Source organism: Salvelinus namaycush, chromosome 15 (assembly GCF_016432855.1).
Source record: "Salvelinus namaycush isolate Seneca chromosome 15, SaNama_1.0, whole genome shotgun sequence".
Taxonomy (NCBI): Eukaryota; Metazoa; Chordata; class Actinopteri; order Salmoniformes; family Salmonidae; genus Salvelinus; species Salvelinus namaycush.
The window spans coordinates 37,822,768-37,894,856 of NC_052321.1; the positions used below are offsets into that span (position 1 = coordinate 37,822,768).

At 41.6% G+C, this 72,089-nt stretch overlaps 1 protein-coding gene across 1 annotated transcript; it reads right to left on the reverse strand.

Annotated features, from left to right (window-relative positions):
• Positions 1–1,485: 1,485 nt before the first annotated feature.
• On the reverse strand, positions 1,486–34,252 carry LOC120060501 (SAM and SH3 domain-containing protein 1-like). The gene is made up of 20 exons (XM_039009858.1): positions 34,159–34,252; positions 20,057–20,191; positions 19,271–19,326; positions 15,312–15,352; positions 14,880–14,969; positions 12,441–12,553; positions 12,086–12,187; positions 10,353–10,485; positions 9,592–9,870; positions 9,197–9,387; positions 8,683–8,757; positions 8,439–8,585; positions 8,118–8,256; positions 7,731–7,900; positions 7,387–7,593; positions 5,475–5,625; positions 5,165–5,296; positions 2,672–3,678; positions 2,056–2,185; positions 1,486–1,929 (listed from the first exon to the last, which is right to left on the reverse strand). Exons 2-20 carry the CDS (start codon positions 20,105–20,107, stop codon positions 1,880–1,882), a joined length of 3,264 nt encoding a protein of 1,087 aa, XP_038865786.1. The 5' UTR covers positions 20,108–20,191; positions 34,159–34,252; the 3' UTR covers positions 1,486–1,879.
• Positions 34,253–72,089: the final 37,837 nt, after the last annotated feature.

The following is a 72,089-nucleotide window of genomic DNA, read 5'->3' on the forward strand; positions in this document are numbered from 1 at the left end:
TGGAGTGTCTGCCATACCTCTACAACCCTGGGCCTGAGGTAACAGTGGATGAGCATCTGGTTCCATTCAGAGGTATGGAGAGGTCCATTCAGAGGTATATCATATCTGTAATGTAATTTTCACTGTTCATTTTATTATGTATTGCTGTAATATCATTGATTTGTGTGATTGTTTTCTGTGACACTGATACTAATTACTGATAGTAATCTCTTTCGTCTAAAGGTCACCGTCCTTTCCTGCAGTATATGCCTGTGACGCACAATCCAGCTATGCTTGGAAGATGCAAGTCTACACAGGTAATCTGACCAGTGGAGGCCCGGAGATTCGGGATGTGACAGATGGACTGAGGGGGCACAAAGTCACGTGTGACAATTTCTTCACCTCTTATGAACTCAGCCAGCAGCTCCTGTGGAAGAAGATCACCATGGTTGGCACAGTTAGAAAGAACAAGCCTGAGCTCCCCCCTGCACTCCTCGCAACAAGGGGGGAGAGAGGCCTTCTCATCAAAGTTTGCCTTCACCCCCACTCTAGTTTCTTAACTCCCAAAGAGGAACAAGAATGTGGTCCTCCTGAGCACACTGCACAAAACGGCTGAGATCAGTGATCGTGAGGACAGGAAGCCAGCCATCATCCTGGACTACAACCACAACAAAGGAGGCGTGGACAACCTGGACAAGGTGATTGGAACTTACAGCTGCAGGATTATGACTGCCAGCAGGCTCGTGGTCATCTTCCATAACATCATTGATGTTTCCTCATACAATACCTTTGTGATATAGAACAAGATCAACCCTACCTGGATGCCTGATAAACGGGAGGAGGGTGTTCCTGGAGCAGCTGGGAAAGGCACTTGTAACTCCACATATTCAAAGAAGGGAGCGCCTCCCCCGGACAGCAGCCTCTGCAGCGCTTGTGAAAGCTGTTCAGGGGGCTGAATCTTGCCCTGATCCATCTGAGGCTGCAGATAGGGCAGGCAAGAGATGCCAATTCTGCCCCCCAAAGAAGGACTGTAAAACAAATACTATGTGCTGCACATGTGAGTCGATGCACACACACTTGCATACGGTCCTACATGTGCAATGGTTAAAAAATGGGAGAGGATTAGTATTTTGTAGTTGAATTCCTCATTGTACAGTATATATAAGAATATCTCACTATATTGCCAAAAAAAGTTCAAGACTGCTATTGTTTCCCTTCAATAAAATGCATTCAAAACTACTTTCTGCACATTTCTGCTACTTTCTTAGGCTATACAAGTGCCATCTCTTGCTAAATTGTTTACACCTATGCAGTACCTTTAGCAATAATAATGATAATAAACCTCTACTTTAGTAAAGAAAACAATTATGACAGGTGTGTTGTAATAAAAACGAGTGGTGTCCACTGATTAAATGCAGTCTGTCTACATTGTGAAGAGGGAAAACCCAGATATTCAAAGTTTGTGATGAATGACAGGTTGTTTCTTCATGCAAAATAGATTTGGGGTTTAAAATTCAATTAAGCTGCTTTATTTTAGGGGTTTAGTGAAGGCAGGCCATTTTTGACCCTTAGGACAAGGGGAGTATACAGAATGTTAAGGCTACACGTGTTCAGATGTCTCAGATTTTTAAAAACATTTTAACTTTCCAGAAAAGGTACATTGAAAGAAAATGTTTTGTATTGCTTTAATGGCACTCAACCTTATACAATATTTAAATGAAGAAAAAAATAATAAAATCAGTAGTCAGTCACAGTATTTCATGTATTCACATGATAGCTTAGAAATGTTCATAATAGCTTAGAAATGGTCATAATAGTTTAGAATCAAAGGTAAATGACTTGATATGAAACCTTGATAGGAAACCCAGTAAGCTGCAGTAAATTATATTTGTGTCAGTTGTCAGTCACTGCTGTTAGTCCAAGCGCTAGGGTCTGTGGCTTTTGACACACCTGGGGGTATGGAGGATAGGAAAAACCATTTAGAGCATTGTCATTAAGATAATGCTACCCTGAACCTATTGTAATGTTCTAAAGAAGGAATAAATTAAGACTGTAGTAGTATAGAAGGTCACTCACTGCCATGCGCTGCTGCTTGCGGAGCTGTGTGAGTCTGAGCAGGTCCATGGCATACAGCCTCTGTTAGAGGCTGGTTCAGGTCAGTGGCGTACCTCTGGACCAGAGACTGGGGGATTCCATAGCGACCATACTGCAGGTGGAGATGGGTCAGAGTGAAACACTGGGCTTAAAGGGGCAACATTGTGGGTCCGTCCCAAATTAGACCCTATTCCCTATATAGTGCACTACTTTTGACTAGAGCCCTATGGGCCCTGGCCAAAAGTAGTGCACTATATAGGGAATAGGGTGCCATTTGTGAGGAAGCCAGTGAATGTGTTGTGTACCCTTTTGCATGTAGACAGCACTGTACATTTACATTACATTTAAGTCATTTAGCAGACGCTCTTATCCAGAGCGACTTACAAATTGGAAAGTTCATACATATTCATCCTGTGGATACCTTATGTAACTGAACACAGTACTTACATTGACACACATTGAAATGTATGAGCATAGTACTGCTGCTTAATCCTGAGTGAACATAGTGCTACTTAGCCCCCATAGTACTTAGTACTGCATGAGCATAGTACTACCATAGTACTACTACCAGTAGTGTATAATTGTGGTGAGGGCGTACCTTGTCAGAGAAGGGCTCCGCTGTCAGATCTATCCCCTCTGACTCCAGTCTTTCCTCCAGGAGGGGTCCCAGCTTGACTGACCTGACAGGCATAGTTTCCATTCCCCCAGCAGGCTGCGTCATGTGGACTTCAGACTGGAGAGGAGAGTCTGCAAGGTCACAGTCTGAGATACAGGTTTGGGTTGCCGGGTCTGAGCTGCACGGTTGGGTTGTTGCCTCTGTAATAACTTCATCCTTTAAAGAGGTGCCATCTAAAGAGAAGAGCTTATAGGCACTACCACCGTCACTGGTCATTGCTGGGGGTGATGATGGTATACATGGGTTTGACAGGAAAGGCTTGGCTGAACGATGCTTGGGCCTACGTCCTGGTGCTGGAGTGGATATTTTGAGGTGTGTGTATGGAAGGAGGTCTGTTAACCTGGGAACTCCCATGTCCAACTCTAACGTATCAGACAGAACACTACAAGGTGAGGTGAGCAGTGGTTGTGAGGACAGGAAAGATCCTTCAGAGTGTGTCGACAACTGCTGTAGGGCCTCCTCTTGTGTAGGGTAGCCCTGTCCCTTAGCCTTGGACATGGTGTTATGAGCTGGCGTCATGTCTTCCAGGGTGTGGAGCTCAGTGGTGTAGAGGCCCTGGTCTGAGTGAAGCTCCCCCAGGGGGAGCTGCCCCAGGGCTGTGGGAGAAGGCTTACCTGCCAGGCCCAGGTTACCACAGCTCCAGCTCCTCAGTGGCATGGCTCTGTGGGTGTGACTGCGATGGCTCTGGCTCTGGCTTCTGCCTGGGCTCAGAAGGTTGCAGCTGGTCACGGAGGCTCCTAGAGATGGTAAGGTAGTGGACTGGTGCTCTGGTCTGGTCTGTAAGGTGGTCTTGCTGGGGTGGATCAGGGGGAGGCTGGGGTGGGTCGGGGTGAGGGGGAGACCGGGGGACTCTGGGGATGGGAGGTGACTGGATTGAAAACCGGACGAGGACCTGCTCATGGAAGAAGACGTCTTTTTGCCCCTCCCTCCTGAAACAAACAGGTACAGGTGTGTGCATAATGCACATAATTTGTTACTTATTTTATTATATGAAGCTCTTTCCAGAGGAAAATAGAAATACATGAGGAACAGAAAATAAAAAAAGAAGAGTATTTATTGAATTGTGAAAGTTGACTGGTATACAATGGTTGTCAGGTAGGAATTGATAGTGAGTGAAATGAAAGGAGGCAGAAATAAGCAGGTAGACAGGCCGGTCTAGTACATCACTGAGTAGTTTATTCCATCCCCGGGCTCTCACTCGGACAGTGGCACACTTCAGAACTGCTCAAAGACTGTCGTTATGTCCCAATGGGCACCCTATTACCTATGTAGTGCACTATGGGCCTTGGTCAAAAGGAAAAAGGTGCCATTTGGGACTTGACCTAATATATCTCAGCCAGTATTGCTCCTAGCATCAGAAGTGCTATGGGAAGATTGCAATGAGCTGTATTTAACACAGATTTGAAGGTTTCCTCAACTCTAATACACAGCTTATATCTTAGACATTTTAATCATTTGTTTCAGTCACAACTATGCATTTTGATGCGCCCACAATTATTGCACAACAAAAATGTTGCGCCCCCATTTTGCCAAGTATAATTGAACCATTTAGTAAATCTTAAAATTATTTGCATAATGCAGGTCTGTATTTAAGCACATCATAAAATATTGTGCAACATATGGTTCTGAACTAGAAAAATATACACACAAAAACAGCAAAAATCGAGAGAGAAATATACAAGTGTGGAAAATACTCGACGTCAAACTCTCCACAGAGGCTGTTGACATTCACAACAGCCTACAAAAATCAGCACCATTCCTTATGCTATACATGATTTTAAAGACTAAACCCAAAGCAAACAACCACAATAAGAATGATATATAAGCAAGCTTTCACAGTAAATATGTAAGTAGTACTGACAAAGAATTTATTTTTTAAACTACAGCTTATCGTCACACCTTTGGTTCAACAGTCACCATTTTCAGCAAATGCAAAACCACCATCACGCAGTACACGAAGACAAAACTCTTCCTGTATAGGTCTAGAAACAGTCCTACGGAACACATACAGTAGTACAGGTCTCTGAAAATAATTTAGTTACTGAGTGAGTGTAAAAGAGTTAGCTGTCCTCTCCCTGTCTTTTCTACACAGGCAGAGATATATACCATCCCATCAGTTCAGTTCTTCCCCGTTTTCAATGACGGGAAAATACATTTTTGCAACCAAAAAATTCAGTCAGAAGATCAGTGCCTGTATTCAAAAAGCTCTGCGTAAGAGTGCTGATCTAGGATCAGGTCCCCCTGCTGTCTATATAATCGTATTCATTAGATCTAAAACGCAAAACTGATCCAAAATCAGTCCAAAATTAGGAGCCCATAGCCTTTAGATAGAGAATGAGGTGGTTGGAGAAGACCCATGGCAGCAAGAAGAGGATGAAGAAGAGGAGAGTCAGAGTCAAGTCAGGCTGTCGTTACCATTCTCCAGATTCTCGTTGCTCTCATAGCAGCCAGAGTCTCGTGGGGAGTCCCCCAGGAGGCCCCGGCGGTCCAGTAACAGCTTCTCCTGACAACCCCCTGTCTGGCTGCTACGGTCCGGGTCGCTGCTACCTGTAGGACACAGCAACACCAGCAGAAGGACGTCAACGGAACGGAGTCAAACGTGGTTTCCATGTTTGAAAATGTTCCATTTATTCCACTCCAGCCATTACAACGAGCCAGTCCTCTTACAGCTCCTCCCACCAGCATCCTCTGGTGTCTATGTTCGTTTCTGTGTGTGTGTACTAACCGTCGTACTCCTGCAGAAGCTCCACAGCGGTGAGCAGCACAGCCCTGTGTTGAGGATCTCCGATGTCAAGCTCGTCTAGATCCTCCTCTTCCAGAAGCTTAAAGGTATCCAGGTCCTCATAGCCGTTGAAGAGGAAAGTGGGCAGGTGCTCCTGGGGCAAAGGATAGGGGAAGGCTTTGGTCACGTAGTCAACACACACACACAGTCATGGCTTTAGAAGCTTCTGATAGGCTAATTGACATAATTTGAGTCAATTGGAGGTGTACCTGTGGATTTATTTCAAGACCTACAGTTGAAGTCGGAAGTTTACATACATCTAAGCCAAATACATTTAAACTCAGTTTTTCACAATTCCTGACATTTAATCCTAGAAACAATTCCCTGTCTTCGGTCAGTTAGGATCACCACTTTATTTTAAGAATGTGAAATGTCAGAATAATAGTAGAGAGAATTATTTCTTTCATCACATTCCCAGTGGGTCAGAAGTTTACATACACTCAATTAGTATTTGGTAGCATTTCCTTTAAAATTGCTTAACTTTGGTCAAACGTTTCGGGTAGCCTTCCACAATAAGTTGGGTGAATTTTGGCCCATTCCTCCTGACAGAGCTGGTGTAACTGAGTCATGTTTGTAGGCCTCCTTGCTCGCACACGCTTTTTCAGTTCATCCCACAAATTTTCTATAGGATTGAGGTCAGGGCTTTGTGATGGCCACTTCAATACCTTGAGTTTGTTGTCCTTAGGCCATTTTGCCACAACTTTGGAAGTATGCTTGGGGTCATTGTCCATTTGGAAGACCCATTTGCGACCAAGCTTTAACTTCCTGACTGATGTCTGGAGATGTTGCTTCAATATATCCACATAATTTCCCCTCATGATGCCATCTATTTTGTGAAGTGCACCAGATCCTCCTGCAGCAAAGCACCCTCACAACATGATGCTGCCACCCCCGTGCTCCACGGTTGGGATGGTTCTTCAGCTTGCAAGCCTCCCACTTTATCCTCCAAACATAACGATGGTCATTATGGCCAAGCAGTTCTATTTTTGTTTCATCATACCAGAGGACATTTCTCCAAAAAGTATGATCTTTGTCCCCATGTGCAGTTACAAACTGTAGTTTGGCTTTTTTATGGTGGTTTTGGAGCAGTGGCTTCTTCCTTGCTGAGCGGCCTTTCAGGTTATGTCGATATAGGACTCGTATTACTGTGGATATAGATACTTTTGTACCGGTGCTTCTACACCTGCATTGCTTGCTGTTTGGGGTTTTAGGCTAGGTTTCTGTACAGCACTTCGAGATATTAGCTGATGTACGAAGGGCTATATAAAATAAACTTGATTGATTGATTGGAGGTCTACAAAAAAATTATTTGGCTGATTTCTTTTGATTTTCCTATGATGTCAAGCAAAGAGGCACTGAGTTTGAAGGTAGGTCCTGAAATACATCCAACGGTACACCTCCAATTGACTCAAATGATGTCAATTAGCCTATCAGAAGCTTCTAAAGCATGACATCGTTTCCTGGAATTTTCCAAGCTGTTTAAAGGCACAGTCAACTTAGTGTATGTAAACTTCTGACCCACTGGAATTGTGATACAGTGAATTATAACTGATATATTCTGTCTGTAAATAATTGTTGGAAAAATGACTTGTGTCATGCACAAAGTAGATGTCCTAACTGACTTGCCAAAACTATAGTTTGTTAACAAGAAATTTGTGGAGTGGTTGAAAAAGGAGTTTTAATGACTACAACCTAAGTGTATGTAAATTTCCGACTTCAACTCTATATATCACAAGAGGAGGAGGATATTAACAGCATTCAAGTGTGTGAGTGTCTACAATTACTGTAGGGTTGTTACTATGAGGTTGAGTGTGTGAGTTTGTCTGTGTTTATAGTGTACAAGTCTAGTCATTACTTTGAGGTTGATGCGTTCCAGGAGTTCCTCTACAGAGGTGGGTTTGGGCTGCTGTCCCTTCCTCCTCCGTCGGGTGTGTTTAGGTTTGTCTTCCTCCTCAGCCAGAACGTCCACGTAGATGAACTTAAATGTTCCCACCTTACTGTTCAGCAGGCCCATCCACGTCCCCATTGGAGGCTTGCTGATGATGTCAATCACATCACCTCTCTGCAAAACAAGAACAAACACTGTGATTGGTCCATTTGGATAATGATAACATATATATATGTGTGTGTGTGTGTGTGTGTGTGTGTGTGTGTGTGTGTGTGTGTGTGTGTGTGTGTGTGTGTGTGTGTGCGCATTACCTTCAGTTTGAGAGAGTCAGTGTCGTAGGGGCTGGGGGTGAAGTCAGTGTGCACCATAGCTCGACCACAGAAGGGTCCTCTGTAGGGAAGTTCATCCTCCTCTCCATCCTCAGACTTCACACTCTCTCGGTTGCTGTTGGAGGAGTCTGTGGTGCCCACTGTCTGACCACCTGCAGACAACAAGAGATGAGAGGGTCATTCAAAGGATCTAAACCACATCGAGATCTCTGGAAAATGAACATGCAAGAGTTGTCTGTTCTGCCTGCTGGTCACTGTAAATAACAGCTACACTTTGGAATTAAGCTGAGTATAGGCCACATACAAGACAAATAAATGTGGACCCAGACAGACCCCCAACACCTACCCCCAAACACAGGTGGTACTTACTCATGGAGCTCTGTCCGCTGAGGGAGCTCCTCAGGCTCTCCACTGACCCTCCAGCCTTCAGCTTGGGTTTCTCCAGTGAGTCTGTGTCTGTGTGGCTGTGGGGGGACTGGGGCCCGCTGGACATACGGTCTGGGCTTAACTGGAAGGCAAGAAGACGAAACTACAGATTTATTACATGGTTACTACACGTTCCCTCCAGCTTAATCTCTCAATCGTCATGAACCAACTCCAACGAATTGCCACCAGGGACACGAGCTAGATTGTAAGTACGGTTTGACCAATGGGTCATTTTGCGTACGATTTGCATCAAGTCTGACGTACCTGTTCAGAGAGAGCGCAGTGGTATCTCTTGGAGATGCGTTTTCTCATGGTTTCTTTCACGGACTTCACTTTCTTGCCCAAAGAGATTCGATGGTTCGTCTGTGGAGACTTGACTATGCCTTTCACACTGGCATCCCCATCTTTGTTCTAAAATTAGTATGAAGTATGGGAGGTCTGGAAACAAAAGCATTGGAAAACAAAAAAATCCCAACTCAATGATTCAACTGATTGTTAAACTACTTACAGTGAGTTCCTGATCTCCGGTGACCATGTGCAGAGACCGGTTGGTCAGATCAAACCCACCAAAGCTACAGGTTCTCTGTGACACAAAGGAGGAAATCAATAAACCACCTTAAAACTATCACTTCCAAATGGAGATATTGACAGGTTCATCAAACCAAGCACATGCGACAGTGTGGTTCATTGTGACGATAGTTTTGACGATAGTTTTGGACTGAGTGAACATCCAACCGGTCCTAGCCTGTTCCCAGATCTGTTTGTGCTCATGCCAACTCAATTGCTGTCATTGTCAAGCCAAACATTACAATTCCATAAGGAGTTGGCAAGGGAGCAGAAACAGACTGGCACCCAGGCTAAACTGTCCCTGACTAAAGATATAGAAACTACACAGTGCATACACTAATTCCTAAACGGCACCCTATTCCCTATATAGTGTTCTGCTTTTGACAAGAGCCATGTTGGTAGTGCACTATATAGAGAATAGGTTGCCATTTGGGATCCGGCCAAACATTACTCACCCCATGGTAGCTGAGTGGGCCGATTACTCTCCTAATCTCTCCAACCGTGACTGACCGGGCCATCCTGGGTCCATCCTCTCCACCACCAACCTCTATCTCTGACAGGGAGGAACCACTACCCCCGGCCCTCACGTCGCCGCTGGGGCCTGTGTCCGGGTATCTCCCTGGGCTACAGGCTGGGCTGGATCCTCCTACATCATCAGGTAAAAGGAGAGAATGTGCTCAACTCTTATCATCTTGCTTAAAACAAATGAAGGGTGCTTGGAACCAAAAAAAGATCACATCAAAAATAACTGGGATATAAGTAGCAATTGAAGCTTAGTTTCAATTTTGTCATAGCAACACATCTTAATAGAAAGGGTTATTGTCCTGAAGAAAATTGTGACTTTCTTCACCTGTCTTACTGAAGGCTGTGGACAGTCGCTGGCTGGTGCTGGAGACTGTATCCAGGCTGTGGGTGTGTGTGTTGCTGCTGCAGGTGTCCAAGGAGGAGGAGGAGGGGGAGGTGGTCAGGCTGTCCGAGTCTCGGAGGTCATAAGTCAGCTGGTCGCGCAAGGCGGAGGCCAGGGAGTCATCGTGGTGAAACCGGCCAGACTGCTTCTTCTGAACCCCAGAGTACAGGGACAGAGAGGACATGGCATCACCCGGGACAGGCCCGACCATACTCAGAGACTCTGGGAGGGACAGGGGAGGTGACAGGAGTAAGGACAGGTTTGTGGCAGAGTCAGGGAATCGCAAGACAATGTGATGTGTAATGGATGACAACTCAACTTGGATTAGTAGTAGTAGTCTTTTTTTTAAACAAGCCAAGTGAAGACCTCTAGAGAACAACAACAGTTTATTGGCTATAGACTACAGACTATTTAAAGGTTCACATCTGGACCCTAATGTTACTTGTCCAAATCATATCTGGTGCACTATGGTCTTGCCCTAATCTTCACCCTACACTTGTTGAAAAAAAGGTGCTATCTAGAACCAAAAAAGGTTCTTTGGCTGTCCCTATAGGAGAACCCTTTGAAGAACCCCTTTTGGTTCCAGGTAGAACCCTTTTAGTTTCAGGTAGAACCCTTTCCACATAGGGTTCTCAATAGGGTTCTCCTATGGGGACTAAGAGTGTTTGGGCTTGTCATTAGACTCCTGCAGTGACCCTTCTCACCGTCAGACCCAGGCTTCTTGGACTCGTCGATCCTGAGGAGTTTCCTGCGGACCCTACGACTGGAGCTGACCAGCTTATGGAGCCGTCTGAACGTCCCGGACTCCTCCTGTTCACCATCCGACTGCTCACATGACTGAAGAGAACAGACGAACCGGGTTGGAAGGAGAGGAGACCCAGTTAAAAGTGGGTAAGGATGATAAAGAGTCAAGTCGGTAGCTCTGATGCCTTAAAACTAGGAAAATGGAACCTGTGACAATAATGTACATTTGAATGTTTATTTGACCTGTTTATAAGTGAAGTTAGTATTAGTACGATTCCTCACCCTTTCCGAGAAATGCATAATGTGAACATAGCTCTATTATTGTTAAGGTAGAGACTGCATGCAGCATATGACCTCAATATAAATAATGAAGTATCTAACCAGAGTGTAGACCTGCGGTCTATGTATAGGCACTGTGGTCGGCCTGTTTGACTCAGGGGTTTGTGCTAGAAAACGGAAGGTGTGCAAGCTGGAATACCCCATCTACATGAAAAAAGGTCAGAGCAGTTAGAAGTGTCAGACCAAAATACCATCTCATATGTAGTGCCTGGGACAGTGGTCAGAAAAAAAAAACATCAGTTTATTCACAGTGGATCAATAGTTCAGCACGCCACAGCTATAAAATCAGACGCTTTCCCACGCCTTTTTATACGCTTATGATGACATACTGAATGGGCTACAGCTCACCAGAGTTAGTGAGAAAGAAACCATATGTGAAAGCTACAGCTGTGGACCAGAGGAGAAACAGAAACCACGGTTATCATCTCTTAAATATAGCCTAGCAGACATCTGACCACATGGGCTCATCTTGTCACAGATCATCTCATCTTGGTGAGATAAAATGTCCACCGTACAAATATACAGGGGCTTTCATACAGGCTATATCACAGTACGCATAGCATCTTGAACCATTAAATAGAATGCCTATTCTGCCTGTCTAGAGCAGGTTTCATCTTGGCAAAAAAAAGAGATGAGATTAAAAGTATTTGAGAGAGTACTCTATTATTTACAGAACTATAGTTGTAAATTCTTCTTGAGCAAACTCAAAGAATGATAAAGAACAGTTCAAAGTATTTTTCGTAATAATTGGAAGATAAAGTTGAAGTCAGAAGCTGTAGCTACGACATGGAGCCAAGAACTAGCAGGAAAACGAGTGAAGTCTCCAGGAAAATGTGCGTCAATTTAAAGCTCAAAAGCGCCAACACTTTGGTTTTGATGGGGACACGCTACAAACAGAGAATTAGGTTTACGATTATTATTATTTTTAAGTGACAGTGGGAGGATAGAGAAAACGGCCGTGCGAAGAGATGACAGAGCGAGAAACAGAGTGAGGCCATCCAGATGAATCTGAAATATGTGGGCTGGACCTGAGCCCCCTTAATCACCCCGACCATGCAGAAAAGAGCTGTGGCCTGCATAACACAGCACAGTGCTGAATCTACCCACTCACAGCAACACAATAGGGGGTTAGCAGGTGCTTTGACTGGGATGAATAGAGGACTGCCTGTTGGGGAAAGGGCCTGGAGTGGGCAGGTTGCAGGTTACACACACACACAGAGAGACAGAGGGGGGCATAAACACCTCACTAGCCTTGTTAGATGGCAGAACGATGAGCTCATAGGGTATACACCAAACACACCGAATCCATACAGAGCGACACCACTTATATCCGTGAGTTATCAGCGACACTCACGTTGCAGTTGGAGGACTCGTTCACGGTTGGACTGGGAGCATCAGGCCATTCTGTAAGATCAGTGCTGCAGTTCTGTCGGCTCTGGCTCTCAAACTCTTTCAGCTGTGAGGAGGAGAGGGGAGAGAAGAGAGGAGAAGGAGACTCCATAAGTATCCAAATATGGCACTATAAGAGCTAAAGAAGCACAATAAATACGTGATCCAATCAGACTTGTATTCCCTCGTTATAAATCCTACTGAGGTGCTCAATATCCAGTAATTGCAGAGGACTCCTACAGTACATCCTGAGAAGAGAGATCCAGTACAGTATCTGGAGGAAACTACATACAGTAGGAAGACCGGAAGTGACATCGTACCCTTGCCAAGGCCTCCTCCACGCTTATCATCTTCTCCTTGACCATCATCATCAGCTGGATGCGCTCTTCATCACTCATAGTGATGTCACTGGCTACAAAACCTATGTCCTCACCTGGTAAATAGAACACGGGGAATTGAAGAAAAGCCTTTTTCAAATGTTAGGAACAAACTGTGTCTTTAACTAATAGAAACATCAACATGTGTAGATATTTGTAAATATGTATGTACTGTATATATTATAGGTACTTAGTTGTAGCAGTTGTTTTTGTTAGTAATATGTAAATAAATGCACACTATACTTAGTAACAATAATAATATGGCAACTACTGTCTAATAACAATGAAATAATAATACGTATTTTAAACTTACATTTAACAAAAAATTTGTACAACTACTAATAGGCCGACAACTAAGTATATAGTGTGCATTTTTTTTTATACTATTGAAAATGAGATGGTGCATTTCAACACTTATTTATTTATTTTTTAATCACATTTAAATGTATTATTTCCCCCCCCACACCAAATACAAACATATATGAACAACTTCAATGCAAACAACGACTACATCGCTTCTGCCCAGACCCACATGCTCACACACCATCCCTAGTGCCTGCATTGTTCTCCACATGGCCTGAAACTGCACCATTTTCTTTCTCTCCGTAGCCCACGCACTTTCAATAGTTAAATAATACATCGTTTGATTTGTCCATTGTGTTAATGATGGCGGATTCATTGAATTCTACGTTTTTAGTAAAGGTTTTCTCAAGACGAGTGATTAGAAGAGAATCGTCCCACCCATCGGGTATCTCACTACACCCCCATATGACATGTCTGGAAGTATGCAGACAGATTAAAAGTACATTTAGATTGTAATAGTTATGTAATACTCCGCCCACAACTTCCAGACTTCATAGCATTCCCAGAAAGCATGGATTATTGAGTCTTATTAGTTTTACACTTACAACATGACTCTGCCATTGTGCTGTAGAATTTGTGAATTGTGTGTAATAAATTCTATACATTATTTATACTGTATTAAGGGTACATTTTCGTTAACTGTAATTTTGTTAGTTAAGCGCCAACTTTCCCTCCATTTTATGCCAACAATAGTTCTTGTTTCCAATAGTTTATATTTTCTAAGAGATTGTCGGTTGGATAGGCTCTCTGCAAGGTTTTGTATATCTTGCCTGTCATATGAGCATCTTTTTCTGACTCAAATAAGATTCTCTCAAGGTTGCTCGGACATTTCGTGATATGTAACTTAAGTCGCATGTATTTGAAACTGGTCAGTTCAAAATTCCTTTTTAATTCTGTCACAGAAATAAATGTATTTCCTGTTACCAAGTCATTTACGATTTCTATGCCTTTAGTTTTCCATTTGGACCAATTTACCTGTGAATTCTGAAACACTATCAACTTATTGTTCCATAAGGATGTGTTTTTAGGGATGTGATATTGGTTCTTGTAGAATATGTTTCATTTTCTTCCATATTGTTATAGTGTTCTTAACTATGAAGTTAATGTTCTTAGCTTTATCCTTGAAAATACACATGTAAAAAGATTCTGGGGATGAGCATGCGCATCTTCAATATGTACCCATTGTTCCTCTTTGATACATTTAACTAGATGTCGTAAGTAAAAGCCTTTTGTGGCGAGTTGATACAATTTCAAGTCTGGAAGGTTAAAACCACCCTCAGATTTAGGAAGATGTAAAACTTTCCTTTTTAATCCTATGAATTTCATTTGCCCATAAAGTCTTATGACCGAGTATACTTTTTTTAAAAGACTGTATTTTATGGGGTAATTTGTATTACCGAAAATGAATACAAAAACTGTGGGCGCAAAGCTATTTTAAAAGAGGTTTATTCTACCTGTAAGATTTATGGAACGATTATTCCATTTAATTAGATCTGCTTTCATATGGATGAGTAATGGAATACAGTCATCCATACCGTCACTTATTATGCATCGCAAGTATTTTATATTTTTTGTGGTCCACTTAAATGATTGCTGTAGATAGTGAGCTCTTAAAAAAAAAAACCTATTGTCATTATTTTGTTTTTTTATTCGTAAATGTTATATACTGAGATTTTTTTGTATTCTGAAAAGATTTTTTAGCAAAGGGGGCATTGAGTTTTCAATAATGGTCAGGTATATCAGGAGATCTGCAAATACGTTTTGTTTATATTCATGTTTATCGCCGCCCCCGGCACATGCCGTGTGGGATCGAATACCAGTCCCAACTCTCTCCTATACACTATCCCCCTTACCAGTTTTTCCTTCATTTCAGTGCAGTCCCTTTCAATAAAGACATGAAAAATACAAAATGAGATCCAAAATAAACAGATGCAGTGAGAATGGAACACAGTTCCCTGACTTGTGTGATCAGAAATATGTTGGGTAAAGACGGAGGATGGATCCAAAACAAAAACATACTTCTTGTGGTCTGCCGCACGACACCTTTCTGCGACTTCCGGAAATTCTGCCAGAATGACTTGTTTTTCTGTCTCTTTCCGTCCCATTTTCCTAAACAAGGAGGTACAGTAGGGTTTAAAACAGATTTGTTTTTAAACACACTGCCCCATACAATGGCTACCCCTAGCAAACTTTCAAAATATGTAGATGGTTTTTTAAGTTATGCATATGTAGTCATTCCAAAATATAACACATTAAATTGTGTCTCAATTGTGATAAAAACAAAACTGTCCAAGTTCAATCTTCATATGAGGTACTATTGTAGTAAATGTGTAGTCAGACAAAATGACAACAGTTGTGTTTGTAGTTACAATTTAAAATGTCAAGTAATTACATGATATTTGACCAAGACACATCAAACTACAGAACTGATGATGAAAAATATAAGCATACCCTCTGACGCATCCTCAGAACTTGATTTATGCATGGACAACCTAAAAATAAACCAAGATTGAATCAAAAACAAGAGATGGCACAAACAAAAAAAACTATCCAAGAAATAAAAAGATGCAGTCCGGTCACAGACATCATCATCTCACCTGTTCTCCAATGCAATTTTCTTCATTGTACTGCTGCTATCCTACTGTACCGTCTTCGAACAAAACACCCCTTTATCCACTGAGTTCTCTGTCCCTGTTCAAGAATTACATACGCGTGTACTGTCCCTAACAAATATGCACTACCGTATCCCTCACAAACGTGCACTGTCCCTCGTGCCACTGGACCCGGCCAGTACAGTGCAGTGTTAGTGGGGGCCGTTCCCAGCGGTCAGTCCAGATCTGAAAACATCACGCTGTCAGTCTGCTGGACAGAGGTCAGATCACTGAGGCTCTCTCAACAACAATAGAGGCTTTCACACCCCGACTGCCTGGGTTTTACTGACTGCACTCACTTCAACACTACAGCTCTTCACGTGGCCTCCACATTGCCCTCTCGCTCTCATATTTCTCTCTCTCTATCGCTGTTCGGTCTCGCTATCCAACTCTCTCACACTTGCTCTTTCTCTGTCTACCTGTCGGTCTGTCTCCTCACTCTTTCTCTCTCCCGATCTCTCTCCTCTGACATCAGCTGATAGTCTCTAGCATCAGCAACAACTATCATTCCCCATCGACACAGTTCTACAGGTGATCACAAGAGGGTGCCTTGCCTAAAGTCACAGCAAGCCCAGTACTGTACAACCTTTCTCTCAGCAAGATTAGTAGAAATCAAGGCTCTTGTGTTCTGGTAGTTTATGAAGGGAACCACTTCTCAGAGGTGGCTACTCAAAACCAGCATACTGTATAAAGTCATGTTACTTTGAGGTGATTTGGGCTTACTTTTTAGAGCATGCTAACAGGAGCTACTACTTCTCTCATTGTTTTGCACTGAACAATGCTAAAGCTAAGGTGTAACTAGCCAAGTAAACAAACTTAAATCTGGTGTTGCAGACACCCCGCTGACTCAGTGTATAGTACTATGTTATTACTCATTACCCAGATTCCTCCTTTCCTCCCTTATTTCTCTCACTAATTCTCCTGCGTTCACAATATGACCATCTCCAAACACACAATAGGGGGAAGAACAGGACGTTTCCTGTTGGTATACTAGCAGAGGAACACTTCATAAAAGGTGGCTGGAGGTCATCAGGGCAGGAAGTATGAAACATTTCCTCACGCTGACTAGGGGCTGCGTGCCAAATGGCACCCTATTTGACCAGACAGAACCCTATGGGCCTTGGTCAAAAGAAGTGCACTAAATAGTGAATAGGGTGCCATTTGAGACAGGACCTACGGGGATAATGTATGAAAGGGAATGACTGTCTTACTGACTGTCCTGTCCTATGAGGCTCATTGTACAGAAGTGGTGGAAACATACAGTATGTGTTAAATACTAAAACTTTGCATATGTGAAATCTTGTCCTGAATTCCTTACCATCCCACTAAATGTGTCACTACCGAAACATAGTGAAAAGTTGCAATAAAGGGAGAACCATGCACAGTAGCGAATTTTGATACATTTTTGATTACAGATTCATTTTTATTAGCATACAACATTTACCAAATAGTAAAAACAGGACTTTTAAACTGACTTTAAAAATCTTAAAATGTAATTTAGAGAAATACTGTCTCTATTTTTCTCTGTAAAATGTTCAATGTTGATTTTATGAATGAATCCGCAACGTATGGATTGAATGACTTCACATCTAATTATGTTGTTCAATTTTTAAAATGGTCACTTTTCCCATCTTATTTGTGGCAAAATATCAGGCGCGTTGGTAGTGACATTTTGTTCGGTTGTGACCTGTCGTAAACATTTAGAATTTAATTGCTTCCATATCGAATGGGGCACATGTGATTCACATCATTATCACAATCATTAAAAGACACGTCTTTCTTTCTGCGTCTCTGCCTTTTCACTCCTGCCCTCTTGCTCGTGTACCTCTTGTCCCTCTGATAAATATTTCACGAAATTTGACTTACTTTCCCGCTTCCTTCCTTCTAGCATTTATTTCTATATCAGATATTCTTGATATTGCACAGGGTCTGTTTTTAAACTCTGTCCTCTCTGTCTGCTGTACTTTGACATGTTGGCACCTTATGGATGTCCCTGTCCTTCAATAATTCTAAACATAATCAAACATATAAATAATTATCTGTGTGTTTAAATGTAGAACATTTAAGATAAAGAAACAAATGTAAAATAATACAGTGGACTAACAATCAAGAGTCAATCATAAGCTAGGTTTCCATCCAATTGGCAACAGATTTTAATGAAAATATTCTCAAATCTGCATAAAAACAATATGCGCATTTTTCCACCATAGCTGTGTTTCCATCAAATAGACTTGTTGCAGATAAAAGGATGTGCGTGATGACATAGTACACAAAAATACCTTTTGCGGTTAAATTCCCATGTAACTAAAAAAAAAAAAAAAAAGAGCAACTTCCTTCAAACTGTACGCAGAGACATAAAAATCGTATCCACAAATTGGTCTTTCTCAGGGGAAGTAGATTGGATTTGGATTTATTAGGATCCCCATTAGCGACAGCTAGTCTTACTGGGGTCAGACATATAACCAAAAATACCTTGACAAAAGACTTTACAGTTTGCATACATTTAAAAACATTAAGATGTAGTGTGTGTGTGTGCATCTATCAGTTAACACACGTCAGTACACACACACACACAAGTAGGTCACATGGGGGAGAGGCGTTGTGCCGTGAAGTGTTGCTTTATTGTTTTAAAACCAGGTTTGCTGTTCACGTTGCTATATAAGATGTAAGGGAGTTCCATGCACTCATGGCTCTGTATAATACTGTACGTTTCCTTGAATGTGTTCTGGGCCTGGGGACTGTGGAAAGACCCCTGGTGGCATGTCTGGTGGGGTAAGTGTGTGTGTCAGTGCTGTGTGTAAGTTGACTATGCAAACCATTTGGAATTTCCAACACGTTTCTTAAATAAAAGGGCTTCATTGCCAAAATCCTGAAGCATCCATTTAATGAATCCCCATAGCGAGCATATGCCTGGCTAGCTTTAAATGTATCAGATACACATCCCAGCAAACATATATTTTTGTCTCAAAAACGTACTTTACATATTTCTTGAAATATTAGATGTTCGGTGGGGACACCTCTTAAAAAGACATGAAGATTTAGCAACTTGCTCACAAATTCTCTCCACAATGTTTGCAGGTAAGACTACTCACCATGTGGCCATGCTGGAGAGGGGTGCAATCCCATCACCTGGTGATATTTGTATGGGTGTGGCTTAAGGCACATTGATTATGCAGTGTTTTAATGGGTGTGTTTCGGTAGTGCCATCAAAAAGGTAGGATAGCATATCTTTTTTCTTTTCTTTTTACATGCTTATAAATATACAAAACAACTTATTATTAGGTCAGTTTTCTTTCAAATGTAATAATATAACAATTCAAGATGTTCTATTGAAATAAGTGTAATTACTTTTACGTCTAAAATCATGAATTGTGTTTAGGAAATCAGGGTTTGGGACCTCCACCTCAATAGAAATGGGTGTATAAACAATGACTTTGTACTATATTCATTTAAAAATATGTTTGTTATTGCCTTGGAATTAATTAGAACATATATCATGAAGTAAGTCTGGAGACTTAACCATTTTAGTTTCTTTGGGGTGGGTCAGCAATATACACCACTTCTGTAGAGTCGCCCAAATACCTCCCAGGAGTTTGTCAATTTATAGAAAGACTTTCCTACTTCACTGATCAACAACACCAATTTAACTACATACAGTATAAGGACATCACAATATAACGCACGATACACTCCACACAAAGGGGAGACAATACCGTTGACGACTACAGAATAACAGCTTCAGTATCTCTATGGTCTTACCTTCTCTCTGTCTCGGGAGTGGACACAGCGCTACTGCTACTCAGCCCTAGCGAATCCTGTAGAGAACAGAACACTGCAGTCAGACAGGCAGGCAATGGAAACTGACAAACTTAGAGGAACCACAGTCTAGCTCACTGGCCGGAATATTGGTTTGGAACTCTTAATGTGTATCTCATTGGCCACAAAAAGGCTACAGTGCACATTCCTCGGGTACATTTTTTTAAACATTATTTCCGGACACATTAACAGTATGCATTACAAAAAACAAGGCCACAGAGTTTCCATTATAGACAGTGAAACGGGAATTTGTGATCAAGGAAAACCAAGATGTTATAATGCTACAATGACAGGGCTGTGATCTGGTTCATAGCAGCTCTTATGTCTGCAGGATCAGGGCTGAGGAAATCCCTCCTCCCAGAGGGTTAACATACAATAGGGCCAAAACCAATAGGGGGAATAGGAGTCCGTCACCTGGATCGGTGAGCGAAGCTGCAGTGATGTGGGCACTAACTCAACCTTTTCCTGAAACGCACAGAGGCAAATTAAGGAATGACAACATCTGATTCAATCAGCATTTCAAAACATAAATATCTTGATAAATGAAACGGACAAAATTGTAACATGTCACCCTAAACTCACACACATTAGAGGATTTAAATGAAAACCACATTTCTAAAGGCTTCCTCCACATCCTTTTAATTCGAATGAAGTCTGTGCAAAGCGGGTATCCACAGATGGAAAAAAACGTATTCTGTATCACACTGAACATGTAATATATGATCGTACCATCTCTGATTCTGCAACTTGTACAAGTTTGCGTTTGCAGATCTCCTCCATTCTGTCTTGGACGTCAGTGAGAGAAGTGCTGTAATACTCTGAGTACTCCTGAGCCAAGTCCTCAAAGGTTCCAAAGGAGCCATCCTAAAACAGAGAAGACATAGTCCGTAAGAGCAGCGAGGAAGTCCTACCTCGCCACATAGTAAGGATCTACATGTTACAGAGTCAGCACAAGCCATCACATTAGACTCACATTCAGTGCATACAGTACAACAGAAGACACGTAAACTGACCATTGTTTTTTACGACATCAACATCAGAAGCCATAGGAATGTGCAGTGGTAGAGAACCAGCAAAGTGTGTTTGTGACCAGCGGCCAGACCGAACGTGTCCTTGCCTCTCCCCAGTTGCCCATGACCCCTACACTCTCCAGACCTCCTCAGGTGTGACCCCAGAGGCATAGCGAGGGGGGAGAAGCATTGTGACGCAGCTACAGTTCTCTTTGACCTCACCACAGTCAACAGGATCAAGTTGAGCCGCTGCGGGATCATAGACACGTCTCAGTGTACCATAAATTATCAGGAACAGTAGAAGCGCCTTTTCCTTGACAGAAACCCAGGACCTCCAGACCTACACATGACTCTGCAGAGACTTCCTACTATTGTGTTCCTTAGTGCCCTTTGTTGTATTGGCTGAAGAAAAAGATGGGAAAAATTTCAGGACTTTTGCAGACTCATCTCCTGCAAATGTCTTTTGGGATTTTCATCTCCCAAAATGGATTTATAAAATTAATAATATAGTGATATCGGTTCACTGTCCAACAGAGCCTGGCTGAAATCATTTAAGGCCAGGCACCACAGGCTGAAATTACATTTTTGCATCTACCTCATGAAGCTGGTTGAGAGAATGCCAAGTGTGCAACGCTGTCGTCAAGGCAAAGGGTGACTACTTTGAAGAATCTCAAATATATTTAGATTTGTTTAACACTTTTTTGGTTACTACATGATTCCATGTGTGTTATTACAAAAATATTATCTCTCTCAAATTTTGTAAACAAATTTGCATACGTCCTTGTTAGTGTGTGGCATATCAAGAAGCTGAATAAACAGCATGATCATTACACAGGTGCACCTTGTGCTGGGGGCGATAAAAGGCCACTCTAAAATGTGCCGTTTTGTTACAACACAATGCCACAGATGTCTCAAGTTAAGCAGGCATGCAATTGGCATGCTGACTGCAGGAATTTCCACTAGAGCTGTTGCCAGAATTTCTCTACCATAAGCCGCCTCCAACGTTGTTTCAGAGAATTTGGGAGTATGACCAACCGGGCTCACAATCGCAGACCACGTGTAACCATGCCAGCCCAGGACCACATCCGGCTTCTTCACCTGCGGGATCGTCTGAGACCAGCCACCCAGACAGCTGATTAAACTGTGGGTTTGCACAACCAAATAATTTCTGCAAAAACTGTCAGAAACCATCTCAGGGAAGCACATCTGCATGCTCATCGTCCTCACCAGGGTCTTAACCTGACTGCAGTTTGGCGTCGTAATCAACTTCAGTGGGCAAATGCTCATCTTCGACGGCCACTGGCACGCTACAGAAGTGTGCACTTCTCAGATGAATCGCCTTTTCAACTATACCGGGCAGATAGCGCCTATAGCATCACACCAAATACTGATAGGTTTTCTGATCCACGCGCCTACCATTTATTTTAAGGTATCTGTGATTAATAGATGCATATTTGTATTCCCAGTCATGTGAAATCCATAGATTAGGGCCTGTTGAATTTATTTCAACTGACTGATTTCCATATTAACCGTAGTTAACGACTCTGTAAAATCTCTGAAATTGTTGCATGTTGTGTTAATTTTTGTTCAGTGGAATAACCATGTGTCAATGTCTTTGTAATCGAATTGGCATTGTATTCTATCGTTAAGCTTACACTGCATAACAGGGACTAGGAGATGGCATAATTGACAGAGACTATGCTGCTGAATCACATTTTGATATCCCCATATTGATACTGCAACTTCTTCCAAATGGCACCCTATTCCCTTAATACAGTTGAAGTCGGAAGTTGACGTACACTTAGGTTGGAGTCATTAAAACTCCTTTTTCAACCACCACAAATTTCTTGTTAACAAACTATAGTTTTGGCAAGTCGGTTAGGACATCTACTTTGTGCATGACACAAATCATTTCCCCAACAATTGTTTACAGACAGATCATTTCACTTAGAATTCACTGTATCACAATTCCAGTGGGTCAGAAGTTACCATACTCTAAGTTGACTGTGCTTGGACAGCTTGGAAAATTGACAGCTTGGAAAATTATAGAAAATGTCATGGCTTTAGAAGCTTCTGATAGGCTAATTGACATCATTTGAGTCAATTGGATGTGTACCTGTGGATGTATTTCAAGGCCTACCTTCAAACGCAGTGCCTCTTTGCTTGACATCATGGGAAAATCAAAAGAAATCAGCCAAGACCTCAGAAAAAAAAATTGTAGACCTCCACAAGTCTAGTTCATCCTTGGGAGCAATTTCCAAACGCCTGAAGGTAGCACGTTCATCTGTACAAACAATAGTATGCAAGTATAAACACCATCGGACCACGCAGCCATCATACCGCTCAGGAAGGAGACGCGTTCTGTCTCCTAGAGATAAACGTACTTGGGCGAGAAAAGTGCAAATCAATCCCAGAACAGAACATCCTTACCTTGTGAAGATGCTGGAGGAAACAGGTACAAAAGTATCTATATCCACAGTAAAACGAGTCCTATATAATCGACATAACCTGAAAGGCCTCTCAGCAAGGAAGAAGCCACTGCTCCAAAACCACCCTAAAAAATGTGCAGTTTGCAACTGTACATGGAGACAAAGATTGTACTTTTTGGAGAAATGTCCTCTGGTCTGATGAAACAAAAATAGAACTGTTTGACCATAATGACCATCGTTATGTTTGGAGGAAAAAGGGGGACGCTTGCAAGCCGAAGAACACCATCCCAACCGTGAAGCACAGGGGTGGCAGCATCAGGTTGTGGGGGTCGTTTGCTGCAGGAGGGGCTGGTGCACTTCACAAAATAGATGACATGGAAATGAGGATGGAAAATATATATATATATTTAGATATATCGGAGAAACATCTCAAGGTATCAGTCAGGAAGTTAAAGCTTGGTCGCAAATGGGTCTTCCAAATGGACAATGACCCAAGCATACTTCCAAAGTTGTGGCAAAATGGCTTAAGGACAAAAAAGTCAAGGTATTGGAGTGGCCATCATAAAGCCCTGACCTCAATCCCATAGAAAATTTGTAGGCAGAACTGAAAAAGCGTGTGCGAGCAAGGAGGCCTACAAACCTGACTCAGTTACACTAGCTCTGTCAGTAGGAATTACCCCAACCAGAAGCCATGGATTACAGGTAACATCCACACTGAGCTAAACGCTAGAGTTGACACTTTCACAGACGCTTATAAGAAATCCCAATACGACCTCCAACAAGCCATCAAACGGGAAAAGCGTCAATATTGGACCAAAATCAAATCCTACTACGCTGGCTCTGACGCTCGACAGATGTGGCAGGGCTTGCAAACTATCAAGGATTACAAAGGGAAACCTAGCAACGTGAGCTGCCCAGCAATGCAAGCCTATCAGACGAGCTAAAGGCCTTCTAGTCTCGCTTCGAGGCGAGCAACACTGAACCATGCATGAGAGCACCTGCTGTTCCGAACAACTGTGTGATCTCGCTCTCCGTAGCTGATGTGAGTAAGACCTTTAAACTGGTTAACATTAGCAAGGCCGCGGGGCCAGGTGGAATACCAGGACACATACTCAGAGCGTGCGCTGACCAGCTGGCAAGTGTCTTCATTGATATTTTCAACAGACGAGGTCTGTAATACCAAAACTTGATTCAAGCAGACCACCATAGTCCTCGTGCCCAAGAATGCCAAGGTAACCTGCCTAAATGACTACCAGCCTGTAGCGCTCATTTCTATAGCCATGAAATGCTTTTAAAGGCTGGTCATGGCTCACAACACCGTCGCAGCCACCCCTGGACCCACTCCAATTCGCATACCACCCCAACAGATCCACAATGACGCAATCTATTGCACTCCACACCAATGTGCCCTCTAAGCTGCGTGCTATTTGGGTTTAAAAAATATATATATATACACTGCTCAAAAAAATAAAAGGGAACACTTAAACAACACAATGTAACTCCAAGTCAATCACACTTCTGTGAAATCAAACTGTCCACTTAGGAAGCAACACTGATTGACAATAAATGTCACATGCTGTTGTGCAAATGGAATAGACAAAAGGTGGAAATTATAGGCAATTAGCAAGACACCCCCAATAAAGGAGTGGTTCTGCAGGTGGTGACCACTTCTCAGTTCCTATGCTTCCTGGCTGATGTTTTGGTCACTTTTGAATGCTGGCGGTGCTTTCACTCTAGTGGTAGCATGAGACGGAGTCTACAACCCACACAAGTGTCTCAGGTAGTGCAGTTCATCCAGGATGGCACATCAATGCGAGCTGTGGCAAAAAGGTTTGCTGTGTCTGTCAGCGTAGTGTCCAGAGCATGGAGGCGCTACCAGGAGACAGGCCAGTACATCAGGAGACGTGGAGGAGGCCGTAGGAGGGCAACAACCCAGCAGCAGGACCGCTACCTCCGCCTTTGTGCAAGGAGGTGCACTGCCAGAGCCCTGCAAAATGACCTCCAGCAGGCCACGAATGTGCATGTGTCTGCTCAAACGGTCAGAAACAAACTCCATGAGGGTGGTATGAGGGCCCGACGTCCACAGGTGGGGGTTGTGCTTACAGCCCAACACCGTGCAGGACGTTTGCCATTTGCCAGAGAACACCAAGATTGGCAAATTCGCCACTGGCGCCCTGTGCTCTTCACAGATGAAAGCAGGTTCACACTGAGCACATGTGACAGACGTGACAGAGTCTGGAGACGCCGTGGAGAACGTTCTGCTGCCTGCAACATCCTCCAGCATGACCGGTTTGGCGGTGGGTCAGTCATGGTGTGGGGTGGCATTTCTTTGGGGGGCCGCACAGCCCTCCATGTGCTCGCCAGAGGTAGCCTGACTGCCATTAGGTACCGAGATGAGATCCTCAGACCCCTTGTGAGACCATATGCTGGTGCGGTTGGCCCTGGGTTCCTCCTAATGCAAGACAATGCTAGACCTCATGTGGCTGGAGTGTGTCAGCAGTTCCTGCAAGAGGAAGGCATTGATGCTATGGACTGGCCCGCCCGTTCCCCAGACCTGAATCCAATTGAGCACATCTGGGACATCATGTCTCGCTCCATCCACCAACGCCACGTTGCATCACAGACTGTCCAGGAGTTGGCGGATGCTTTAGTCCAGGTCTGGGAGGAGATCCCTCAGGAGACCATCCGCCACCTCATCAGGAGCATGCCCAGGCGTTGTAGGGAGGTCATACAGGCACGTGGAGGCCACACACACTACTGAGCCTCATTCTGACTTGTTTTAAGGACATTACATCAAAGTTGGATCAGCCTGTAGTGTGGTTTTCCACTTTAATTTTGAGTGTGACTCCAAATCCAGACCTCCATGGGTTGATAAATTTGATTTACATTGATCATTTTTGTGTGATTTTGTTGTCAGCACATTCAACTATGTAAAGAAAAAAGTATTTAATAAGAATATTTCATTCATTCAGATCTAGGATGTGTTATTTGAGTGTTCCCTTGATTTTTTTGAGCAGTGTATATATTAGTCTTGGGCTGTTGACGGTAGGTGCAACCAATTCAGCTGCCCTGCGTGCCGGGTAGACACATTTTGCCATTTTTAACTATTTCATATGTCTTAAGGTACAAATTCTGCCTTCCCAGGGGGCCCGGAGAGCAAATCAAGTGCACTATAGACCTACCACTAGCCAATCAGATGGCTCAGATAACCGTGTCTGCAGTAATGTAGCAGGCATAAAAGAAAGCTACAGCAAAGTTTATTTGTGAGATTTCAAAACGTTTAAAACCATAACTAGAGAGACACTCAATGAATACAGCAAAGTGCTGCTGTTTTTATGAGTTCATGTTTAAGTTGTTACTCATGACACCCACCATCTCAAATTGTTCTGAAATGGTTTCTGTTGTTAGAAATGGGTAAGACTGGCATTCCTGAAACATTTCATAATCTCTGAGAAATTAAGCTAATTGATTGCACCTAAATTGGCCATTTTAAGTCATAGGATTCAGATAATATTCAATAAATATAGTACCCAACATCCGATTTGGACATAACCTTTTTCTATGAATGAGTAAGACACAAAAAAAAGTCAAGCCACCCACGGACTCCCCACACCTCATGCTAATCCAACCCCAACAACCAGTATCAATTCTCTATGTTTGACAAATAGTATGAAGCTGTTCTACAGCTGGACCATTGAGAGCATCTTGACTGTAAAGCAACTGCAAGGCAACCGACCGCAAGGCGCTACAGAAAGTGATGAGTACGGCACAGTACGTCACTGGGGCCAAGCTCCCTGCCATCCAGGACATCTATACCAGGCGGTGTCAGAGGAAGGCCCCAAAAAATTGTCAAAGACTCCAGCCACCCAAACCATACTGTACTCTCCGCTACCTCAAGGCAAGCAGTACCAGTGTACCAAGTCTGGAACCAACAGGACCCTGAACAGCTTTTACCCCAAAGCTATAGTGCAATCTGAAAGTATTCAGACCCCTTGACTTTCCACATTTTGTTACATTACAGCATTATTCTTAAAATTGCTTAAAGCTGTTTTTTCCCCCCTCAATCTACGCACAATATACCATAACGAAAAAGCAAAGATGTATAAAAAAAAAAAAAATCACATTTAAATAAGTATTCAGACCCTTTACTCAGTACTTTGTTGAAGCACCTTTGGCAGCAATTACAGCCGGGTGTTCTTGGGTATGACGCTACAAGCTTGGCACACCTGTATTTGTGGAGTTTCCCCCATTCTTCTCTGCAGATCCTCCCAAGCTCCGTCAGGTTGGATGGGGAGCGTCGCTGCACAGCTATTTCCAGGTCTCTCCAGAGATGTTCGATCGGGTTCAAGTCCGGGCTCTGGCTGGGCCACTCAAGGACATTGAGACTTGTCCCGAAGCCACTCCTGCATTGTCTTGGCTGTGTGCTTAGGGTCGTTGTCTTGATGGAAGGTGAACCTTCACCCCAGTCTGAGGTACTGAGCGCTCTGGAGCAGGTTTTCATCAAGGATCTCTGTACTTTGCTCCGTTCATCTTTCCCTCAATCCTGACCAGTCTCCCAGTCCCTGCTGCTGAAAAACATCCCCACAGCATGATGCTGCCACAGCCAGCCTTCACCGTAGGGATGGTGCCATGTTTCCTCCAGATGTGACACTTGGCATTCAGGCCAAATAGTTCAATCTTGGTTTCATCAGACCAGAGAATCTTGTTTCTCATGGTCAGAGACTTTTAGGTGCCCTTTGACAGCCCGCTTGGAGTTTGCCATGTGCCTTTTACATTTACATATAGCCTTTTACTGAGGAGTGGGTTCCTTCTGGCAACTCTACCATAAAGGCCTGATTGGTGGAGTGCTGCAGAGATGGTTGTCCTTCTGGAAGGTTCTCTCATCTCCACAGAGGAACTCTGGAGCTCTGGCAGAGTGACCAACGGGTTCTTGGTCACCTCCCTGACCAATTTGGCTGGGCGGGCCAGCTCTAGGAAGAGTCTTGGAGGTTCCAAACTTCTTCCTGTTCAGAATGATGGAGGCCATTGTATTCTTAGGGACCTTCAGTGCTGCAGATTATCAATGGAAACAGGATGTTAACTCAATTTCAAGTCTCACAGTAAAGGGTCTGAATACTTGTGTAAATAAGGTTTTATTTGTATACATTTGCAAACATTTCTAGAAATCTGTATTTGCTTTGTCATTATGAGGTATTGTGTGCAGATCGAAGAGAATTTTTTTTTAATCAATTTTAGAATGAGTCTAAAGTAACAAAATGTGGAAAAAGGTAAGTGGTCTGAATACTTTCCGAATGCTAAACAAGACTGCTAAATGACTAATCAAATGGCTACCTGGACTACCTGCATGAACCCATTTTTTTCAACTAACTCTTGCACTGACTATGCACACACAAAGGACTCTACCCACACACTCACAACACTCTGTATGCCCACACGCACATAACATGCGCACACATGCATACTGACGTCACACACACACTTTTACACTCACCACATACGCTGCGCCTACTGCTCCACATACGTTGCTGCTACAGCTCAGTCTAATATCTATCCTGTTACCTAGTCACTTTACCCCTACTTATATGTACTTAGCTACCTCAATTACCTCATAACCCTGCACATCGACTCGGTACTGGTACTCTGTAAATAGCTATATCTATATTGCTATATCTATAGCTAATAAAATGTTATTTTTATTCATTATTGTTATTCACTGTGTATTTATTCCTCGTATCACTATTTTTTATATAGTTGCTTCAATCTTTAGCTCTGCATTGTTGAAAAAGGACACAAGTAAGCATTTCACCGTCGGTCTACGCCGGTTGTTTATGAAGCATGTGACAAATACAATTTTATATCTTTGAAAAATTGTGAGTAGCAGCGCATTTATGAGCTCATCCAATGTAGATTAGGGGAGGGATATAGGCTACTGAATATAGCCTATTCACGTCGCAGTTAGAGCGGCTATTGTTTCCTCTCGCATGTAAGAAGACCAAAGCGAAAAATAATATGATGATTGGTACACACAAGTGATGCTTCATGATAATCAGAAATGGATTTAACTTGAGCATTTTTGTCCAATAAACACATTTTGTCCAGTAAACGTTGGATGTATCAAATAATCGAACTCGGATTCAAACTGTAGCTCAAAACGCCCTTCGATTTAATATTTCATGCCGTTAGCTGTGGTTCCTAACTGTACTGTACGTAGGCTACAGTATGTCCTCTTTAGCCTGATACAGCACATGACAGGGGTTGTTGTGAGCACTCGAATGAGACTATTACTGTCATCAGTCAGAACAGAGAAATAAACACTACCTCATTATATGCCCTGTCTCGTCAGACTACAGGCTTCCAGTACAAACACACAGGCAGTCAACTGAACTGACAAAGTTCAAATGGAATTCACCCCAACCCCAACCACATAAAGCATGCAGACACATTTAAGGGGTGATTTAAAACACATGATTGGGGTCAATTCCATTCCAATTCATCCGTTTTAAATTCCTGAATTGAAATGGAATTTACCTACAACTAGATAAAAGTATAAAGACAACATGAATACATCTGAAAATATTAAAATCTGTTTATGAAATCTTATGAGTACATTTAAAAAGGGTATTCATCCCTCACACCACTCCCTTGTGTGTATGCAAATGTGTCTACACCTTGCCACAACCTCAGATCTAAACTCAGAAAAGATTCATCTGTTTATTTTCATTTAAAAAAAAGGGGGGAATTTCAAGGGGTTCGCATGCTAATAGTTTGCCACAAACAGTAGTGATGGGTGAAAAAAAAAATATAGTTATACATCGGGATATTAGTTTTGATGATATATTGTATTGACAAAACCCCTTCATAGCTTGTTCTCCATCTTTCTAAACAGGGAGCCAATTTGTTTTCAGCACTTTTACTGAATGTGTTCTCATGGCTCTCTTGTACCTCTGCAGCAGACATATGGTGAGCAATATGTTTGGAACAAGGAATCGCAATACATATAGAATTGTGAGAATCGCAATACATATATCGGCACCTAAGTATCGTAATAATATTGTATCGTGAGGGCCTTGGTAATTCAAAACCCTCCCGAACAGTCCTGTGTTGTGACTACCAATACCGTAGGCTGACTTGTCTCCTTCTCGTGGTATGGTACTGTGTGACTGACTGGCTCAACTGTCCAGAAAAGAGAACCATTCATTGATTTGCTTAAATGACATGATGCCATGAGGTCAGAAACAGCCTGTAATCCAGCTGCATACCAAATGAGACCCTATAAATGGCCCATAAGGCTCTGGTCTAATATAGGGAATAAGGTGCCATTTGGGACGCAGGGCTTTTCTTTTCAACAGTTGAGTTGAGGAATGAATGAATAGGCTGTGGTCCAGTGAGAGGCATAGTACTGTTAGATCACAGACAGATCGCCACTGCATGCTTCTCATAACCAGTCCATTGTGGTCTGACCACTTTATATCTCATGTCCCCCTGTGCTTATTTGGCACGGTATGCATGTTTCTGTTCAAAACAACATGTCCTACATCATCATAGCTAGTATACAGTACCAGTCAAAAGTTGACACACCAGGGTTTTTCTTTATTTGTACCATTTTCTACATTGTAGAATAACAGTGAAGACATCAACACTGTGAAATAACACATGGAATCATGTAGTAACCAAAAAAAAGTGTTAAACAAATCAAATTACATTTTATATTTGAGATTCTTCAAAGTAGCCACCCTTTGCCTTGATGACAGCTTTGCGCACACTTGGCATTCTCTCAACAAGCGTCTTGAGGTAGTCACCTGGAATGCATTTCAATTAACAGGTGTGCCTTGATAAAAGTTAATTTGTGGAATTTCTTTCCTTCTTAATGCATTTGAGCCAATCAGTTGTGTTGTGACAAGGTAGGGGTGGTATACAGAAGATGGTCTTTTACCAAATAAGGCTAAGTCCATATTATGGCAAGAACAGCTCAAATAATAAAACGACAGTCCATCATTACTTTAAGACATGAAGGTCAGTCAATGCGGAAAATGTCAAGAACTTTGAAAGTTTATTCAAGTGCAGTCGCAAAAACCATCAAGCGATATGATGAAACTGGCTCTCATGAGGACCACCACAAGAAAGGAAAACCCAGAGTTACCTCTGCTGCAGAGGATAAGTTCATTTGAGTAATCAGCCTCAGAAAACGCAGGCCAAATAAATTCTTCAGAGTTCAAGTAACACACACATCTCAACAACTGTTCAGAGGAGACTGTGTGAATCAGCCCTTCATGGTCAAATTGCTGCAAATAAACCACTACTTAAAAGGACACCAATAATAATAAGAAGAGACTTGCTTGGGCCAAGAAACCCGAGCAATGGACATAGGCCTTCGGGAAATCTGTCCTTTGGTCTGATGAGTCCAAATTTGAGACGCAGAGTATGTTAATGTGTGAGCTCCGCATGTGTAGTTCCCACTGTGAAGCATGGAGGTGTGATGGTGCTTTGCTGGTGACACTGTTGTGATTTATTTCGAATTCAAGGCACACTTAACCAGCAGTGATACGCCATCCCATCTGGTTTGCGCTTAGTGGGACTATCATTTGTTTTTCAACAGGACAATGACCCAAAACACACCTCCAGGCTGTGTAAGGGCTATTTGACCAAGAAGGAGGGTGATGGAGTGCTGCATCAGATGACCTGGCCGTCAGAATCCCCCGACCAACTCAATTGAGATGATTTGGGATAAGTTGGACCGCAGAGTGACCGCAGAGAAAAGCAGCCATCAAGTGCTCAGCATATGTGGGAACTCCTTCAAGTCTGTTGGAAAAGCATTCCTCATGAAGCTGGTTGAGAGAATGCCAAGAGTGTGCAAAGCTGTCAAGGCAAAGGGTGGCTACTTTGAAGAATCTCAAATATATTTTGATATGTTTAACACTTTTTTGGTTACTACATGATTCCATATGTGTTATTTCATAGTTTTGATGTCTTCACTATTATTCTACAATGTAGAAAATAGTAAAAAGTAAAGAAAAACCCTTGAATGAGTGTGTCCAAACTTTTGACTGGTACTGTACTATATGGTCCCATGTGGCTGTTAGTAGAGAACGGCACTTGCAATGCCAGGGTTGTGAGTTCGATCCCCACAGGGGACCAGTATGAAAATGTATGTTGCTCTGGATAAGAGTGTCTACTAAAATGTATCTAAAAAAATAACTGTCTAGATGTCTTCACTTCTTACATTATGCTCTTGTGAATGTAACGTTCATGGTTAGATTTCTCATTCAAGATCATGCTCAATACTTTGTTGTGTATACAACAGTCTGATGCTTGTCAGTCAGAGAGTAGAGGGAAAGCCATCACCTGGCACCTTTGTTATGACACTCAGACAAACAGTAGGCCACAGTATGGATGGGTTGCAAATGCCCTGTGCATGTCCTGACAGGTGGAAACCCAATAGAAACTACTTAACAAAAGCATCAGGGCTTCCTTACATCTCTAAACTAACTCTCTTTATAACAAAGCAGTAATTGAGGCAGCCCCTTGTAACAGGGTCTCGTCAGATCAGAGGAGTTAAAAGGAGAGTGTTGGTGTCACGTTACCGGCTGACAACGATTGGGTATGGAACATCTCTGTGAAGACAAACGATCTTCCTTGACTCGTGTCCTGAGGGTAGGTGTTATGGTAGATGTCGGTAAGAGCCGGGATAGGTGATATTTTAACGAGATCGAGGCAGAGAGAGAAAGGGAGGGGTTGTCCAGACGACAGAAAGAGAAAGAACAGTTATGAGTTGAACGTAACAGTACGCCAGTGGAAGGGAGGACTGTGGCAGGTGACCCAACTGTGAATTGTAGCCAAATCAATTGCAGTAATTCTGCTACTGATTTTCTGAAATGTTGTTAACAATTTGGTAACAGAATTTCATGTTTTAATCACTTAATAATTTATAAGTGTTGATATTAGTTGGCAGGGGTCTTTACTTCAACATTTCTGTGTTTTGATGAATTTCTAATTCCTTTAGACTTTTTTTGGTTGATGTTTTCTAAAAAGACCCCTTTTTCATCTGAACAGAAATCAAAGCCTTTGCGTTTCTCTAATATTTAGGCTATACAATGGTTGACAAATGTATATACACACACTACCGGTCAAAAGTTTTAGAACGCCTGCTTATTTGAGCTGTTCTTGACATAATATGGTTTGGTCTTACCAAATAGGGCTATCTTCTGTATACCACCACTACCTTGTCACAACACAACTGATTGGCTCAAACGCATTAAGGAGGAAAGAAATTCCACAAATTAACTTTTAACAAGGCACGCCTGTTAATTGAAAAGCATTCCGGGTGACTACCTCATGAAGCTGGTTGAGAAAATGCCAAGAGTGTGCAAATCTGTCATCAAGGCAAAGGGTGGCTATTTGAAGAATCTGAAATATATTTTGATTTGTTTAAAACTTTTTGGGTTACTACATGATTCCATATGTGTTATTTCATAGTGTTGATGTCTTCATTATTATGCTACAATGTAGAAAATAGTAAAAAATTAAGAAAAACCCTTTAATGAGTGTAGTAGGTGTTCTAAAACTTTTGACCGGTAGTGTGTGCCTTAAATTTCTCAAAAACAGACTCTTCGCTCTCGTTTGACTCCAGATTTGACAAGCGCCTATGAACTTCTCATGTTGGTGCTCATGGGTCCTTTTAGATGGAAAATGACCCGATGCACAAGGGCAAATTTAATTTCAACAGAACATTTTACAAAAACATTTACTTGAAGAGCAGTGCAGATGCAACGTTTGGAAACAGAATGGCGGCTTGTGCCGCTGTCATTCTGTTACCAAACTTCGCATCTGCATTGTTCAAGAAAACGTGTTTTTGTAAAAATGTTCAGTGGAAAATTGTTAAGTCACACTTGTGCACAGACTTGTATAGTTTGTTTAACTTAGCAATCATTGTTTTTTTTGTTTGGCATACATTTTACCGCATTCCCTCTGATACCGTATAATTCTCCATATCCCTTTGTGTCATGTATCAACACAGTCTAATAACAGGGGACTGGGTCATACCATACATCATAGCTATCATGTATACCACAACACAGTCTTTAAGCAGGGTCATACACACCATACACAACTTGGCGAAACAGGACAAAACTAAGGGAAGGAACCACAGATACAGCAAATAAAAGAGGTTAGCTCAAACTTCTCCACAGCCACGAAAGAAGTTTACATCATTAAAGAACTTCATGACTCTTTTAAGAAGGCTACCATCGGCAAACCAACACTAAATGAACAGCCTTAGTTACAATTGGAAGTTAAGTTTATCTGCAAAAACCTAACAAAAATAAAACTTATTTTCCAGCTGAGAGAAAGAGAGAGTAATGGGAAAAGAAAAGGGATCCTTAAATTCTAAACTCACCACAAGTTGGCAGCCTGTTTGTTATGTTCTCCAGTTGTGCTACACAGCTGGAACGACAGTCAGTCTCCTCTTTCTCTTTTCAAACTTGACTGAGTCACCACTCAGAACAGTCAGGGGGAGAACAATGCAACTCAAAGAGCAGTGTCCAGCACACATGAAATATAGCCAGGGGACGACCTCAGAATGACGCTGGAGCTGCAGTGAGGGTGGGGCTCCGTGTGTGGCTCTGTGTGTGTGGCTGCTGTAAGGAACGGGGTGGAGCTCGCTGCCCCAGCTGCAAGGACAGCACACTACCATACACACTGACTCACTGCTCGATAACATACACCACTCTCTGAGTGTTAGGATATCTTCGGTGTGTAACAAGATCCCACGGTTTGACACTGTCTGACTTCAGTATTCAACGTTTGTCAAATTATATGTAGGCATTCATTCCGATTGGTTAAGGGTTACGTTTTTGGATAGGGTTAAAACAGAAACAACTCGACCTCTAAGTTTAGGCATTAATTCCAAATGATTAAGGTAAGGGTTAAGGCTCGGGTAAAAAAAATAAGAGTGCCAAGCACTGGGATTGAACCCGTGATCCTCGGAGACAGAGCTCGCGGCTTACACCCATCCACCATCCCTAGCAAGCCACGAGCCTACTTGATGGTAAGTGCTCACCTTTGCCCCTAGAGGCCAGTACTGAATACCTGGACAAATGTTGAATATTGCATTGGATCTGGAGTGACCTGCCTGCTGTGTGTAACACATGTATCCTCCCAACAAACTCCTGCCGTTTTACGAGTTTTAACCACAAAAAGGTTATTCAAGCACGGATGAGGACTTCCTACAATAAATATTTGACGCTAAATGAGTATGGTGCAAAATGAACTTAGAAACAAGCAGAAAAGGGGCAAGATTTAGTGATGCTCATTCAACCCAACGTCTCACTGACCACCAGCAGAGGGCAGCAAAAGGCAACAACTAACCCATCCAGAGATTCTCCCCTTCTTGGTTCACAGAGGGTGAAGGAAACTGAGGAGAGATCAGGGGGCCAGGCTTCTGGTCGGGAAGGACGCGTTCCACTGTGCTCAGAGTACTTTTGGTACTGCGGTTTAGCTGGTTGAGCCCAAAAAGGATCATTCACATAGAGAAGTTCAACCAAAAAAATCCTAAAAAGACACCTTGGTCATATCATTTTTCCAGTAATTGTCTTCGAGGCCGATTTTCTTTCTCCATCACGGACAGCCGAAGGTATTAACATTTTATATGATCATCCAATGTCTGCCATGCTTCTGGATGACTTTAAATCGTGGCTGATCGCGCTTGCGCCAGAGTGCGCAAAGTGTTATCGTCTCTGTAAAGCAGATGTCAACGACCACCGGAACGGTGTACGTGAACGCGAGTAGATTACCTTGAAAACAACGGTCGGCCATCAGTGGGAAGCCTTTCTAAAAAGTATTCTAAAGAAATACATACTATTCAAGATGACAAAGCATAACGTATTTATGAGATCGAACAACTATTTATGGACAAAGGGTGCCAATCTCAACAGCCTCTGGTGAGAATCTCTTAATCCTCATAAAACAAACATCAAATCACAATCAATAAACATCTACAGGTAAAATCAACAAAGTCCGATTTACAGGTATAGAACACTAATAAAATCACCACAGTAAGACTCTGGAGATTAACAGTATGATGCCTTTCCCCCCTCAAGGACTAAATTCAACATTTTTGATATCCACAACAAATATGCATATCTTTGTTTGACCTTCTGTGACTGGCCCCAATATAAGCCTACTGTATGAGACAAAGGGTGGGAAAATGCTGTGTCTGTCTTCTAATATTAACCCCAGTATCTCCAGCGTACATCATAGCTATTTAAAAAATAAAAAATAAACATTATTGAACCTTTATTTAACTAGGCAAGTCAGTTAAGAACAAATTCTTATTTACAATGATGGCCTACACCGGCCAAAACCGGACGACGCTGGCCACTGCCCTTTGGGACTCCCAATCATGGCCGGTTGTGATACAGCCTGGATTCAAACCAGGGTGTCTGTAGTGACACCTCTAGCACTGAGTTGCAGTGCCTTAGACCGCTGCGCCACTCAGGAGCTATGGCAGGGTAGCCAGGAACACAGTCATTAGATCGGTGCCAGAGACTATAGTGCAGGGGCAGATGGGGTGAGGCAGGTACAAGCTGCCTACACACATACACATACGCACACGCACACGGCAACGCTAGGCAGCTTGTGCCAGAGGGCAGTTTTCCGCCTGGATACACAGCGCAGGGTGTCACCTCAGTGCACCAGGGGACCGGGGATGGACAGGCGGAGGTATGCTGTCTGTCTGGGTCTGCCAGTTCCCCCTGAATATGATCATAAACTCCCCTGACTTCATCTGCACCGGGCTGGTAGGAGTCTGTTTACCTTAGCGATGAAGCCTTAGGAGCTCAGTCTGTCTGTAAAGGGGTACAAGAATGTCTTAAAACTTCTATTAAATACATTTGAAAAGACTGAAAGATGCAGATTGAGAGCAAGAAGACTTCCACGTTAACCGTTTTAGTGTGAGAGAGAGGTGCACAGTATGTGGATGGCCCCCCCCAACAAGAGAACAGGAGAACCTGTAGAGGCTAGCTGCTCTAAGTGGATTTTGACCCAAATGAGGCCTGAGGTTGATGAGAGACCACTGTGACACGCTGTCACTCAGTCACAGCAACATACTGCATTTTGAAAAGAGTGCTTATTCATTCTGACCTAGTCTGAAATCACATTAACAGTATCCCTCTATCTCCCCACCCTCGCCCTCTATCATCTTCCCTTCCTTCCCTCTCTCTTAACATCACCCTTCTCCCATCCACACAGACATGGACTGTTTACAATACAATAAGAGACAATAGACCAGCATTACCACACAGAAAAATCAAGTACGTTAGTCCTTGTCAATGTTATGCATATCAGCCACTGATGCCCTCTCCTGCATGAGCTCCTCCACATAGAGGCTGTTGCTATATGGAAGAACAGCCCACAGCGGGTGGCTGCTAATACATTAATTATCTAATATAATTTCTTTAAAAGAATCACGGATAAAACAGAACTGTTGAAAAGGGCCTGAACGAAACTCTAAAAGAAGATGGGGAATAAGTGGAACAAACGCTGAGCATTTCTAACAAGCGGACAGAATGTCCCAAAAATATCTCCACAGACAAGAGATACTCCTTTAAAATTCAACGAGAGAGAGCGAGGCACATGGAGAGAGAGCGAGAGACACACAGAAATAGAGGGGGTAGTTGTCCCACTGTATGGTTAAGGAGCCTGCCAGTGGATTGTTCCTGGCCCTAAACAATGTTAAATTCAGAGGTGCAGAAATCATTTCATCTGGCTTCATGCAATGGTAATCAACCCACATGGTGTCTGTGTCCCAAATGGTACCCTATTCCCATTTGGGACAAATCCAGTGAGTCCCCGAGATTTCAGCAGGCCATGCACAACACTTTGGTTTGCAGTGTTAATATTTGTGGGAATTAACTTCTCTACTAGACCAACACCTTGGGAGAGGCAAAGAAAGAGCTCCCAGGAGAGACAGGGAATCTGTCAATCTTGTTATAACATGCTAGATAAGGCTGCAAACCAATGGAACAGAAAATAAACATTCATTAAGATTCAATGAAACCTACAATCAACATGTATACATGTTCCCTTTTTCTGTTGTAAAAATGTGCCTACATTGTGATTACAATCCAGTGAAAAGATTTCTACCTTCCTGAAATGATGCAGAGTGTATTTGGCCAGTGTACAATTTTACATTTTATAATTTCATAGTTTATCTATTAGCTACAAAGACTCAGAGATATTGCTCATAAATCCTCAAACGTTGAAATATGACATTGACCATTTCTCATCAAGACCTTACTTTCATTTTAGAGCTATTAAAAGTGTGTTTAATACGACCTGAGGTTCCACTTAGAGAAAGATTTAGAATTCACAACCATTAATTGTTCATTTCCCCATCTTTTCTGCGTGAATCCTTTTGGTTGAACTATTCTGCATTATTCAGGATGAGATGATATTGTCATAAGTTTGTCACAGTTGGATCTTATCCATTTCGATTGGAAACGGTCTCATTTGATTGGAAATATGAAATGGAATGCATGTTACTGTATCTTTCTTTCAGCCTCACAATCTCAACCAACACTAGCTGGAAACATAGCAGGAGACTGGTGGTGACTGGTGGTCTATGCATTGAAGTGACTGAACACACATTGACAGGTTTAAACCAGCCAAATGTGAGTCGCTCACACAGAGGCCTATGCTAGATATTGAATAAAATAATTGTTTTTTCTTTTAGTAACCTGGTCATAGATCTTATCCAGCTGTATTCCCAGTCATGTGACATCCATAGATTAGAGCCTAAATGAATTTAGTTCAATTGACTGATTTCCTTATATGAACTGTAAATTAGTCAAATCTTTAAAATTGTGGCGTGTGGTGATTATATTTTTTGTTCAGTGTAGCTGTGGAGGATGTCGTCCTTGGGAGGACAGACGGAAAAAGGAGATGGGAAGGCTGAGAGTCAGTCTACTGAAGATCTATACGAAGAGTCCTAGGCGTGAAACTTATTTCCACCATTAGCTATTTTATCAAAATCATTAAATCAAAGCACGTTTTCACCTGATTAAGCAGAAACCGGGTTTAATATATATATATTTTTTCTTTAAGTATAATTTATATTCCTAAAACATATTGAAATTTATACTGTTGCTGGTTGCTCGTCAAATATTTGATTTCTAGCCAGGAGTCAAAAACACCGGTTTTAAAATGTCCAAATTCATAATCAAATGCTGAAATAGATTGTGATATTTTAAAGACCAAAACATAAAAATGACTCCCTACACATACATTTTCACACTTGTGTTCAGATGACTTAAAATCAGGCTAAATTAGAACCTTAAAAACAGCACACTCACCAACATTCACCAAGTGGCCACTCCAAACTTGGAATTCATTAGCTTGTTCTACTATAAATCAATAGCCCGTGCAAATTAATTCACTCAAATATATTTTTCATACAATATTTATGTGACTAGGACAACTTCTGCGACATGTACCGTTTGCACTCTTCTCAAAGACAAACCACAATGTACTCGAGTATACTACATGCCTTCAGCAAGTATTCATACCCCTTCAATTATTCCACGTTTGTTACAGCCTGAATTCAAAATGGATTAAATATACATTTTCAACCATCTACACGCACACTATACCTTACAATGAAAGTGAAAACATGTTTTTAGAAATGTTTGCACATTTCTTGTAAAAGAAACACAGAAATATCACATTGAAATAAGTATTCACACCCTTTTGATACGACACTCCAAATTGAGCTCAGGTGCATCCAATTTCCTTCGATCATCCTTGAGACGTCACTACAACTTGGAGTCCACCTGTGGCCAATTCAATTGTTTGGACATGATTTAGAAAAGAAACACACCCGTTTACAGAAGATCCCACAGTTGACAGTGCATGCCAAAGCAGACACTATACCATGAAGTCCAAGGAACTGTCCGTAGATCTCCGAGAGAGAATTGTGATGGGACATATCTGGGGAAGGGTATAGAACAATTTCAAGAGTGTTGAAAGTTTCCAAGAGCACAGTGGTCTCCATCACTGGGAAATTGAAGAAAATATGGAACTACCCAGACCAAACTGAGAAACCGGTTAAGAAGGTGACCAAGAACCCAATTACCACTGACTGAACTACAGAGGTCCTTGCCTGAGATGGGAGAACCTGCCAGAAGGACAATAGTATCTACAGCACCTCACCAATCTGGTGGAAGTGGCCAGATGGAAGCCTGTCCTGAGAAAAAGGCTCATCACCCGTCTAACACCATACCTACCGTGAAGCATCATGCTATGGGGATGCTTTTCAGCGGCAGGGACTGAGAGACTGGGAAGGATAGAGTGAACAATTCATGGAACCAAATACAGGCAAATCCTTTGAGATCTGGAGGCGAAAGAAGCAAAACCTCCAGGGCGCTCTATTGTAGCGGGCATTGATGCAGTAATGACCCCTTTATCGACTTTTGTTGACTTTTTTTATTAGACCACTCCCAGAACAGCTCCCCTCCTTTGTAAAGGACACCAGCAGTATGATCTCCATTATTGAATCTCTTGATCCTCTCCCGGATAATACCTTGTTAGTTACTTTTGATGACGTTGAGTCGTTATACACGAATATTCCACACGAGGGCATTATTGAAGCCATGGAACATTTTGTTCTGCAACGTGACCCTGTAACGTGATGCATTATAACATTGGCTGAAATAGTACTCACACACACACACACTACTTCATGTTTCTAAATGATTTCTTTATTCAGACGAAGGGTACTGCTATGGGATCCCCTATGGCTCTTAACTATGCTCATTTGTATGTGGGTTACATTGAGAAACAGTCCATTTTCAACCCTCTCAAACGTTTTCTTGCCTAACATTTGGAAAAGGTACATTGATTATATTTTTTGTTCTATGGAGGGGTGATGCAAAACAGCTCCAGGAATTCCATGCTTTTCTTAACTCTTGTTCTGAGCACCTGAGATTTACTATGTAGTCTGACACACGTCAAATCAGTTTCCTTGATCTTCTGATTTTGGGTGAGGATAATGTTCTATTCACTGACCTTTACAGGAAACCTACTGATCGTAACAGTTTGAGGGCTGATAGTGGTCACCCACTTCCCTTGAAAAACAGTTTGGCCTACAGCCAATTCTGTCGAATCAAAAGAATTAGCAAAAAACATTCAGATTGACAGAAATTTTCTTTGTTTCTCAGACATATAAGGAGGGGGTACAAAAATTGTCAAATTAATACTGCCATTGAGAACATTCAAAACAAATCTAGACATGATCTCTTTCAAGGACAGTCTCGCAAAAATAAGCATTCTTGCGTTCTAACTACCCGCTATTCAAAGTGCTCTGAACAAATTAAGGGAATAGTTCAAACATTGACACATTCTAAGATCCGATGACACTATCGGTAATGTGTTTTCGGACCCTCCCTTGGTCGTATTCTCACGGGGCAGAAATCGGAGCTCATTTGGTCAACTCTGATTTAGCGCCCCAAAATATCCCTGCACAACATTTATTTGTGCCTCTACCGAATGGAAACTACAAGTGTAATGGCTGCTTTCAATGCAATGGCACTTACAAATGTAGATCCTTCAAAAAAAGGACACCGATCCCAATCAAATGGTGTTATCACGTGCTCCACTAAGGTATTTGTCTTAACTTATCCGTACGTGGATAAAACAAAGCGTGAATTAAAAGTGCGAACCTCGGAGCAATGTAGCACCATTAGGTGCAGGAACTCGACTTATCCAGTTGCGGCCCACTTTTTGGAAGCGAACCACTCGATTTCGTCCCGTCGGCATTGAACATGTCACCCTCCCTAGGAGAGCCCCCCTTGACAATTTATTGTTAAAACGAGAGGCTGCCTGGATCTTTCATTTTAAAAAGACCCTTGCTCCCTTCGGTCTCAACATATATTTTGTCTATCTTTATCTTTAACTATCTATATCTTTAACTATTAATTTTAAATGTTTTGTAGGCCTATGTAGCCAAATTGTATCTATGATCATATGCTATCATTCATGTTTTTTGTATGTTATTTTTTATATCTGAGAATTAACCAATGATATCAGGCCACACCCGGCCATGATTACAGACACCTGTGTGTGTCCTTTGACACTATAAAACTAGTGACCTGCAGTGTTTGTCATTATACCCTGATGAAGACAGCTTGCCTGTCGAAACGTTGGATATTAGATTATTAAATTATTGCATCTGAGCTCCTAGTGTGCGGCTCTCCATTTCTTTTGCAAATCCTTGATAAGAACCTGCTTCAGAGTGCAAACAAACTTAGACTGAGATTTCCATTTCACCAGGACAATGACCCCAAGCATACAGCCAAAGCAACACTGGAATAGCTTCAGAACAAGAATGTGAATGTCCTTCAAAGTAGCCCAGCCAAAGCCCAGACTTGAATCCCATGGAAAATCTGTGGAAAGACTTGAAGGTTGCTGCTCACCGCCGCTCCCCATCTAATTTAAGAGCTTGAGAAAATCTGACTCAGGGGTGTGAATACTTCTATAAATGAGAAGTATTTCATTTTCAACAAATTTGCTAAACTTTCTAAAAACATGTTGTTTTCACTTTGTCATTATGGGGTATTGTATGTAGATGCACGAACATTTGTATTCAGGCTGTAACAAAATGTGGAATAAGTCAAGGGGTATGAATACTTCCTGAAGGCGCCATACCTGTCGATTGATGAGAACCTGTAGTAGCCATTTATCAACTCATCTCCTTGTGCCCACAATGTTTATGGTAGATGGCCAACACGAAAAAAGGAAACGCAACAATTAACTGGATCATTTTTTATGACTTATCACCTCACAGGTAATTCTATATAGCGACAGGGGTTGGCTTTCATTTAAGTGATACAGTAGCTTGACCGTCAAATCTGTCTATTTGTTTGTGACCAGCGACTTTTATACAAAGAGCACTCAATTATCTGTGCCATTTGAGTTTGAAAATGACAACTGCTTTCTAAGTCCTGGGACAGACAGGCACTTATGATAAAAGCAACGAAACTCAACAAAATAATCCGTTTAAAACTTCTTGTGAATAGGGGGCGCTGTTTTCACTTTGGGAAAAAATCGTGCCCAATTTAAACGGCCTCGTACTCTATTCTAGATCGTACAATATGCATATTATTATTACTATTGGATAGAAAAAACTCAAGTTTCTAAAACTGTTTGAATTATATCTGTGAGTAAAACAGAACTCATTTTGCAGCAAACTTCCAGACAGGAAGTGAAAAATCTGAAACCGATGCTCTGTTCCAAATGCCTATTCAATTGCCTAATATTTATGAATATGCATGCACTGCATACGCCTTCCACTAGATGTCAACAGGCAGTGGAAGGTGGAATGGGGTGTCTAGCTTGATCTGAGGTCGAACAAGAGCTCTTGGAATGACGTGACCAGAATTTCCTTTCTCTACCTAGGCGCGGGAAGTGCCTCCATGTTGTCTTATGATAAGCGTTCGGTATACACGGCTAATATCTCCGGCTCTGTTTTTATTTGATAGATATTAGAAAAACATCATAAAGTAGGTTCTCTCAACCGAGTTTCATCAGTTTATTCAACGTTTAATGGGACTGAGTTTTCCGTTCTCTGCGTCGAGAGAAATTGGGAACGTCATCAACATTGGCTAGCCTTGTGGAGCGAATTCGACAGGAGAGAAGGACATTCTAAAACCAAACAACAATTTATTCTGGACCTAGGACTCCTTGTACAAGATTCTGATGGAAGCTCAGCAAAAGTAAGAACAATTTATGATGTTATTTCGTATTTCTGTGGAAAATGTTGAGTCCTATTATTCGCCCTTTTTGCGGACGCTGTCTCGCTATAACGTAAGCTGTTTGTTATGGTAAAGTTATTTTTAAAAATCTAACACGGCGGTTGCATTAAGAACTAGTGTATCTTTCATTTGCTGTCCAACATGTATTTTTTAGTAAAGTTTATGATGAGTTCTTTGGTCAGATTAGGTGAGTGTCCAAAATATCTCCGGACAATTTGGTGAATCGATGCTACATATTCACAATGTATAACCACGGTTTGCAGCTCTAAATATGCACATTTTCGAACAAAACATAAGTGTATTGTATAACCTGATGTTATAAGACTGTCATCTGATGAAGTTGGTCAAGGTTAGTGATTAATTTTATATCTTTTGCTGGTTTTTGCGAATGGTATCTATGCGATGAATAAATGCGGTTGTGTGTTTGGCTATTGTGGTAAGCTAATATAACGCTATATTGTGTTTTCGCTGTAAAACACTTAAAAAAAAATCGGAAATATTGGCTGGATTCACAAGATGTTTATCTTTCATTTGCTGTACACCATGCATTTTTCATAAATGTTTTATGATGAGTATTTAGGTATTTCACGTTGCTCTCTAATTATTCTGGCTGCTTTGGTGATATTTTTGATGGTAGCTGCAATGTAAAACTATGATTTATACCTCAAATATGCACATTTTCTAACAATACATTTATGTTTTGTATAACATGTTATAAGACTGTCATCTGATGAAGTTGTTTCTTGGTTAGTGACTAATTATATCTCTATTTGGTCGGTTTTATGATAGCTACCTATGCGGTAGAAAAATTGTGAAAATATGCGGTTGAGCCTTTTGCTATTGTGGTTAGCTAATAGAAATACATAGCGTTTTCGCTGTAAAACATTTTAAAAATCGGAAATGATGACTGGATTCACAAGATGTTTATCTTTCATTTGCTGTATTGGACTTGTGATTTCATGAAAATTATACTATATGATATCCCTGTCGCGTTAGGCTAGGCTATGCTAGTCAGCTTTTTTGATGAGGAGGATCCCGGATCCGGGAGAGAGAAGCGGTAGAGGTTAAAGAGTCAATTTAGTATAATCTTGATGACTAAATGTTTATATTTACATCACCAATCAGGTAAAAAGTAAGTGTAATTCCACTCTGTGGTGAAAATGCAAGCTTGTGTATAGGTAGTAACACAGTGTCCACATTAGGAAAATTGGTGCAATATAAAATAATTTAATATGGCAAAATAATTTAACATGTCAATTTAGGATAATAGTAGGTTGCCCACTCACAAGCTATTGCAACAATTACATCTAATTCTATTTAATAATTTAGAGAGTTTAAAAATGCACTCAAACAATTTAACCAGGCACTCTAGGCTAGAGCTCCCACAGTGTCTGAGCAGCAGCCTGAACGTTCGACGTCACTACCACACACACACTTAGGAGACAATGTTCCCAGCGCTGTAGTGAGGTCTGTAGGAGCTTGTAGTTGTCAAAAAAGAGTGTGTAGAAAGGGTATGTAGGAACATTTTAAGTACATTAGCGGGGCGTTAGGTTCCATCTCCTGAAAAATATATCTCCCAGAGGGAAGAGACAGGCTTTCACTTAGGACTCTACAACAGCTAAGAACACTACCACAGAAGAGAGAATGAGTGACTGTGAAAGAGGGACAGAAAGAGGAGAGAGAGACAGTCTTAATGTGAATGAGCTCCTTTTCAATAACTACGAGCTCCATGCTTGCTCATTCTCCTTCACAGCACAGCCAAAAGCATCGAGTTCACATTCTTTTACTTCAGTCAGTTCGATGATACTTATTTTAGTGACGAGGGCTCTGTTGAAATTAAAGTCCTTTAGTCTCTGGTGCCGTGAGCCTTTCAAACAGACCCTCTAGTTCTCAGCACATTAGCTGCGTCACAAATGACACCCAATTCCCAAAATATTGCAATACTTTTGACCAGAGCTTCAAAATGGGCCACAGTTTTTAATCTCATCTAGATTGAGATCTTCATTATCTCAATCACTGCACACCAGCCAGTTTGTCTTCGTGTGCTACCGTGTCTCTTAAAAAGGTCCAACAGAGTACCACAGTATAAGTCATAATACCCATAAACGCTAGCGGTCAAAACAGGGAAATGTTTCAAATCGTTTTCCACCATTAGTTTTCCCCTTAAGGGATTTTAGAAACATTTTAAAATGAGGGCTGTGTTTTGTTTAGGCCTACCCTGGCCTGATGTTTTGATAACCGATTAAATCTCTCTAGGACAAGGTGATGTATGTGTATATGCATGCATGCATTCACAGCTGTATTTACCCCCCCAAAAGTAAATGCTAATTAGCTGCTAATGTGGCTATCATAAAGAACTACAAATACCATGATGATCTGGACGAGGCTGGCGAATCAAGGCAAAGTTACAAATATCTGGATGAACTATCGAATGTTAGCTAAATGTAGTAATAAATTGGCTACATTTCCTTAAATTGACAATTATGTGAACTGTCTTGTGCAAGTTTTAAAATTGAGCTTGCAGGAATTTGTAGTTTTGCATGTCGTCTACTTTGATGCTAATTAGCATTTTTGAATCAGAGCAAGTAGAGCCAGATATTGATAAAAGCTAATTACCTTGTCCAAGAGATTTACACGGTTATTTGACCACTAGGTTTTATGACACCTCCACTGTGGGGCTCTATTAAAACCTCTACAGGATCGGTGTCCTCCCCGCGGGATGGTTGAGCTAACGTAGGCTAATGCAATTAGCATGAGGTTGTAAGTAACAAGAACATTTCCCAGGACATAGACATATCTGATATTGGCAGAAAGCTTAAATTCTTGTTTAACTGCACTGTCCAATTTACAGTAGCTATTACAGTTAAATAATACTATGCTATTGTGTGAGGAGTGCACAATTCTTAACTTAAATGTATGAATAAACCAATTAGGTACATTTGGGCAGTCTTGATTAGAGGTTGACAGATGAATTGGCATGGCCGATTAATTAGGGCCGATTTCAAGTTTTCATAACAATCGGTATTCTGCATTTTTCGACACCGATTACATTGCAATCCAAGAGGAAACTGCGTGGCAGGCTGACCAAAAGGACCTTGTGGCTGCAAGGTGTCAAGGTAAATTGCTAGCTAGCATTAAAAACTTATCTTATAAAAAACAATCAATCTTCACATAATCACTAGTTAACTACACATGGTTGATGATATAACTAGGTTAACTAGCTTGTCCTGCGTTGCATATAATCAATGCGGTGCCTGTTCATTTATCATCGAATCACCGCCTACTTCAACTTTGCCAAACGGGTGATGATTTAACAAAAGCTCATTTGCGAAAAAAGCACATTCGATTCACAAATGTACCTAACCATAAACATCAATGCCTTTCTTAAAATCAATACACACAAGTATATTTTTTTAAACCTGCATATTTAGTTAAAATAAATGCATGTTAGCTTGGCAATATTAACTAGGGAAATTGTGTCACTTCTCTTGCGTTCAGTACAAGCAGAGTCAGGGTATATGCAACAGTTTGGGCCGCCTGGCTCATTGCGAACTGTGTTTCTTCCTAACAAAGACCGTAATTAATTTGCCAGAATTTTACATAATTATGACATAAGATTGCACAACCTTCAATGTAACAGCAATATTTAGACTTAAGGTTGCCACCCGTTCGACAAAATACGGAATGGTTCCATATTGCTATAGTTACTGGATTTGACCATGTTAATGACCAAAGGCTCGTATTTCGGTGTTCATTATAATTAAGTCTATGATTTGATAGAGCAGTCTGAGCGGTGGTAGGCAGCATCAGGCTCGTAGGCATTCATTCAAACAGCACTTTACTGCGTTTGCGAGCAGCTCTTAGCAAAGCTTGTTGCATAGTGCGGTTTATGACTTCAAGCCCATCAACTCCCGAGATTAGGCTGGCAATACTAAAGTGCATATAAGAACAACCAATAGTCAAAGGTATATGAAATACAAATGTTAGAGAGAAATAGTAGACGGGTCATAATTCCTATAATAACTACAACCTAAAACTTCTTAACTGGGTATATTGAACCACCAGCTTTCATATGTTCTATGTTATGAGCAAGGAACTTAAATGCTAGTAGTTTTTTTTACATGGCACATATTGCACTTTTACTTTCTTCTCCAACACTGTGGTTTTGCATTATTTAAACCAAATTGAACAGGTTTCATTATTTATTTGAAACTAAATAGATTATTTATGTATTATATTAAAAGGGTTCATTGTTCATTCAGTATTGTTGTAATTGTCATTATTACAATTTGTATATATATATATATATTATATATATATAATTTCCACCTGTTGTCTATTCCATTTGCACAACAGCATGTGAAATTTATTGTCAATCAGTGTTGCTTCCTAAGTGGACAGTTTGATTTCACAGAAGTGTGATTGACTTGGAGTTACATTGTGTTGTTTAAGTGTCCCCTTTATTTTTTTGAGCAGTATATATATATATACACACACATATACACATACATACACACACAAATAATCGGTATTAAAATCATAAACGGTCGACCTCTAGTCTTGATACAACATTTGTATGCAATGGTTCATTGAATCAGTATAAAACTTTGCACATACAGTGGAAGTCGGAAGTGTACATACACCTTAGCCAAATACATTTAAACTCAGTTTCACAATTCCTGACATTTAATCCTAGTAAACATTCCCTATCTTAGGTCAGTTAGGATCACCACTTTAATTTAAGAATGTGAAATGTCAGAATAATAGTAGAGAGAATGATTTATTTCAGCTTTTATTTCTTTCATCACATTCCCAGTGGGTCAGAAGTCTACATACACTCAATTAGTATTTGGTAGCATTGCCTTTAAATTGTTTAACTTGAGTCAAACGTTTAGTAGCCTTCCACAAGCTTCCCACAATAAGTTGGGTGAATTTTGGCCCATTCCTCTTGACAGAGCTGGTGTAACTGAGTCAGGTTGGTAGGCCTCCTTGCTTGCACACGCTTTTTCAGTTCTGCCCACAAATTTCTATAGGATTGAGGTCAGGGCTTTGTGATGGCCACTCCAATACCTTGACTTTGTTGTCCTTAAGCCATTTTGCCACAACTTTGGAAGTATGCTTGGGGTCATTGTCCATTTGGAAGACCCATTTGCAACCAAGCTTTAACTTCCTGACTGATGTCTGGAGATGTTGCTTCGATATATCCTCATGATGCCATCTATTTTGTGAAGTGCACCAATCCCTCTTGCAGCAAAGCACCCCCACAACATGATGCTGCCACCCCCGTGCTTCACGGTCGGGATGTTGTTCTTCAACTTGCAAGCCTCACCCTTTTTCCTCCAAACATAACGATGGTCATTATGGCCAAACAGTTCTATTTTTGTTTCATCAGACCAGATGACATTTCTCCAAAAAGTACGATCTTTGTCCCCATGTGCAGTTGCAAACCGTAGTCTGGCTTTTTTTGTGGCGGTCCTTGCTGAGCAGCCTTTCAGGTTATGTCGATATAGTACTCGTTTTACTGTGGATATAGATACTTTTGTACCCGTTTCCTCCAGCACCTTCACAAGGTCCTTTGTTTTTCTGGGATTGAGTTGCACTTTTCGCACTAAAGTACGTTCATCTCTAGGAGACAGAACGCGTCTCCTTCCTGAGCGGTATGACGGCTGCGTGGTGTTTATACTTGCGTACTATTGTTTGTACAGATGAACATGGTACCTTCAGGCATTTGGAAATTGCTCCCAAGGATGAACCAGACTTGTGGAGGTCTACAATTTTTTTCTGAGGTCTTGGCTGATTTCTTTTGATTTTCCCATGATGTCAAGCAAAGAGGCACTGAGTTTGAAGGTAGGCCTTGAAGTACATCCACAGGTACACCTCCAATTGACTCAAATGATGTCAAGTAACCTATCAGAAGCTTCTAAAGCCATGACAATTTTCTGGAATTTTCCAAGCTGTTTAAAGGCACAGTCAACTTAGTGTATGTAAACTTCTGACCCACTGGAATTGTGATACAGTGAATTATAAGTGAAATAATCTGTCTGTAAACAATTGTTGGAAAAATGACTTGTCATGCAAAGTAGATGTCCTAACCGACTTGCCAAAACTATAGTTTGTTAACAAGAAATGTGTGGAGTGGTTGAAAAAGGAGTTTGTGACTCCAACCTAAGTGTATGTAAACTTCCAACTTCACTAATGTACACTGCTGCCATTTAGTGGCCAAAATCTAAATTGTGCCTGGGCTGGAATAATACATTATGGCCTTTTTCTTGCATTTCAAAGATGCTACAAAAAAAACTGCATGTTTTTATATTTGTATAGCTGTTACCAGATCTGTGTCATATTCTCCTACATTTAACATTTCCACAAACTTCAAAGTGTTTCCTTTCAAACTGTATCAAGAATATGCATATCCTTGCTTCAGGTCCTGAGCTACAGGCAGTTAGATTTGGGTATGTCATTTTATGTGAAAATTGAAAAAAGGGGTGGATCCTTAAGAGGTTTTATCATTTCTGGGTAACAATTAAGTACCTTACTGTGATTGTTTTGAATAAAATGGTCAAAAGAAACAAAAATTGTTTCTTAGCAAAGAGCAATTTCTCAGGCAAGAATTTTGTTCGTTTGACTGCACTGGGCCTTTAAAAGATGCACTATGCAGATATCGCTCTGCCATTTCCTGTATGCAAAAATTCTAATAGTTTGCCTAATTTCAGTTGGTGTGACAAAACAAGCAAGTATAGTGTACAGAGCCATTGTACCATTTAAACCGCTGTGAAATATCTTTGCTATAACCAAAAATATTGTGTTTTCAGCTGTTTGAAGCTGGTAAAAGACGCAAAAACAAAACTTTAACAGGAAGCATAGAAATAGTACACCAAAAGTCCATTATATCAGGAAATACATTAAGCCACGTACAAAAAAATGGGATGCATGAATAAATACTGTATTCTAAATTTAGTGCGTCTAAAATGTGGAGATTGTGTCTTGGAGATATGGCAACATTTGACTAAAAGTATCTCCGTCAAAGAATTTAGATCAAGGTACGGTGAGTTTACACATTTTCGTTACGAGTAGGTGAGCTCTGCGGAAATTGAACCCACATCCTTCACATAGCTAGAGCCATGGTCTTACCAACTGAACCAAACAGGACCACAGAGAGAGAAATAGAGGCCCAGGTATATGCAAGTCAGAGACAGGACAATTCTTTAAAAACATATTTATTGGAGGTTATTACACATTTCTGATTAGGCCTACTTCATTCAGTGACATACATTTAGAGGGTCATGTACAAATCCCCCCCAGTTTTATAAAAGCACACCAGATTAAAAGAAACTGCAGATGTATTTGCTGTGCCCCATCCTGTAAAGGAACATGCAGGAGAGGAGCAGACAGGAGAAATCCCTGGGCTCTAGCCGTAAAGGTGCAATCTGCAATATCACTCAGCTTTACAGCAAAAAAAAGTGACAGGGATACAGTTTCTCTAAAAACAAAGTCACAGACTGTAGCTTTAAAGGAGACTGGCAATTCCACTAAAGTGATGCTGAGACTCTGATTTTTCTCTTTAAAAATGTCAAACAAAAACCAATGATTGCAAAGTTAAAACAAACCATGCACAAGGACTACGGTCAACAATTTCCACTGAACATTTTACAAAAACACATTTACTTGAACAGTGCAGACGCAAAGTTCTGAATTATAGAATACATTTTAAAGTGAAAAATCTGTCTTCGCATCACTGTACCGTGGAATTGCCCAGACCAGATTAAAGGAGGAATTGAAGGATTTATTAGTGGTGCCCCATTCTGCAGGGAAGGACATGTTAAGGTTAACACTGTACCTGTCAACCTGCTTCTTCTCATTCCTCATACAGGAAATGCAAAATGTGCATTATTTCTATCTGAGCTATCGCCACGACACCCACCTACTGCTTCCTGTTTAGGCCTATTTGCTGACTGGCTGATTGTGGGTTTGTAGTTCTAATAAGTATAGAAATAAAAACAATGGTGAGAGGATTGAGATAAAGGTAGATCGTCCTTATGCTGATTGTTACGTTCCCCAGCAAGAAAACCAAAAATGTCACTCAAACAGAAGAGGGAACTAACAAAGTCACTGACAACAACCAAAATGAAACAGGTGGGGTTTAGGAGGGTTTCTAAAAAGACACTCATTGGGGTGGCCACTGAAGGTTGCATAACAACAACTAGGACTAAAAAGACACCCACCATGAGCACCCACTAAATTTGTCCACTAGGAGGCAAACAAAAGAAAAACCCACACCAAAAGTAAAAAGGAAGCAAACCAAAATATTGGAGCAAAATGAACAAACAGGGAAGATCAGATTGTTTGTCTAGAAATCAAATAGGGAGAGTCAACTAAAAAAGGTGTTAACCCCCCACATCTCAAGACAACTGGAGCCTGCCACTCTTAAATAGCACCTGGGCCAGCACAGGTGAAACACCATCCCACTAACGAGATGACCAACCAGCACAGGTGTAACACATACTAACGAGGTGACGCGTTGGTGCGCCCCACGTGCTCAAGTCCAACCTCAACATTTAAATGGAAAAACCAAATCCTGTAACATGTTCAATAGACAAACTACTGAGGCCAAAGCAAAGGAATCACTAAAAAATGTACAGTTTTTGTTAACCGGTGTATGATTAGTAGAGCTTTACATTCTGGGGAGAGTGCACATGCAACATGTGAATGAGCCAGACAAGGACACCGCTGCGCTCCACTGCTCCCATAGAGGACATGTATCACAGAACATGTGGGAAGGCATCTCTCACTCACTGACCGAAAGCCATCAAAGCAGCAGATGGGGTTAACACTACTCCCATACATCTAAATTGACCAACTCTAGAATGGGAACCCAATTGACACTCACTGGCAAGGCAAGCTTGATGACAGAGTCCTAAGGAAGATACAAATTAGGTTAGATACAGGAGAGCAGAATCAGGTTCGGGCACAATGATCACAAAACCGGAGAGACTCCATTTGAGGAAAGTGGACACAGCTGTGTTATTTGGACTTTTTTCCGCTCCGATGACTTCAGTGATGTATGATGAGCACCTAACCCACACATACTGAAACACAAAAACACCACAGAGATTACTTCACCTAGAAACAGCCTACTGAATGCCACTTCAGGAAAAAATTCCACAAGAGACCCACAGGCTCTTCTATGGTACTCCATATGTTTGAAAACAGCAAGAGCTGGTTGCTTGTACAGTATAGCACGAGTAGTAGAGCACGAGTTTGGATTGTGTTCATTCACAGGATCTTCGTGATCTACCACACACACTCCACGGCGTACTAAACCTGACATCACAGTCACAGAATCCACCCCTAAATGGATTCAATTGAGATTGTGTGTCACTGGCCTCCACACAAGACCCCATAACTTCAAAGTGTAATTATGCTTACATAATTTGTTACAAATTCATTTAAAAAATGAAATGCTGAAATGTCATAAGTCAATAAGTATTCATCCCTTTTGTTATGGCAAGCCTAAATAAGTTAAGGAATACAAATGTGCTTACCAAGTCACATACTAATTTCTATGGACTCACTGTGTGCAGTAAGTGCTTAACATAATTTGAATGACTACATCATCTCTTTAACCTACAAATATCTGCAAGATCCCTCATTCAAGCAATGAATCCCAAACACAGATTCAACCACAAAGACCAGGTAGGTTTTCCAATGCCTCACTAAGAAGGGCACCTATTGATAGATGGGTAGAAATGTAAAAAGCAGACATTGAATATCCCTTTGAGTATGTTGAAGTTATTAATTACACTTTGGATGGTGTATCAATACAACAAGTCACTACAAAAAGGTACAGGCGTCCTTCCTAACTCTGTTGTCGGAGAGGAAATAAACCCCTCAGGGATTTCCTCACGAGGCCAGTGGTGACTAACAGAGTTTAATTGTTTTAGTTATTTAACTAGGCAAGTCAGATAAGAAATTCTTATTTTAATGGCTGTGATAGTTTACACAGGCAAAATCTTAAGACAAAAACCTGGTTCAGTCTGCTTTCCAACAGACGGAGACAAATTCACCATCCAGCAGGACAATGTTACCAAGATAACATTGAATGTTCCTGAGTGGCCTAGCTACAGTTTTGACATAAATCGGCTTGAAAATCTATGGCGAGACATGAAAATGGCTGTCTAGCAGTGATCAACAAACAACTTGACAGAGCTTGAAGAAATATTAAAAGAATGTGAAAGAAATTGTAGAATCCAGGTGTGCAAAGCTATACACTTGTAAAATATTCCAAAAACATGTTTTCACTTTGTAATTATGGGGGTATTGTGTGTAGATGGGTAAGAAAAAAAGAAATTTTATCAATTTTGTATTCAGGTTGTAACAAATTGTGTAATACGTTGAGGGGAATGAATACTTTCGGAAGGCACTGATTATAACATATTGGACAATGAATTTAGCCTATGCATGATCCATACTTTCAGGTATACTATTAGAAGGAAGCATTATCACCTGTAACCCAACTGATGTAGCATAGTGGGTATAAATGATTGATCGTCTCATGAAGAAAGTCATCCTCTTTTGCAGAGTTTTGAAAGAAGTACATCCTAAAACTGTCTAGAATGCTTGAACATTTGTACCGTAACAAAACCAGTGTAGAAATCTCTCAAACTCTCATGTTTGAATCAATTAACTGTCTAACCTTTAAATGCCCTCCACCCGTATCCTTTGTATCAATGTTTTTGCATGGTTGAATCTAGTGAGACAGGAACTTTAAAAAGCTAAATGTCAACGGATCTGCTATCCTCTTCAGGGCTCCCCCTTATTCACGGTAGACTTATGTTGTTGTTGTTGAAAGAAGAATGTTTTGTATCCGTTTTCCAAATTTCTTCCCGAGGTATAATGCAAAGGCCAACAATTTCATAAAACTATTTTTCAATTAATTGTGTCCTGATAAATGTTTTAGGCACAAATGTCAAAAACATTTCACAGGATTATACAGACCTGTCTCTCACTTAACACCACTAACATACTCAGAGACCAGGGACACCAATACATTATACAGTATTCTAATTTACATTATATTCCCATCTGTGCCATGCATATTAACATGGTGTATGTGGAGCAGCCAGGGGGTGACAACCTGCCGAGAGAGCGAGATGGAAAAGAGACAGAGATGGAAATAAAGAGAGACGGAAATAGAGACGGAAATAAAGACGGAAATAAAGACGGAGAGCGAGAAGGAGAGGGGGGGGGCGAGAGAGAAAAGGAGAACACGCGAGAAAGAGATCGAGCGAGTCACTTACATGGGAATCATTGGGCATGATGACAAACAACGCTCCAGTAAACATCAGCTGTTCAAGGAATCTCTGCTCTCCGACTGATTTTAAAGCGCATTAAGAATTTCGATATGGATGTTTAACAATGTCACACACGGTAGAAAGAACTCCTGACAAATACAAGAGGATGCTACATTGTTCTCAGGGGCCTCATTTATAAACCGTGCGTACGTACACAATATTCCCCAAAATGTGCATGTGGCAGTTCACGCGCAAAGTTGGCATTTAGAAGTATTCAGACCCCTTACATTTTCCCACATTTTGTTATGTTACAGCCTTATTCTAAAATGGATTAAATAAAACATTGCATCAATCTACACACAATACCCCATAATGAAAAAGCGAAAACCTTATGTAAATAAGTATTCAGACCCTTCGCTATGAGACTTGAAATTGAGCTCAGGCGCATCCTGTTCCCACTGATCATCCTTGAGATGCTTCACCTGTGGTAAATCCAATTGATTGGACATGATTTGGAAAGGCACACACCTGTCTATATAAGGTCTCACAGTTTACAGAGCACGTCAGAGCAAAAACCAAGCCACGAGGTCGAAGGAATTGTCCGTAGAGCTCCAAGACAAGATTGCGTCGAGGCACAGATCTGGGGAAGGGTACTAAAAAATGTCTGCAGTATTGAATGTCCCCAAGAACACAGTGGCCTCCATTATTCAAAAATGAAAGAAGTTTGGAACCACCAAGACTCTTCCAAGAGCTGGCCGCCTGGCCAAACGGAGCAATCGGAGGAGAAGGGTGGTGACCAAGAACCAGATGTTCACTCTGACAGAGCTCCAGAGTTCCTCTGTGGAGATGGAGAACCTTCCGGAAGGACAACCATCTCTGCAGCACTCTACCAATCAGGCCTTTATGGTAGAGTGGCCAGATGGAAGCCACTCTTCAGTAAAAGGCACATGACAGCTCACTTGGAGTTTGCCAAAAGGCACCTAAAGGACTCAGTCCATGAGAAACAAGATTCCTCGGGTCTGATGCAACCAAGACTGAACTCTCAATGCCAAGGGTCATGTCTGGAGGAACCATCCTTATGGTGAAGCATGGGTGGCAGCATCATGCTGTGGGGATGTTTTCAGCAGCAGTGACTGGGTGACTGGTCAGGATCGAGGGAAAGATGAACGGAGAAAAGTACAGAGATCCTTGATGAAAACTTGCTCCAGAGTGCTCAGGACCTCAGACTGGGGTGAAGGTTCACCTTCCAACAACCAAGACAACGCAGTGGCTTCGGGACAAGTCTCTGAGTGGCCCAGCCAGAACCGAATGGGAGAAACTCCAAATACAGCTGTCAAGCTTGTTAAGTCATACCCAAGAAGACAAGGCAAGAAGACTATAATAGCTGCCAAAGTTGCTTCAACAAAGTACTGAGTCAAGGGGTTTGAATACTTATGTAAATGTGATATCAGTTATATATTTTTTATAAAATGTGTTTTTGCTTTGTCATTATGGAGCATTGTGTAGATTGGAAACAATTACTTTTTTCTCATCATTTTAGAATAAGGCTGTAACGTAACAAAATGTGGAAAAAGTTAAGGGGTCTGAATACTTTCCAAATGCGTTGTAAATGTAACTTAACTGGAGAATGTGCTCACCTCCCTGCAAACTTTAGTTTTGCGTACGCATCTCTGCGCTGGTGGTTGAAATATTGCATTGAAAGTGGGTAAGTAAGTATTTTGTGAAAATGGGAGATATGATAAAGCTTATTCATAAAAATAAAATGGAAGGAAAACATTAACAAGAACGCAGCCATTTTCCATTTGTGAGAAGAGCAAAAATCTATGCGTTTTATTTTCTAGAATCTAAAATAGACAAGTCTTTTTCCTATTTATGTTATTGTCATAACTCTTGCCGAATAAATCCCTCACTTTTTCTGGTGGTGATGGGTTCTCATGCTCCTGAAGAAACACAAAAATGACCATGCGCATCCCTCATTTAATTGGACCTAGAAAATTGATAGGCTACGTATTTGTATTTCAAGTTTTGCAATCCAATAGGCAGCACGGTTTATAATATCCAGTCGAATTTAACTGTCGAACAGTTAATATTTTTCATTGAAGTAGGCCAGTGTATGCTACTGTAATTGCATATTTTGAGTAGCCTGCCTTAGACAATGCTTCCGCATTTGCAGGCAGTGCATCTTATTTAGGTTGGGGGAAAAGTCGATGCAAAACCTTGTCGAATTCAAAATGTCCTGCTGACAGGTCCACAACAAAATGTGCCATTGTTTTCTCCTTCAGAAATGCAACAAAATTCACATAGACCAGTAGCTTATATACAATATTTGACATTATGAGTGGGCTACAGTATTACTGTGTGATAGGAGCGCGACATCATTGCCCATTTAATCTCAGAGCCTATTCCAAGGCCGGACATAGAAACCCAATAATCTAAATATTGAACAATTTGTCTTCTGCATGCCACGGCATAATGCAAATAGTTCCAAATTATACAGAAAATAAAATGGTGCTGTCACCATTAAAGGCGTTTTCCAGGCTGAGTTTTAAATGTTCGTTTACGCCCGCAGTTTTATGACAGGTCTGATTTATAACGGGAAACATGCGTATGTATGACTTCAGAAATGGCCCACGCAGAAATGTGCAATTTACGCAACAGTTGTGAGACCCCAGCTGTTTTGAGACTATTCTATTCAATTGGTTCCACTATGCCAGGCAAGCTCAATCATTGAAAATTATTTCAAATAGTATTTGAACTCAGGTCTGCCGTTATCCCATGGAAAAAAGCGAATTAAAAACCAAGGCTGTCTATCCAGTCGAACATCATATAATTGCCAGAGTGGAGAAAGAATTAAGTGTTAGCTCCAACCTTCACCACCAAAGCTCCTAGACTGATGCTGAAATGATAACAGTGCTCTTTTCATTCTGTGACATTTAAGAAATTCCCTGTGAGAAAGAAGCCTTCCAGTTTAATGACGTTCACGGGTGTACTTTTCACTGTAGCACCAAAAACTACATGGATGAGTCAGTCCCTGTTTAACCTCTGAACCCATAACATGCCAATGGAATATTTATAAACCCCAACATTCACTTCACTTTACCTCAAAAGGAGACTGGCTGGTGCCTGAGCTAAAGGCGCTTAGACAAGTGAGTCTGTTAGCCCATATATGAGGCTAGAGACGTCGGTGTGTGTTGGAGGCCTCACACAGGAGATTCAGCCTGTATAGGAGGCACCACATGGGTAATGTCTCAGCACGTCGGCCTCATTGTGCAATATGGAGTTTGTCTGCTCATCTAGACTAATTACAGTACAGTGTGAGCCCTGGGTGTACCAACCCTTAACTGCTGGTGAAGAGGTAAGCCCCAGGCAGGGTTAGGGTTAAACCAGGCAGGCAGCCCTGGCTACAGCAGCTGTCAGGTTCAGGCCAGACAAGTCGCTAACATCTCAGCCCAGTAGGCAACCAGTAGCACGGTCCATTGAGGCCAGTGTCAGCCTGGCCACACATAGCTGCTCCTGCCTCCTGGTGACAGGGGAGTGAAAGGACACAGCACGGGGCCCAGAGCCCGGGGTCTGCCGGCTCAACCCACAGCACCTCCCCGCTGTGTCGCTGAGCTAATGACTACCAACAATGCATCAGTCACACACCAGAGGAGCAGTGAAGTGGGTTTCAGAATACTACTCAATGCTTCAGACTCTAAACAGAGAGACTAGCCATCAATATTATTTAGGGATGTGCATCATTCCCATTCAAGACGATTCAATATGCATAAAGATACAATTTGGTGCGATTCAATTTGATTAGAGAACAAATCGATGCAATTTGGTTTAAGTTGATACATTAAAATATTGCACATTCATTTTCCATTTGAAATGAAAATCTGCTGCTGATGGATCTCATGAGCTGGGCCTCTCCGAGCTGACTTCTGTTTCTGTGTGTAAATGATGTCCAGTGCACTCCGTACTTATTGGGACAGTGGTTAAAGTGCAGACTGAGCTTTAATTGGAGGGTACATCCATATCGGGTGAACTGTTTAGAAATAGCACGCTTTGTACATAGTCCCCCCATTTTAAGGGACCAAAAGTATTGGGACAAATGCACGTGTATTAAACATTGAAAGAGAAGGAAGGGGAGGACCATCCTCCTCAGTGAATTTCAGAAAAATTGTGAAATATAAAATAATTGTTTTTGATTAAACTACTAAATATACTCACGTCATCAAATAAAACGATTAAAACGCACGGTGGCAATGAAGGTCAACAGTAGCCAGGATTCGATCCTGCAACCTTTCAGTTACTGGCCCAACACTAACCACTAGGCTATCTGCTGCCCCTCTGGAGGTAGAGTAGAGTTAAAGTGAATATTCATAAATAATAAACAGAGTAGCATCAGCGTGAAAGAGGGGAGGGTTGGGCAATGCAAATAGCCATTTGATTAGATGTTCAGGAGTCTTATGGCTTGGGGGTAGCAGCTGTTTAGAAGCCTTTTGGACCTAGACTTGGCGCTCCGGTACTGCTTGCCGTGCGGTAGCAGAGAGAACAGTCTATGACTAAGGTGGCTGATCATGCTGTTTGTATGTGGCTGCCATGAAAGTGAACTGTTTGCGGTGATCAGGGGTGTATTCATTTTGTTGAAAAATATTTCTTAAAACAGTAGCGAACTGAACAAAATTGGGATAAACATACTTGAATTTGTCCAACAGAAACTTCAAATTAATTTTTATTTGTCACATACACATGGTTAGCAGATGTTAATGCAAGTGTAGCGAAATGCTTGTGCTTCTAGTTCCGACAATGCAGTAATATGTACATACAAATATATGAATGAGTGATGGTACAGAACAGCATAGGCAAGATGCAGTAGATGGTATCGAGTACAGTATATACATATGAGATGAGTAATGTAGGGTATGTAAACATTATGAAGTGGCATTGTTTAAAGTGGCTAGTGATACATTTTTCATACATTTTTACATTATTAAAGTGGCTGGAGTTGAGTCAGTATGTTGGCAGCAGCCACTCAATGTTAGTGGTGGCTGTTTAACAGTCTGATGGCCTTGAGATAGAAGCTGTTTTTCAGTCTCTCGGTCCCTGCTTTGATGCACCTGTACTGATCCTCGCCTTCTGAATGATAGCGGGGTGAACAGGCAGTGGCTCGGGTAGTTGTTGACCTTGATGATCTTTATGGCCTTCCTGTGACATCGGGTGCTGTAGGTGTCCTGGAGGGCAGGTAGTTTGCCCCCGGTGATGCGTTGTGCAGACCTCACTATCCTCTGGAGAGCCTTACGGTTGTGAGCGGAGCAGTTGCCGTACCAGGCGTTGATACAGCCCGACAGGATGCTCTCAATTGTGCATCTGTAAAAGTTTGTGAGTGCTTTTGGTGACAAGCCGAATTTCTTCAGCCTCCTGAGGTTGAAGAGGCGCTGCTGCGCCTTCTTCACCACGCTGTCTGTGTGGGTGGACCAATTCAGTTTGTCCGTGATGTGCACGCCGAGGAACTTAAAACTTATTACCCTCTCCACTACTGTCCCGTCGATGTGGATAGGGGGGTGCTCCCTGTGCTCCCTGCTGTTTCCTGAAGTCCACGATCATCTCCTTCGTTGAGTGTGAGGTTATTTTCCTGACACCACACTCCGAGGGCCCTCACCTCCTCCCTGTAGGCCGTCTCGTCGTTGTTGGTAAACAAGCCTACCACTGTAGTGTCGTCTGCAAACTTGATGATTGAGTTGGAGGCGTGCATGGCCACGCAGTCATAGGTGAACAGGGAGTACAGGAGAGGGCTCAGAACGCACCCTTGTGGGGCCCCAGTGTTGAGGATCAGCGGGGTAGAGATGTTGTTACCCAGGATCTCGAGCTTGATGACGAGTTTGGAGGGTACTATGGTGCTAAATGCTGAGCTGTAGTCGATGAACAGCACTCTCACATAGGTATTCCTCTTGTCCAGAGGGGTTAGGGCAGTGTGCAGTGTGGTTGCGTCGTCTGTGGACGTATTGGGGCGGTAAGCAAATTGGAGTGGGTCTAGGGTGGAGGTGATATGGTCCTTGACTAGTCTCTCAAAGCACTTCATGATGACGGAGGTGAGGGCTACGGGGCGGTAGTCGTTTAGCTCAGTTACCTTAGCTTTCTTGGGAACAGGAACAATGGTGGCCCTCTTGAAGCATGTGGGAACAGCAGACTGGGATAAGGATTGATTGAATATGTCCGTAAACACACCAGCCAGCTGGTCTGCGCATGCTCTGAGGACGATGCTGGGGATGCCGTCTGGGCCTGCAGCCTTGCGAGGGTTAACACGTTTAAATGTTTTACTCACGTCGGCTGCAGTGAAGGAGAGTCCGCAGGTTTTGGTGGCGGGCCGTGTCAGTAGCACTATTGTCCTCAAAGCGAGCAAAGAAGTTGTTTAGTCTGTCTGGGAGCAAGACATCCTGGTCCGCGACGGGGCTGGTTTTCTTTTTGTAATCCGTGATTGACTGTATACCCTGCCACATACCTCGTGTCTGAGCCGTTGAATTGCGACTCTACTTTGTCTCTATACTGACGCTTAGCTTGTTTGATTGCCTTGGAGGGAATAGCTACACTGTATTCGGTCATGTTTCCGGTCACCATGCCCTGATTAAAAGCAGTGGTTCGCGCTTTCAGTTTTGCGCGAATGCTGCCATCAATCCACTGTTTCTGGTTTGGGAATGATTTAATAGTTGCTGTGGTTACGACGTCGCCGATGCACTTGCTAATAAACTCGCTCACCGAATCAGCGTATTCGTCAAAATGTTGTTTGACGCAATGCGGAACATATCCCAGTCCACGTGATCGAAGCAATCTTGAAGCGTGGAATCAGATTGGTCGTACCAGCGTTGAACAGACCTGAGCGCGGGTGCTTCCCGTTTTAGTTTCTGTCTATAAGCAGGGAGCAACAAAATGGAGTCGTGGTCAGCTTTTCTGAAAGGAGGGCCTTATATGCGTCGCGGAAGTGGTCTAGGGTTTTACCAGCTCTGGTTGCACAATCGATATGCGGATAGAATTTAAGGAGTCTTGTTTGCAAGAGTGTGCAAGTCGGTATTGAATGAGTCACTATCACCTTAATTACTCAAATTTCTCTCTACCTGTGCACTTACGTTGTAAACTTTAATTCGTAGGCTAAGTTGTAGCAACTTCATGATGGGTATAGCGAAAATTTGAGTATCATGTAGTAGCCTTAACCTATTGATTTTACATTGAGCTGGGTGAATGGAATATTAATAGAAATAAGGCCATGCTCATAAAAATAAAACGGTCCTCCCTCAACTTAAAACGGTACCGACCGCCACTGGTATGAAAGTAGTAAAAAAAGTATTTGCTCCCATATGCATAGCATGTAATAGCTACGTCAAGCTTGTAACTACACATTTCTTGGATGCATTTGCTTTTTGTTTTGGTTGTGTTTCAGATTATTTTGTATTTGAGATTCTTCAAAGTAGCTTTGATGACAGCTTTGCACACTCTTGGCATTCTCTCAACCAGATTCATGGAGGTAGTCACTTGGAATGCATTTCAATTAACAGGTTTGCCTTTTTAAAAGTTAATTTGTGACCTGATTCAGGAAAATAGGCATATGGTCGCAAGTCACGACTTCACAGGAGAGCCCTTCAAACGTAAAAAAAATGTTGTTTAACAAAATGCGTTTTGGGGCAGAAATGCCTTCTCAAACATGTGAACTTTCATGTGCCTTAATAACAAACTTTTATGCCATCTGTAAATATAATTGTTCAATTTTGAGCCCTGTTGATTAAACCACAGAAAAAGATAACCTTCCCACTAGCCATGATTGGCTGAGATAATGAGTGGGCTGGACATGCCGAGAGATGAGTTTCGATTGGTCTGCCATACAGAAGGATTCTGTCTATTTGAGCTCATCAGTCTGTGTTGGTAATCCTGTTGAACGCAGCTTTTAATTATTTTTATTGTGTAGTGGAGCTGCATAAGAGTTGCTCTCCAATTTCTGGAGGATCAAATTTTGAAATCAGTGGAATTAGAGTATGATAGGTAAAGAGATGGAGAACACCCCTGTCTCCGGGTTACATCTTCAAACTAAGTGAAACTGTGGTATGGCATTCCTGACAAGGAGACGCATGATGATGCACACAGGTAAGATAGCTAGCTACATTTTCAGATATTACACGTTTCTGATTTTGACAGAAAGTGGTCTCATTTCAAGCTAAAGTGTACTGTTACCTAGCTAGCTAACGTTAGCTGGCTGGCTCCCTAGCTGACATTATTTGTATCCCATAGCCGTATTCATGCAGGGTAGTAACATGATTTGGCACTGTGTTCATTGTTGTTTAACTAGCTAACATTAGCTGGCTGGCTTGTTAGCTAACCTTATGTGACCTGTGTAAATGTAGCCGTCTATTTACCACCACAAACCGATGCTGGCACTAAGACCGCACTCAATGAGCTGTATACGGCCATAAACAAACAGGAAAATGCTCATCCAGAGGCGGTGCTCCTAGTGGCCGGGGACTTTAATGCAGGGAAACAAATCTGTTTAACTCATTTCTATGACCATGTTAAATATGCAACCAGAAGGGGAGGGGGGGGGGGGGGGGGGGGAACACCTTTAGACCACCTTTATTCCACACACAGAGACGCATACAAAGCTCTCCCTCGCCCTCCATTTGGCAAATCTGACCATAATTCTATCCTTATTCCTGCTTACAAGCAAAAACAATAAGAAAGTGGTCAGATGAAGCAGATGCTAAGCTACAGGACTGTTTTGCTAGCACAGACTGGAATATGTTCCGGGATTCTTCCGATGGCATTGAGGAGTACACCACATCAGTCACTGGCGTCATCAATAAGTGCATCGATGACATCGTCCACAGTGACCGTACGTACATACCCCAACCAGAAGCCAGGGATTACAGGCAACATTCGCACTGAACTAAAGACTAAAGCTGCCGCTTTCAAGGAGCGGGACTCTAACCCGGAAGCTTGTAAGAAATCCCGCTATGCCCTTCGACGAACCATCAACAGGCAAAGCATCAATACAGGACTAAGATCGAATCGTACTACACCGGCTCCAACGTTAGTCGGATGTGGCAGGGCTTGCAAACTATTAGACTACAAAAGGGATGCACAGCTGCGAGCTGCCCAGTGACACAAGCCTACAAGACACGCTAAATTACTTCTATGCTCGCGTCGAGGCAATTAACAAATTTGGCTTGTCACCTAAAACCCTCAAACTTTTACAGATGCACAATCGAGAGCATCCTGTCGGGCTGTATCACCGCCTGGTACAGCAACTGCACTGCCCTCAACTGCAAGGCTCTCCAGAGGGTGGTGCGGTCTGCACAACGCATCACCGGAGGCAAACTATCTGCCCTCCAGGACACCTACAGCACCCAATGTCACAGGAAAGCCAAAAAGATCAAGGACAACAACCACCCGAGCCACTGCCTGTTCACCCCGCTATCATTCATAAGACGAGGTTAGTACAGGTGCATCAAAGCTGGGACCGAGAGACTGAAAAACCGCTTCTATCTCAAGGCCATCAGACTGTTAAACAGCCATCACTAAGAGAGAGGCTGCTGCCAACATACAGACCCAAATCACTGGCCACTAATACATTTCATAGTTTTGATGTCTTCACTTATTCTACAACGTAGAAAATAGTAAAAATAAAAAATCCCTTGAATGAGTAGGTGCATCCAAACTTAATTGGTACTGTATGTCAATGAGATATTTCTGCATTTCATTTTCAATGCATTTGTAAAACTGTCTAAAACATTCGGAATAAGTTAAGGGGTATGAATACTTTCATTGCATATTGACTACTAATACATTATCATTCCACAGCGGAACAGTGTTGGCAGCGGAGAAATGGAAGCATTAAAAGAGGCGAGCCATGGCCACTTAAGAAGGAAAGGTCAAGTGGTTCCAGCCCTATACTTTAAAACATAGGGTGCCATTTAGGACAGACCCTATTTACTATATGGCGCACTACATTTAACCAGGATCCATAGGGCTCTGGTCAAAAGGAGTGTACTATATAGGGAGCTATTTGGGACACAACCATAGGCTGCATTCCACTTCAATGTCTGTCAATAGACAGACACTCTGCGTTTGGCGTTTGTGACTACATTATCCAGTCTGTCCATCTGTGCTGGGACGGAGCAAAGTTTCCAATTCCCACCTCCATATGCTACCTCGTATTGTAGTATCTGGGGAATCACCAATAGATTTGACACCAGAGTGAGTGTGGAGAGAGGGCGCAGTGAAGTAAATGCTCTTACTTGCTTGGATAAGGTGGAATGTCTTGCCAAGACAGTAGTGGTTTTCTAAGATGGCAATTGCATGATTCTCCTAGGGACTGGATAGCATGTTTAGGTTTACTTGGCTCAGCATGCACTCATCCATACCCCACACACCTAATTGTCCTTCCAGCTGTGCAATGTTTAAGCCATTTGTAAGTTAATGCTCCTTGACTGACAGTGTTCAGTTTCCTGAGTGTTCAGTTACAGCTCCAACTTAAATCAAATCGTACTGTTTTGATATCAGTCCCTTTTCCAGCTGTCCAGAACAAAGCTAAAAAGATTGTTCTTCTCTGTTGTCAGGCAGACTAATAAAGAGGATGGGAGTTGGTGCACAATATCCATGCTGTCAGATGTATAGAAATGGACTGACAAGTTCTTAGGTCAGCTTTGTATGATTTTGTCGAAGTATTGTAAACCATTTAAATAAATATTATTTTTTACCCATCGGTGAAAAAAATACATTTGAAGGAAATATAAAGCATGCAGTGACGAATGTATACTTTCCCTGTTTGCTCTATTGTATAGTTTAAACCATAAACTTTAAAGGCTATGGATCAACTGCAGAGTTGAATGGAGCAGAGAGTGACTTAGGTATATACAGACAGCAGGCAGTCTGGGCAAGCCAGTTTCCTGTGGATTTCCCCATACGGTCTGACTCCACTAAGTGCATCAGTAAACCTCTGTTGACCTTTCCCATCTAATCTGATGTACAGCATTAAAAGTTCACTTACATGAACCCCCCCCCCCCCCCACAGCAGCAATTTAGAAGAGATTTCAGTTAACTTCTTTATTGAGAGATTAACAAGTGTTAACATACCACCACTGTACACAATCAACAAACACTTTCACCCACATGCTATACTGTGCGCACAGTTGGTTCATGCTGGGTAAATGTGTTACTGGTCTTACTATTTCTGCCAGCGGTTAGCTAGAGAGAAAAAAAGGACACCGCTGTCTTGTTCCTCTTTCTACAATACATTCCTTAGAGAATATTATTTGTGTATGGGCAATTCCACAGTAACAGAATGACGCTGAGATGACTGGTGTCGGTCAGTGCTCAGTAGGTGAGAATGCTGGTTACAGTAAATGGAAAGAAAGGGGGCTCGTGGTTAGCTGGTCGGTAAGAGCCAGGAGAAGTGACATTAACTGGGGTGGGGGATATTCAGTCGCAATGGAGAAACATCCTTATAAACACTCAGAGCAGGTGACCCAGCTGTGGTTTGTGACTACTAGGAATTCCCATTGTAGCCAATTTAGTTGCAGTCATCCTCTTACAGATTTTTTGGGATTATTATATTACAGATTTGGTAACAGAATCACGCGTTTTAAATTACTTAAATCATAAACAAAATTGTTACCAGTAAAAACACTACCTAAATTGGTAGGTCTACCTTTACTTGTTACTTCTGTGAACTTTCATTATCCTCACTTCTCATGAGGGAGCGAAATTCGAAGATATCTTTAAGATAAGTTTTAGGTAACGGAATGAAAAGACACAAGGAAATATTTTCTTATACTTACACAAGGCAAATAATTTTTGCACACCTAAATATAAAATATTGATATTAGTTGATAAGGGTCTTTACTTCAATATTATAGTGTTTTGATGCATTTCTAAACAGCTGTGGGAAGGACAGTGGCACGGATTCCCCGTTTAACATTTTTTAGTTGTTGTGAAAGATACTTGAAACTCCATAATTGGAGTTGCACGTCCCTGTTAGCCTTTGGGATATAGATGGTACCATAGCACTACTCCCAGCATCTCTAACACAGATTCACATCTACTGGCCCTAATTGGCTCAGCCTGTACCCTAGAAGCTCTTTGAGAGGGGTCATCTTATATACAGTCTCTGTGAGGCGAGAGGTAACATACAGTAGTCATTCATTATTCAGCCAGTATCCAAAACTACCAGATACAGCTGGGTAGAGAATGGAGATGTGTAAAAGATGGGATGGAAGGGTCAATACTGTATGAATGTATGTTGATGGGATGGAAGGGTCAATACTGTATGAAGGTATGTTGATGGGATGGAAGGGTTAATACTGTATGAAGGTATGTTGATGGGATGGAAGGGTTAATACTGTATGAAGGTATGTTGATGGGATGGAAGGGTTAATACTGTATGAAGGTATGTTGATGGGATGGAAGGGTTAATACTGTATGAAGGTATGTTGATGGGATGGAAGGGTTAATACTGTATGAAGGTATGTTGATGGGATGGAAGGGTTAATACTGTATGAAGGTATGTTGATGGGATGGAAGGGTTAATACTGTATGAAGGTATGTTGATGGGATGGAAGGGTTAATACTGTATGAAGGTATGTTGATGGGATGGAAGGGTTAATACTGTATGAAGGTATGTTGATGGGATGGAAGGGTTAATACTGTATGAAGGTATGTTGATGGGATGGAAGGGTTAATACTGTATGAAGGTATGTTGATGGGGTGGAAGGGTTTAATACTGTATGAATGTTGTGGGGGTGGGATGTATGGGTTAGTAGAGTATGGCTATGTGTTGTGGGAGAGATGGAAGGGATTATACACTTAAGCCTGGTTCACACCGCATGCCGTAATGCTCAAATCAGTTGTGTTTCTCATATCCGTTTTGGACTGCCCAAACAGCATGTTACAAGTGACGAAATCGGATGTGTGTGTTCAAACAGTCATTTGCTGACACTAGTTGTCATACACTGGGTGTGTGCTCTCGCTCAGAAGTTACGTAGCAAGCATGCCATGGTGATAATGCCTGCCATGGACGTTCCCTAGTTGCTGTGAATGTTCAAAATCATAGTGTAAGAACACTTTGAAAGCCTCAAAGGATAAGATGATCCAACTTTTAAAACAAATCATTTCTGGCTAGCCATTGGCTTCAAAGTACTTCTCAATCCATTCACAGTGCATATTCCAATCTTCTGTAGTGCCATCAAATGCATACATTTTCCCAATGTATCCAGCCATTACTCGATTTCCTTGTCTACTCGTTGTGGCCGTGACGTTCATTGCTAGCGAGTTTACCTCTTGCTCGGATCCGTTCGCTCGCCTCCTCGGAAGACAACCTCCGTCGACAAGTTCACTTTTCGTGACCTTGTCCTCTCTCGGGAGATGAAACATCCACTCTGCTCATTAGAGTACTTTTCGATATTTTTTTAAATCTCGTAACCACTTTTGTTTGTTTAACTTTTACTACATCAAATAAACAAGCAGGACACAGGAGTACACTTTCAATACATTTAGTGAAAGTCAAGCTTGAGAGATAAAATTATAATGAAATAAGAGTGATCAATCAATGTCTATGCATAGCATAGGAACTATGTTACTCTATGCAACGTACTACAGAGTACATTATAATACAGTGGCAAGAAAAAGTATGTGAACCCTTTGGAAACACCTGGGTTTCTACATAAATTGGTCATAAGATTTGATCTTCATGTAAATCACAACAATAGACAGCCTGCTTAATCTAGTAACACACAAAGCAATTATACGTTTGTCTTTATTGAACACACCATGTAAACATTCACAGTGCCGGGTGGGAAAAGTATGTGAACCCTTGGATTTAATAACTGGTTGACCGTCCTTTGGCAGCAATAACCTCAACCAAACGTTTTCTGTAGTTTGCCGATCAGACCTGCACAACGGTCAGGAGGAATTTTGGACCATTCCTCTTTAAAAAACTGTTTCAGTTCCAAAATATTCTTGGGATGTCTGGTGTGAACCGCTCTTTTGAGGTCATGCCACAGCATCTCAAATTGGGTTGAGGTCAGGGCCACTCCAGAAGGCACATTTTCTTCTGTTCAAGCCATTCTGTTGTTGATTTACTTCTGTCTTTTGGGTTGTTGTCCTGTTGCATCACCTAACTTCTGTTTAGCTTCAATTGGAGAACAGATAGCCTTACATTCTCCTGCAAAATGCCTTGATAATCTTGAGAATTCATTTTTTCGTCGATGATAGCATGCTGTCCAGGCCCTGAGGCAGCAATGGAGCCCCAAACCATGATGCTCCCTCCACCATAGTTTACAGTTGGGATGAGGTTTTGATGTTGGTGTGCTGTGCCTTTTTTCTTCACACAGTGTTGTGTGTTCCTTCCAAACAACTCAACTTTAGGTTTAATCTGTCCACAGAATATTTTGCCAGTAGCGCTGCGGAACATCCAGGTGCTCTTTTGCGAACTTCAGACGTGCAGCAATGTTTGTTTTGGACAGCAGTGGCTTCTTCCATGGTGCCCTCCCATGAATACCATTCTTGTTTAGTGTTTTACGCATCGTCGACTCGTCAAGAGATGTTAGCATCTTCCAGAGATTTATGTAAGTCTTTAGCTGACACTCTAGGATTCTTCTTAACCTCAATGAGCATTCTGTGCTGTGCTCTTGCAGTCATCTTTGCAGGACGGCCACTCCTAGGGAGAGTAGCAACAGTGTTGAACTTCCTCAATTTAGACAATTTGTCTTCCCGTGGACTGATGAACATCAAGGCTTTTAGAGATACTTTTGTAACCCTTTCCAGCTTTATGCAAGTCAACAATTCTTAATCTTGAGTCTTCTGAGATCTCTTTTGTTTGAGGCATGGTTCACATCAGGCAATGCTTCATGTGAAAAGCAAACTCACATTTTGTGAGTGTTTTTTTATATTGCAGAACAGCGCTAACTAAGATCTCCAATCTCATCTGGTTAGCCGACTCCTGACTCCAATTAGCTTTTGGAGAAGTAATTAGCCCAGGGGTTACCATACTTTTTCCAACCTACACTGTGATTGTTTAAATTATGTATTCAATATACACATGACAAATAAACTAATAACACACAAATTATTGTAAGCACCCTGTCTATTGTTGTGAATTAGAGGAAGATCAGATCATTGTTTGACCAATTTATGCAGAAATCCAGGTAATTCCAAAGGATTCACATACTTTTTCTTCCAACTGTATACACATAGGCGCCTAAGCACTGGAGGAAACAGAGCAGCTACACTCCAATTTACCTACCAGAAAATTATAATCCATTGGGTAATTTGTCATTTTCAATGATTAATGTTTTGAGCTAGTCTGTATTACAAAACATATATACAGTACCAGTCAAAAGTTGACACCTAATTATTCAAGGGTTATTTACTATTTTCTACATTGTAGAATAATAGAAGACAAACTATAAAATAACATATGGAATCGTGTAGTAACCAAAAAAAAGTGTTAAACAAATCAAATATATTTTTATATATTTGAGATTCTTCAAAGTAGCCACCCTTTGCCCTGATGACAGCTTTGCACACTCCTGGCATTTTCTCAACCAGCTTCATGAGGTAGTCACCTGGAATGCATTTCAATTAACAGGTGTGCCTTGTTTAAAATTCATTTGTGGAATTTCTTTCCTTCTTAATGCGTTTGAGCCAATCAGTTGTGTTGTAACAAGGTAGGGTTGGTATACAGATGTTGGTCTTTTACCAAATAGGGCCAAGTCCATATTATGGCAAGAACAGCTCAAATAAACGACAGTCCATCATTACTTTAAGGCAGGTATTCCCAAACAGGGGTACGAGCAATGCATTCATGGGTACGCCAAATAAAAATGTGATTCACTTTTTTTTCTTTACATTTTCAAATATTTTTTATATTTTCCAATGGGGAAAATATACATTTGGGTGAGTTTTTTTTTTCTCTCCCCCTCTCGCCTGAGTAGCCTCGTTTCACCGCAAAAAAATGTATTAAACAATAAATGTTCAGCGAAATAACAACAATGTCAAATACACTTAGCTTAGTCAAATAATTAACATCCAATCACATTAACCGTTACTCTCTCGCGGGAATTCCACTAACGGTCCGTATGTAGCCAAACGTAGCTGCTGCTCATATTAGTATTTGTACTGCTGGCACAAAAGCCATGACAGGGAGACATAGTGGAGAGGTAACGCGCATGCAAGCAGTTGCTCCCAACGCCATTTAGGTACACTGCATCATCCACCGAGAGGCTCTTGCTGCCAAAGGAATGCCTGACAGCTTGAAAGACGTTTTGGACACTACAGTGAAAATGGAAAAAGCAAGGCCCCTGAACTCGTGCATTTTCTGCACTATGCAATGAAATGGGCAGCGACCATGTAACGCTTTTACAACATAGAGAAGTGCGCTGGTTATCAAGGGGCAAAGTATTGACACGTTTTTTGTTTTTTAAATTGAGAGACAAGCTTAATGTTTTCTTGACTATAATTTTCACTTATCTGACACCTTGCATGATGAGTTTCTCACACGACTGGCCTAGCTGGGTGATGTTTTTTCTCCACTGAATCATCTGAATCTATGATTACAGGGACTCTCCACAACTATATTCAATGTGCGGGACAAAATTGAGGCTGATTAAGAAGTTGAAGCTCTTCTCTGTCTGCATTAACAAGGACAACACACAGATCTTTCCATCATTCTATGATTTTCTGTGCACAAATGAACTCAAGCTTACGGACAATGTCAAATGTGATATAGCGAAGCACCCGAGTGAGTTGGGTGCGCAATTACGCAGGTACTTTCCTGAAACGGATGACACAAACAACCTGCCTCCAGTCCACTTACTGATATCTGAACAAGAGAGCATCATCGAAACTGCAACAAGCGGTTCTGTGAAAAGTTCATTTAAAATCAGAAGCCACTGCCAGATTTCTGGATAGGGCTGCACTCAGTTTCTTGCCCTGGCAAATCACTCTGTTAAGACACAAATGCCAGTTGCATCCACGTACCTATGTGAGAGTGGATTCTCCGCCCTCACTAGCATGAAAACTAAATACAGGCACAGAATGTGTGTGGAAAATGATTTAAGACAGACTCTTTCCAATACAACCCAACACTGCAGAGTTATGTGCATCCTTTCAAGCACACCCTTCTCATTAGCCTGTGGCGAGTTATTTGTAAATCAAAAATTATGAATAAGGTTTTATGTAAGATGTCTAAATAAAGAGCAAAATTATTT

Coding starts and splice junctions, on each gene's coding strand:
- LOC120060501 (XM_039009858.1), bottom strand. CDS start 20,107: ATGGAGGAGATCTGCAAACGCAAACTTGTACAAGTTGCAGAATCAGAG. Junction 12,554..14,879: donor CGTGCGGCAGACCACAAGAA/GTATGTTTTTGT, acceptor TCTATTTACCAG/GTGAGGACATAGGTTTTGTA. Junction 7,594..7,730: donor CTGACTCTCTCAAACTGAAG/GTAATGCGCACA, acceptor CTTGTTTTGCAG/AGAGGTGATGTGATTGACAT.